Source organism: Zea mays, chromosome 6 (assembly GCF_902167145.1).
Source record: "Zea mays cultivar B73 chromosome 6, Zm-B73-REFERENCE-NAM-5.0, whole genome shotgun sequence".
In the NCBI taxonomy this organism is placed as follows: domain Eukaryota; kingdom Viridiplantae; phylum Streptophyta; class Magnoliopsida; order Poales; family Poaceae; genus Zea; species Zea mays.
Window position 1 is genome coordinate 82,105,075 of NC_050101.1, and position 72,089 is coordinate 82,177,163.

At 45.3% G+C, this 72,089-nt stretch overlaps 2 protein-coding genes across 2 annotated transcripts; one reads left to right on the forward strand and one right to left on the reverse strand.

The window, feature by feature from the left end:
* Positions 1–27,242: 27,242 nt before the first annotated feature.
* On the reverse strand, positions 27,243–29,799 carry LOC103629480 (AP-1 complex subunit mu-2-like). The gene is made up of 6 exons (XM_035959961.1): positions 29,763–29,799; positions 29,345–29,670; positions 29,167–29,263; positions 28,972–29,069; positions 28,746–28,887; positions 27,243–28,646 (listed from the first exon to the last, which is right to left on the reverse strand). Exons 3-6 carry the CDS (start codon positions 29,188–29,190, stop codon positions 28,482–28,484), a joined length of 429 nt encoding a protein of 142 aa, XP_035815854.1. The 5' UTR covers positions 29,191–29,263; positions 29,345–29,670; positions 29,763–29,799; the 3' UTR covers positions 27,243–28,481.
* Positions 29,800–33,455: 3,656 nt separating this feature from the next.
* LOC100501490 (uncharacterized) lies at positions 33,456–35,770 on the forward strand. Its single transcript, NM_001196194.1, has one exon. It carries the CDS (start codon positions 33,488–33,490, stop codon positions 35,513–35,515), a length of 2,028 nt encoding a protein of 675 aa, NP_001183123.1. The 5' UTR covers positions 33,456–33,487; the 3' UTR covers positions 35,516–35,770.
* Positions 35,771–72,089: the final 36,319 nt, after the last annotated feature.

Below are 72,089 nucleotides of genomic sequence, written 5' to 3' on the forward strand. Positions count from 1 at the left end.
AATGAAAGCAAAAAGCAATCGGTGCTAAGAGTAATGTGATGAGCAACAATATAACATAAAAATTGCAACATAGACAATGATAGCGAACTTACATCCTCACGATTGACCATGTAATGGAAGGTGACACGACACCATTCGCATACATAATAACCGCACAGGACAGTACCCGGAGGTTGTTTGTCACCATATGGAAATAATGATATTGAAAAATTAGGCTTATCCTCTGGATGTTCGCCGCCAAGATCTTTCCAATAAAAACGGTATGCACTGCATATAAGAATAGCATTGTGAGATTAAGAATACATTTGTTAAGTTGTAATAAGTACAAGTGTGCAATAATAATCATACTTCTCTAAAATCTTCAAGAAGTCATTATACGTAGCCTTTTCCATTCTCAATGAGTCGAAGACCACGACTTTACCATCCTTTGGCCAGATCATGATACAAATGTAGTGGTCACTATATAGACATAGACGAAAACACATGTTAATATCACGATTACCATAATTTATAGTTCAAAATTAAACCATGTCGATAACTTACTTAAAGTGGTGCGGAGCTATTATTAAGTCCTTGCCATGTTGTACATGATTATACATGGCTCGTCCAATGTATGCCGCCATTACCTTCATTTTCTTTCTCTGGTTCTGTTTGACGGCTTTCTCAAATTCAGCATCGTCCAAGTCTTTGTATTCTTCTCCTTGCCTCCGAGCAACTACTTTGTAGCGAGCTTGGGATATCATCAACGGGTCAAGAAACCCTGTCTTAAGTTGTTTCTTCTTATCATCCATGTATTGCATCCTACGTGTAATAGTGTTAATCGTTAGACTCTCGTTTATGTGTGCGTGTACAAAACTAACAAATATGAAAGTTTAGAGGTACTTACAAGCAAAAGAGGGTTACGTAGTTGGTTTCCATCCTTTGTCGGTGGTACAACGACCAGAGATCGTCAAAGAATAAATGCCGCACAGGATTTATATGATCATTGCTCCAAAATGCATCTTCTGGCACAACAAATGTGAATTCCTCGAGTTTGTATTTGTTGCTAGCCACCATGTACCACTCATGCATTCTAATCTCCGGAGTCGACAACTTAGAAAGTTGCACCGTCGTTAAGAACGGCCTCCCATTCACAAATTTAGGAGGAACATCCTCCTTCTTGTATACCGAGACATTGGTTTTAAGACGTAATGATTCTTGGGTATGAATCATTCCATCTTCTTCCCATACTTCGAAATTGTCTATTTGGGCCGACCGTGTGCCTACTCCATGAGATGCTGATACTGCTTTTGATTGATTAGTCATAACTCTCTGCAATTTATGCAGGTAGCGTGCCACTGATTCTGATGGTTTCTTGACATCGTCTGTGGCGATTCGCTTATGAATTTTCTTTGAAATAGTTGGCCCTTCAACATTGGTGCCAACCTTTGGTTCCTTTTTGATGTTGACGTCGACATTCTGAGGAACAATTTTGTCTACGTCCCCCTCGTCGAGTTCCTTCGCAAGAGGCGATATGATTGTTTCAACGATTTTTTGGAGGTCGGTGTCATATCTTCCTGCACCATGGGGTGTGGAATGATCGAACGAGCTTTTTGTTGCATTGGTGTTGAATTCGGCTCATCACCAAACTTGATGTCGCGTCGATGCCAAAGGACCAACTCGTTCATTGCCTCCTGCAAAGTTATGATCCCCTCAACTGGAAAATCTATCTCCCAATCTTCACAACCACTGTCTGTGATTTCTAGAACTTGGACCACAGCATAGTGTGGCGGGACAGGATTGTCCTTGTAGTTAACAAGTCCTGGTTTTACCAAACCAGTAGCAGCTTGCTTTGTTTTTGTCCCAGATCGATTGATTGGAATATGAAGAAAGCAAGGCTTGTCCTCAACAATATCGTCTACAGGGTACTTGGTCAAGTCTTGCACAGATCCAACGCTGCTAGGGACTATAGGTGGACTCATGTGGCTTGGCTTGAGTTCAAATGATATGCATTCTGTTTTCTTCATTTTGTTCATCACGTCATTAATAGCCTTTGTACCCTTTCATCAATAGTCTCTTCAAGGGTCCTTTTCGACTTCTCGTGTTTCCTATATGACGACGCATACTCTGGAAACGCCTCTCTCCAGGAAATCTTAGAAGAGATTCCCCGAGCCCGTCCAGTGTGTTCAGGATTGCCTAGTGCTGCAGTTAGTATGTCATTCTCCCTCCTAGGCTTAAATTCTCCTTTTTTTCTCTTATCTGCATATTCTTGAATTTTTGACGAAACTTCGCCTACCAATTCTGGATGCAAAAGTTTGCCGTCCTCACTCAAACCTGCTCGACCTAAGATCCAACGAATAGCTCTCTCATCGATATCTTTTAATATTGGGTCCAAAGTGCCGTTAGTTACAGCTTCCTCGATAATCTTGTTCCACTGCACAACTTTATGGTGATATCCGCTTGACCCCAGGCGATGGGGGTGTTTGTTCATCTTCGCTCTCTGAGAATTAGTTTCGCCTAGTTCTTTGGCCTTCAGTTCGGTCTTCTGACGAACAAATTCCTCCCACTGAGCTTGAGTGATTTTCCCCATTTTCTTGGGCGGAGGAACCTTATTCTTCTTAACAAAGTCCCTATTCATCTCGGCCTTCCACCCACGAAACATCTTGGCCATAGCAGAGAGCATCGACTTCCTTACTGCATCCTCTGTGCCTTTTAGGAACTTGAATGACTCAGACAACTTAGCCCATAGCTTGTTGCGGGTGTCTTCATCTAAATCCTTCCATTTTTGAAGTGTGATTGGCACTATATCTCTAACAGTAGCCCCGCAGGAATTTCGAAACTTTGTAACCACGTCAAGTGGTTCTTCAGGAAACCCCTCTGCATTTAGTTTTGTTACATACATAACTGCACCTTCTTTCATCTGATTTGGACCTCGTCGCCCTCGTTTCCGCTTATGTGAAACGGATGATTCAGGCATCGGAGCATCCTCCGTGTTTCGTGTAGAAGATGCATCCTCTTTCTTCTCTTCATTTGAAATCTATATAGTGAAAAAATTAATGGCCTTTCATATATGAACATTATTTTACAATATAGTCGACATATTTCTATTTACCTCTTCATCGTTGGGAATATAGTCGGCATCAAGCTCATCTGATGTTTTTTTCTTCCTTGGAGGTATAGGAGTACAAGGATTGTCGTCACTAGAACTATCCTCCCCGCTCCCTTCACCGGAGCTGCTCGTTGTCTGCCATTCAAGTTTGGTCGCGTCTTCATCAACTTTGTTAGACGCACCGGTGCAGACCACATCCATACTAGGCTGCTCGTTGTCTGCCATTCAAGCTGGTTCCATCGATAAAGGGATATACTGTTAGTCTGATATACTGGTTCCATCAATAAGGGAACTTGGAGAAAAGGTGATTCAAAAGAAATCGAGCCCAAACCCCCCTACGGGGCAGGATCGGGTCGGGAAGCAAGCTCGCAGATAGAAGGGCACTTTCCAATGCAGTTAGACAGAGAAGGCATGGCTGTGATGTTATAATGCTGAAGGACCCCAAGAAGAGCTTATGCCCTATAGTCTACCACCTCTCGTTATTTGTGGGCTTCACCGAGGGCGGGAAACATTTGGTGACATCAAACGACCTTCGGGCTGGGGACGTCTGCGAGCTTGTTAAGGGGCCAGACGATGGTGAGCCGGTGTACTCTGTCCGGATGTGTGGTCACAAAATTTAAAGCCGCCCCGGCTTCATCTGTGCGCTTCTCTTCTCTTATGTCGGCTACTAAGATCACTTAGCACCCCACCTAAGAGAAGAGAAGCACACACATGCAGCCGGGGCAGCTTTTAATTTTGTGACCACACATCCGGACATAGTACACCGGCTCAACATCGTCTGGCCTCTTAACAAGCTCGCAGACGTCTTCAGCCCGAAGGTCGTTTGCTATCACCAAATGTTTCCAGCCATCGGTGAAGCCCACAAATAACGGGAGGTGGTAGACTACAGGGCTTAATCTCTTCTTGGGGTCCTTCAGCATTATAACATCACAGCCATGCTGAAGGACCCCAAGAAGAGAATAAGCCCTGTAGGACCCCAAGAAGAGATTAAGCCCTGTAGTCTACCACCTCTCGTTATTTGTGGGCTTCACCGAGGGCGGGAAACATTTGGTGACATCAAACGACCTTCGGGCTGGGGACGTCTGCGAGCTTGTTAAGGGGCCAGACGATGGTGAGCCAGTGTACTCTGTCCGGATGTGTGGTCACAAAATTTAAAGCCGCCCCGGCTTCATCTGTGCGCTTCTCTTCTCTTATGTCGGCTACTAAGATCACTTAGCACCCCACCTAAGAGAAGAGAAGCACACACATGCAGCCGAGGCAGCTTTAAATTTTGTGACCATACATCCGGACATAGTACACCGGCTCACCATCGTCTGGCCCCTTAACAAGCTCGCAGACGTCTTCAACCCGAAGGTCGTTTGCTATCACCAAATGTTTCCAGCCATCGGTGAAGCCCACAAATAACGGGAGGTGGTAGACTACAGGACTTAATCTCTTCTTGGGGTCCGCCGATTCAGGCATTCCGCCGATGCCATTCCCAATAGTATCTATAGGGATGAAGTAGAATAGGGATGAGGTAGTCAAGATTGTAGGCGCTAGTGCTCAACTACTAGCATCTATAGATATGGACACAAGTCCAAATTTGGTGCTACTCGGCACCATCGATATCACTAGAAAAAAAAATACATCAAAGAGATCCACTTCCCAATAGTACTCGAAGATAGTTCATTGACTTGACACTCTCTAAGAGGTTCATACAAAATACATTCTCTCTAAGAGTGAAACCTACGATACTCATATCGTGTTGTTTAGGACTAAACATCAACAACCCCTTGACTGGTCGCTATCATACTCAATTCCAAAATATTTTTCCAATATGTCGGCTTGAGTAAGGAGATCTGGGCTTGGGAGTTCCTCCAAATCATCTGCAGCTTCATCATCTTCAGCATATTGCAGGGCTTCATCTTGAATAATTTTAGCCCTCTTGGAGTCAGCATACTTTTTGATGGACAGAGCACACTTCTCAAGCATGTCGCATACATCTCCAATTTGAAACAAAGTGGTCTTAAGTGTGTACACTGATTCCGGTTCACTAGTATCCACAACCCCATCAGTCACTAGACTGCGAATGATGTCAACATGTGTCTCGATGACTCGAACTGAGCTCTCAACCATGTCAAGTGGCTCTTTTTCCATCTCTAAATCTGAAAATGGCCAAGTCTCACAATCAAAATTGAGATCGCAACAAAGGCAGGGATCAGAGGGAAAACAAGGATGTGGCTTATAGGGCAAAAAGAGGGGTCCAAATAACATTGTCATGGCTATGAACAAGTCAAAGATGGGAGATAAGAACAAGTCTTATAACATAGGGTTGGGAAGCAAAGATAGGTAGTCAAAAAACTAAGAAGGGAGATAAGAACAAGTCTTATAACATAGGGAGATAATAACATTGCCATGGCTATGTACTTCCATGATGTATGTGGCCATAAGCACTAAAAATAGACTTGTTGCCCCAATCACTATGGAGATTTTCTACCAAGAAGGGGTCCTAGTAGTGCACCATGATCAAGGAGTGCACTGATAATTAACAATATAAGCATGAATTTGTAGTGCACCAACAATATAAGCATAATGACCAACAATATAAGCATAATGACCACTGATGATCAAGGGGTACTAAAAATATGTAAGTGAAAACACCAACAATATAAGCATAATGACCAACATTAACAATATAAGATTAACAATAATTAATCTAAGCACTGATAATTAATCTAATGTACACTATCTGCAATGTAGTGCACCATGATCAAGGAGTGCACTGAGGAATCAAGGCATGACTAGCAGAAACAAGTAATCAAGTAATCAAGGCATGACTAGCAGAAACAAGTAATCAAGGCATGAATTTGTAACAAGTAATTAAGGCATGATCAAGGAGTGCACCGAGAGCTCGGAGATGGGCACGGCGGCGCACTCGGCGCTCGGGCTCGGCGGCGCTCGGGCTCGGGGACGGGGACGACGACGCTCGTAGATGGAGACGGCGATGCTCGGAGATGGAGACGGCGACGCTCGGAGATGGAGACGGCGACGCTCGGGCTCAGAGATGGGGACGGGGACGGCGGAGTTGGGCTCGGGGACGGCGGAGTTGGGCTCGGGGACGGCGCGGCCTGGCGGGCGCCCAGCTCGGAGACGGTGGCGCTTGGGCTCGGGCTCGGCGACGACGTGGCGGGCGCTCACGGCTCGGAGACGGGGACGGGAACGGCGGTGCAGCAGCCTGGCGGCGTAGTATCAGCTCTGGGCGAAACCTAAACCCTAAGCCACCGTACCGAGGCTTTTATATAGTAAACACATCACAGGCGGATTTTTAGAACAACCGCTTGTGATGTATAACATCACAAGCGCTTTTCTATTTCGACCGCCTGTGATATGTAAACTTCACAGGCGGTCCAAATAGAAAACCGCTTGTGATGTTATACATCACAAGCGGTTTTTCTAAAAATCCGCCTGTGATGTGTATGTAGTATAAAAGGCTCGGTGGTTCCAGCGCAGGAACCCTAACTTCCGGAGCCCGACACGCCGCTAGGCTGCGCACTACTGTAGTGGCGGCGGATTTTTTTGATCTACGGGGAGAAGGTTTTGTTTTTGATTTTCGGGCTTGATTTCAAGAGTTTATGCATATATATGATCTCCGTTTGTTTTCTTTCTCATTTTGATACGATTTTTTGCCTCAATTTTGTAATATAGACCGGAATTGAAGAAAAACTCAGGAATTCCAAGATTTGGACTTGTAGTTGATCTAATTTAAAGATTTTTTTTGAAGAGTTGTCTCACCTCAAGGTACCTATATTGCTGTAATCTTGTTTCATTTTCATGCACATTAATTCGTTCATGATTTAGGGATTAAATTCAATTAATTAGGGATATTTTAAAAAAAATTGTCTTATGTGCTAGGTACATCTCGATATGATCTTGTTTCACTTTCATGAACATTTATTTTTTTCATGTTACATCTCGATATTGACGTTAATCAATATAGGGATAGGTAATGGACCGAGGTTGGATGTACAATGTGCCAAGACCACATCCGTCGTACATTTGAAATTTGAGAAGCTTTATTGAAGCGGCCAACAAGCACGCGAATTTGCGAAAGAGCAAGGAGATATTATGTCCGTGCATCGATTGTGATAATAAGATAGCTTGGAGAGATATAGGAGTAATCCAATCACATCTGCTAAAAAGAGGGTTTAAAAACAATTACACGATATGGTCAGAACATGGTGAGTTGGATCCGTGTGAAGTGCCTGGTAATGACGAGAGAGTTGTCGGAATTTTAGATCTTAAAGTTGATGGTAAAGTGGATAATGTGGATGCTAATCAAGATTTTGAAGAATTTGATTGTGAAGAGATGTTGCGCCATATGGAACCAGAAATGTTAAGTTCTGTGGGATCGCAGAAAGGGCTATCTAAAATGGAGGGACTGGAAAGGCCTTAAAAGAACCTTTATATGATGAATCAAAGGGTTGTGACAAAGAGTTTACTACACTGCGTACAGTTCTAGAACTTCTGAAGTTGAAGGCTAGCGCCGGATGGTCTGATACTAGCTTCACAGATCTTTTGAATTTTCTGTCTCAATTACTACCAAAACCCAACAAACTACCAACAAGCACTTATAAAGCGAAGAAGCTTATATCTCCCATAGCTCTGGGTGTGCAAAAAATTCATGCATGTCCGAACCATTGTATTCTGTATCGTGGCGATTTTGAGAACGCATCAAGATGCCCAGTTTGCAATGTCAGTCGATACAAGAAGAGCTACAATCAAGACTGTGTAAAAAAATTCCCGAAGAAAAATAAAAACAAGAAATCCACTATTGGACCTGAAAGTGACGATGAGACTTTTGATGACATGGATGGGAAAAAGAAGTCAAAGAACCCAGCTTTGGTGATGTGGTATCTTCCAGTAATTGATCGCTTAAAACGTTTGTTCTCAAACCCTAGGGAGGCTGAGCTTATGCGTTGGCATGCTGAAAATCGCAAGCAGAATAACAAACAGATTCGACACCCTGCTGATGCATCACAATGGAAAAATTTTGATCTTATGTATCCTGAGTTTGCCAAAGAAACCAGAAATGTAAGATTTGCTTTGGGTACAGACGGAATGAATCCATTTGGTGAAAAAAGAAGTGTACATAGCACCTGGCCCGTGACTTTAACGATGTACAACCTTCCATCATGGCTGTGTCACAAAAGAAAGTATATTATGTTGACTATTCTTATTCAAGGTCCGAAATCAGCTGGTGTTGATATTGATGTGTTCCTAGAACCTCTTATGGAAGATATGACAAAGCTCTGGAATGAAGGAGTTAGAATATGGGATGAGTATTGCCGTGAGTATTTCAACTTAAGAGCAATTATATTTGTTACCATCCATGATTCTCCCGGTGGCGCCACACTATCAGGGCAAAAGACTAAAGGAAAGAATGGTTGTGTAGTGTGCGTCGATGGAACTGCTTCCATGTACCTTAAATCATCCAAGAAGTTGGTGTTCATGGGACACAGACGGTTCTTGATGAAGCAGCATAAGTACCGAAAGATGAAAGAGGAATTTAACAATCAACTGGAAAGTGAAGGTGCACCAAAGCCTTATAGTGGGAAACTTGTTTTTGAAATTGTAAAGAACATTCATGTTGTATTCGGAAAGGGAAAAAACAAAGGAGAAAAGAGAAAGAGAACTAACCCTTCAACTTACACAACTTTCAAGAAGCAATCAATACTTTTCAAGTACCTCCCATACTGGAAGGATATGGAAATTTGCCACAGCATTGATTTGATGCATGTAACAAAAAATGTTTTTGACAACATCATTGGAACCTTGTTGGGCATGCCGAGTAAGACAAAAGACGGACTTAAATCACGCAATGATCTAGTAGATCTTCAAATCAGACCGGAACTTCATCCAGTGGATAGTGGCAAAGGGAAGCCTTACCTCCCCCCAGCTAGCTACAACTTGTCAGTTGAGGAGAGAACAAAGATTTGCAAATGTTTGCGTGGGGTCAAAGTGCCCACAGGTTTTTCATCCAATATCAGCAGACTAGTCAGGATGAAGGACTTGTCTCTATTTGGCTACAACTCTCATGACTGCCATGTGATGATGACGGTGTTCCTCCCAATTGCGGTAAGAGCCCTCGAAACAGAGCATGTCAAAGTTGTCATCACACGCTTGTGTTACTTTTTCAATGCGGTTTCACAAAAAGTAATAGCTTTAGAAGACTTGGACTATCTAAAGGCATACATCATCGAGACTATGTGCAAGCTTGAAATGTGTTTTCCTCCATCATTTTTTGATATGCAAGTACACCTAATCATACATCTCGTAGATCAGATAAAAATATTAGGGCCACTATATTTACATCATATGTTTCAGTTGGAGCGATACCTAGGAGTATTAAAAGGTTATGTGCGAAATCGCGCTCACCCAGAGGGTTCAATCATGGAGGGATACACTACAGAAGAAGTGATTGAGAGCTGTATAGATTACATCAGTGACGGAACAATGATAGGTGTGCCTGTACCTAAACATGAGGGTAAACTATGTGGGAGAGGGAGAATGGGCAAGAAAACTTTTCGCGTTGAGGATTACAAGCTAGTACATTGTGCTCATGGTAGTGTACTACAACATCTCACGATAGTCGAGCCTTACATAGAGGAACACCTGAATGAGCTTCGTAAAGAAAATCAGAACCGCACAGAGGACTGGATCATGAGGGAGCACAAACATCGTTTCAGCGAATGGTTAATGGACAAAAACATCCCATTCGGAGACTCTTCGGATGAGAAAACAATGAAGAATTTGGCTTCTGGGCCATCGTGTTTTGTGACATCATGGCAAGCATATGACATCAATGGGTACACATTCTACACTAAATCAAAAGACATGAAAAGTGTTGCACAAAATAGCGGTGTTCGTATCGATGCTTTTGACCTACATGGACAGAAGACCACATATTTTGGATTCATAGAGGAAATATGGGAACTTGATTATGGCCCAAGCATGAAAATACCCTTATTTAAGTGCCAATGGGTACAACATCCCGTGGGGGTGATAGTGGATAACTACGGACTCACACTGGTAGACTTAAAGAGAGTAGGATATAAAGATGACCCGTGGGTTCTCGCCGAATGTGTTGCACAAGTGTTCTATGTACTCGATCCAGCAGATGAGAAGATGCATGTAGTTATTTCTGGAAAGCAAAAAATTGTTGGAGTTGAGAATGTGGGAGACCAAGATGAGGAATACAATAAGTATGAAGAGATGTTCGTCTTTAACGGTCCAGAGAGAATCAAGCGTGTGGAAAAGAAAATTGATAAGAACTTAAAGCCATACATGCGGAAAAATGGTAGTTCATGAAAAATTGTATGAATCAAATTGTATTTGTTATCATGTATGATCGACTATGAATTGTGGTTGCCAATTAATTTAAAATCTCTCTAGTTATCTATGTGTGCTATTATAATTCATTTAAATTGTATTTGCATATTATTGTTAAAAATTAAATATTAATTCATTTAAATTGTATTTGCATATTTCTGTTAAAAATTAAAATTATTTTCATATTTAAATTGTATTTTCATATTTTTACAATCACAGGCGGTTTTTGTCTTAGGGTCCGCTTGTGAAAATGATAGAGCACCACAGGCGGTCCTAAACAAAAACCGCTTGTGATACTATTACATCACAGGCGTACTGAACCGCCTGGGACATCACAGGCGGTTTTCTAACCGAACCGCCTGTGATGTAAAAATCCTACCGCTTGTATAGAGCCAAATTGTACTAGTGTCGCTGACTATCCTGGAGAGGAGTCATCGCTTCACCATGGAAGAGTTAGACAGCCAACGCTGTAAGCTGCAGGAATCCACGGATGAGGTGACCCGGCTCAAGCAGTTGATATCAGCGAAGGACGCTACCATCAAAGAACTCCGAGCTTCCAAGAAATCCATCGCCCAGGAGTTAGAAACTGCTCGGCTGGCTGCCAAGGTTGCTGAAGAAACTTCCGTTACCCTCAGGGCCCAGCGCGATAGAGCCATGGACAAGGCTATTCGGGCGGGGCGAATCTTGATGAGGAGACCCAGCGTGGTTGTTCCCGAAGATATAAGGGCTGACGTGAGTGCTGCCCCTGATTCCTCGAGTCGTCCTTCCTCAACGATTGCTCCTGAGAAAAATATCACAAAATAGAGAAACATTTTGCGTGTTTTGAGCGCGCGGTTAGCATGGTCAGACATTTGTTAGAGGACGTCATTTCAGTACTTGGACGATATTGTTATTCTCATATTGTTTCAGAATTCATCAGTTCATAAATTTGCAGTAGTAAAATGATGCGCGATGGTTTTGAAATTTGTTTGCGGGATATAGAAGTCATCCTTATATGAGTAATTGTAATCACGTCAGATCGCCTTAAGTCGCTGCTGACTTAAGTCGATTGCTTCTGTTAATAGGGCGTAGTGGTCACCCCGAGTTAAGTAAGCGTGAGCATGTTGCACCGCCTCAAGTCGTTGCTGACTTAAGCCGATTGCTCCGTTAGTAGGGCATAGTGGTCACCCCGAGTTAAGTAAGCGTGAGCATGTTGCACCGCCTTAAGTCGTTGCCAACTTAAGCCGATTGCTCCGTTAGCAGGGCATAGTGGTCACCCCGAGTTAAGTAAGCGTGAGCATGTTGCACCGCCTTAAGTCATTGCCGACTTAAGCCGATTGTTCCGTTAGCAGGGCATAGTGGTCACCCCGAGTTAAGTAAGTGTGAGCATGTTGCACCGCCTTAAGTCGTTGTCGATTTAAGCCAATTGCTCCGTTAGCAGGGCATAGTGGTCACCTCGAGTTAAGTAAGCGTGAGCATGTTGCACCGCCTTAAGTCGTTGTCGACTTAAGCTAATTGCTCCGTTAGCAGGGCATAGTGGTCACCCCGAGTTAAGTAAACGTGATCATGTTGCACCGCCTTAAGTCGTTGTCGACTTAAGCCAATTGCTCCGTTAGCAGGGCATAGTGGTCACCCCGAGTTAAGTAAGAATGCAAGTCAATCGTGAACAAACTGAGTATCTTTGAAGCCCTTTTTATTGATGACATATTTCCATTTTACAGAGTACATCGTCGTCCCGATAGCTTTTGAAATACAGCTAGGGATAAAACTTCCTGAGGTGTTCTATGTTCCAGGAGTTCCCGACTTCTGTGCTGTCCATCTGAGTGAGACGATATGATCCTGGCCGAGTGACTTCTGCTACTATGAAGGGTCCTTCCCATAAGGGCGATAACTTGTGCCGTCCCTCCCCCGTTAGAATTCGGCGGAGGACGAGATCTCCTACTGAGAAGGATCGCTGTCGCACGGCCTTGTCGTGATAGCGCCTTAGAGTCTGCTGGTACCGTGCTGATTGGATTACTACATTCAGTTGTTCTTCCTCGAGTATATCAATGTCCTCCAGCCTGGTGGCTTCGACTTCTGCTATGTTTTCGAAGATCAACCTTGGCGCCCCGAACTTGAGATCGGCGGGTAACACTGCCTCCGACCCATAGACCATGAAGAAAGGAGTGTTTCCATGCAGAGCTCGGCTAGGTTGGGTTCTTAGGCTCCAAACGACATAGGGCAATTCCCTTATCCACTTTCCTGTGAATTTTTCATTCTTATCGAAGACCTTTTTCCTGAGTGCCTCCAGTATCATCCCGTTGGCTCGCTCAACCTGCCCGTTGGCTCTTGGATGTGCTACAGAAGCATACTTGATCTGAATGCTTTTTTGCTCGCAGAAGTCGAAGAACTCTGAACTTGTGAAGTTGGATCCTAGGTCAGTTATGATGCTGTTTGGTATCCCGAATCTGAATATTATGTCTTGTATGAATTCCACGGCCTTAGCTGAGGTTAAAGAAGCAATGGGCTTGAACTCTATCCATTTAGTGAATTTGTCGATTGCTACCAATACATGAGTGTATCCTCCTTGAGCTTTCTTGAAAGGTCCAATCATATCCAGTCCCCAGCATGCGAAAGGCCAAGCTACTGGTATGGTCTGCAGTTGTTGTGCTGGTAGATGTTGTTGTTTTGACAAGTATTGGCAAGCTTCGCACCTCTGAACTAACTCGGCTGCATCACTCTTCGCTGTTGGCCAATAGAATCCTGACCTGAAAACCTTCCCGACTAGTGTTCTGGATGCTGCATGTATTCCACATTGCCCAGCATGGATCTCCTCCAGAAGTCGCTTCCCAGTAGATGGGAGAATGCACTTCATGAGGACGCCTGATGCACGTCTCCCCAATGAGTGTGTAGTGAGCCGGCTGTCTGGCAATGCGCTCAGCTGAATTCTTGTCATCTGGTTCCTCTTCATTCTTTATATACCTGATGATTGGCCTTCTCCAGTCATCAGAGTCTGACTCGGGTTGATCTATAATATTACACTCTTCTGCTTGATCCATTGAGATGCTCGGCTGTAGTATTTCTTGCACAAAGAATCCAGGTGGGACCTGAGTTCGACTGGATCCTAGCTTGGACAACACATCGACTGCTGTGTTCCGATCTCTTTCTACATGATGAAATTCCAGACCCTCAAATTTATCTTCCAGCTTTCGGACGGCAGTGCAGTATTTTCCCATTGAATCGCTTGAACAATCCCACTCTTTGTTTATCTGGCTAATGACTACCAGAGAGTCTCCGTACACCATCAATCTCTTGATGCCCAATGATATGGCGATGTTCAATCCATGGATCAGAGCTTCATACTCGGCTGCATTGTTGGAGGCCGGAAACAGCAACTGGAGGGCATATTTGAGGTGCTCGCCTCCAGGTGCGGTGAAGAGAATTCCTGCTCCTGCTCCCTGCAGCTTCAGCGAGCCATCAAAATATATTCGCCACACTTCTGCAGTCTCTGGGTTATCTGGTACTTGTTGTTCAGTCCACTCTGATACGAAATCAACCAGTGCTTGAGTTTTGATGGCAGTGCGAGGTCGGAACTCGATGTCATGAGATCCCAGCTCACAAGCCCACTTGGCTATTCGGCCAATGGCTTCCTTGTTGTGAAGAATATCCCCTATCGGAAAACCAATGACTACTATGACTTTGTGGTCATCAAAGTAGTGACGTAGCTTGCGGGCAGTTAGAAGTACTGCGTATAATAGCTTCTGAACTTGAGGATACTTTTTCTTTGAGGGGCCCAGAACTTCACTGATGAAGTAAACAGGATGTTGCACTGGGTAGGCATGTCCTTCTTCTGCTCGCTCGACTACCAACGCGGTGCTTACCACGTGAGTCGTGCAAGAGATATACAGTAGCAGATCTTCAGCTGGTTGAGTTGACGTAGCTCGTCGTGGTGGCTTCAGTACTGGTGGTGTTGTCAAGAATTTCTTCAGTGCATCTAGAGCTTCCTGTGCCTCTGAAGTCCACTGAAACTTATCCACCTTCTTGAGTAGCTTGTAAAATGGTAAACCTTTTTCCCCCAGCCTGGATATAAATCTGCTCAGAGCTGCCATACATCCAGTAAGTCGCTGAACCTTCTTTTGTGATCGAGGTGCTTCCATCTTCATGATAGCTTCAATCTTATCCGGATTAGCCTCAATTCCATGGTGGCTGACAATAAACCCGAGTAACTTTCCTGCTGGTACCCCGAAAACACATTTTTCGGGATTAAGCTTCCATCTATACCGTCTCAGACTGTTGAAAACCAGCTGTAAGTCTTCGATGAAGTTTTCCGAGTTCTCTGTTTTGATTACCACATCATCTACGTAGGCCTCCACACGCTTGCCCCAGTGATCGGCTAAGCATGTTTGAATGGTTCTCTGATAAGTCGCTCCAGCGTTTTTAAGGCCGAACGGCATGGAGGTATAACAGAAAGCGCCAAACGGAGTAATGAACGCTGTTTTTTCTTCGTCTTCCTTTGCCAAACTAATCTGGTGGTATCCGGAATAGCAATCCAGGAAAGACAGCATAGAACATCCAGCGGTGGAGTCCACCACCTGATCTATCCTCGGGAGCCCGAAGGGATCCTTCGGACAGTGTTTGTTGAGATCAGTATAGTCGACGCACATGCGCCAATCCACTTTATTCTTTTTGAGTACAAGAATAGGGTTGGCTAACCACTCGGGGTGTAATACTTCTCTAATAAATCCAGCCGCGATCAAGCAAGCTAACTCGGCGCGAATGGCCTCTCTCTTGTCAGGCGTGAAACGTCGTAGTTTTTGCCGGATCGGCCTCGCCTGGGGATAGATTTTCAGTTTGTGCTCGGCCAGTTCTCTTGGGACTCCCGGCATATCCGCAGGTTGCCACGCGAATACGTCTCGGTTATCTTGCAGAAACTGGACGAGCGCGCTTTCCTATTTGTCGTCCAGGCTGGAGCTGATGATGGCAGTCTTGCGTTCATCAGCGAACCCCAGGTTGATCCTTTTAGTTTCTTCAGTCGGCCGCATAGAGGTCGCGGCCTGAGCTTCGTTTGCCGGTACTGCAAGGTCTTCCTCAGGCTTAGAGTTCGCCTGTGTTGAAGAAATTGTCGACGGCTTGGTGGTGAGGGCTGCTTGGATGGCCCCTCGGAAACACTCTGCGGCGCCTTGGAAGTCGGCGCGCACAGTTATGATTCCTTGCGGTCCTGGCATCTTCAGTATCATGTACGTGTAATGCGGAATGGCCATGAATTTGGCCAATCCCGGCCTTCCGATGATGGTGTTGTACCCGCAGTCGAAGTTCGCCACTTCGAACCTCAGGAACTCGGTTCTGTAGTTCTCCGGAGTTCTGAAGGTGACAGGCATGTAGATGTGGCACAGCGGGTATTCCCCTTCAGTCGGCACGATGCCGAAGAAGGGAGTGTCCGACTCGTGGAGCTCTTTGAGGTGAACTTCCAAGCCTTGGAGTGTCCGGGGGAAGGTGACGTTGATGCTGCTCCCCCCGTCCACTAGCACCTTCTTCACCCGGCTCTCTCGGATCACCGGATCGACGAGGAGCGGGTATTTGCTTGGATGGTCGAAGTTGAGCCATTGATCCTCCCGAGTGAAAGTGATCGGGTGCTCCGACCACCAGTATGGGGCGGGGGGACCGGTGGTCGCCACCAGTATCTGGCGGTCGTTGAGCTTTTGTTGTCTTTTGTTCTCCTGCGACCCGTGTCCGCCGAAGATGACGTTGACCTCCCTGTCAACGCGCGGGAAAGCTCCTCCTCCTCCCTCCTCCTGCTGATGGGGTTGTCGTGGTTCATCTGGTCCTCCACTCGGCGGAGGAGGAGGTAGAGGTTGAAAGGGTCGGTCGTGCCCGACGGAGTGCTTGAAGTCCCGGCAGTTACAAAGAGTGTGGCGCATGTCCTTGTGGTACGGGCACTGGGCGTCGAGGATGTCGTCCAGCGTGCGCTCGCCTCCACGAGGTCCTCCTCGGGCGCGAGAGGCAGGTGGTCCGGCGGCGTGCACTTCTTCGCGAGGCCTCTTCTCCCAGCGTTTGTCGGGTTGCTGGTTCGTGTCGCGTCGTGGTGCCGCCGGTGCGGGCTTTGCTCCTCCGATGAGGTCCTGGGCCTGCTCGTCGGCGGTGATGTAGAGATCGGCTTCCCGGAACAGCTCCTCGGAGGTAGTCGGTGTCTTCTGTAATATGGCTCGGACGAAGGCCGAGTCATTGGATCCTATGTAGAAGTCCTCGATCACGGCCGCCTTCGTGACCTCGGGGATACGATTTCTCATGGTCTGGAACCTTTTAAGGTACGACCGGAGAGTTTCGTCCCCCCGGCGCTTGATGGACTTGAGGTCCCATGGCTGTGTCGGTTTGTCGGAGAGGGACTGGAAATTGGCGGTGAAGCGTCGACTGAAGTCGCCCCAGTCGTCGATGCAGTGTCAGGGTAGATGTCGCAGCCATTGCAGCGCGTCTTGCCCAAGGACAATGGGTAAGTACGCGGTCATCACATCTTCGGACGCCCCGGCAGCTCGAGCAGCGGTGGTGTAGACGGCTAGCCAACCCCCTGGATCCTGCTTAGGTTCATATTTGTCGACATTGGATACCTTGAAGTTGGGAGGCCATTGGATGGCCCTAAGGCGCGGAGTAAGAGCAGACACTCCGCATGTGTCCTCTTGTCGTCGGGGATGATGTCTGTCCCAGGGAGGGGAGTAGTTGTTGTGGTTCCTCGACCGTCCCCGAGTAGTTCCGCCAGTTGAGGTCGTTGCCGACTCAGTTCTGGTGGCCTGGCTCCGAGCTGGGATGCCATGATCCCTGTCGTACTCCTCCCGGTGGAGGATCTTGTTCTCATGCCGTCGTTCACGCGAAGCATTGATGGAGCTTCGCGCGTCTCGGCGATTGTTGATGGCGTGTCGTAGATCGTTCGGCGGGTGAGCAAGCAGTAGAAGATGGTTGGTTGCCTGGGTGAACAGCCGTCGGTAGCCCTCGGCGTCGGGAGTCCGAGGGAGTCCATCAGCTATCCGAGCTAGTACTCCTCCAACTTCGCTCAGCGTGTTCATGGCTCGGGCGAAGTCGGGATTCAGGTTGCGCCCGAAGAATGGATTCTCCCGGCGTTGCCTTGCATCTTGCTCGGCTTGTTCCTGAGCCCGGCGGCGATCACGTCGTCGGGAGTTCCTTCGTTCTCTGAAGACGCGTTCCTCCGGAGTTTCTCCTATCTCCGAGACCTCGTCCCGCGAGACAGGTTGCTCCAGATCCCGTTCTCCGGCCGCGTGATGTCGTCGAACGTTCCTGCGCCGGTTTCTCCGTCGGCGGGATTCTCGTTGAGGTGGTTCTTCTCCGGGTGCGGTCGGCTCGTCGTCGGAGACGGTAGGCGACTCCACTCTCCCGATGAAGAGGACGTCGGGATAGAATGGTGCTGCTATCGTGGCGACCTTCTTTCCGTTCTCCTTTGAGGGCGGAGGAACGGAAAGAGCAACTTGCTTCCCCTTGGTCTCCTTCTTCCTCACGATCTGTGTCCATTCTTTTGTCGGGGAAGTAGACAGTGGAGTTCTCCGGGTCAACGGGCCCTCGGCCCCTGACTTTCCGGAGACGATCTTTTTTCGGAGAGCTGGAGGTTGCGCTTCTCCGACATTTTCGGAGTTTGTTGGAGGAGACTTCTTTTCCGGTGGATCCGCAATGCGGTGTAGAGTTCCCTCTTCATCTGCTACGGATGAGATTGTTCCGAAGCAGAATACGGATCCGGGACGGAGGGTGATCTTGCTGTGGAAGGTGACGGCCATTGAGCTAGCTTGGATCGTCGACACACCCCCTACCTGGCGCGCCAGCTGTCGGTGTTTTGGGTCCGACCGCACACCCGGGGTTGCCCCTCAAGGTGTTTTTAGGAGTAGGACGGTGTTGACGACTGTAGCAAAATGGTTCGTGCCAGTTGCACGAGGGACAGTGGACAATGTTTATAGGTTCGGGCCGCTTAGAGATGCGTAACACCCTACGTCCTGGTGAGTATGCTTGGTGAATGGGGTTACAAGAGGGCTCTCCGAATTGAGAATGCAGAGAGTTGAGGTGGGTGGCTAAGTAATAGGGTCGATCGATCTGAAGGGGTGCCCCCTAGGCCTTATATACTCGACCGTGGGGCAATACACGTGGATATGATAACAATGTATAGCTAAAAGATAGTGAACTGTTTGAGTTTATCTCCCTGTAGTTCTGCCGACCTATCCTCGCATGGCTCCGTTGCATGGGGGCTCCAGCGCGGGAAAGTCGGATCTCTGTTGTGGTCGCTCGCTCGACGTTGTGGGCCGTCCGGGCTGGCATCAATCCGGCCTCATGTCGATCTGCTTTGCTGATTGTCCCTCCCCAGGCCCACGAAAGAATGACCTTACGATTTATTGGGCCCTTGGGCCTTTCGTGAGGTCTTTTACTCTTTTAGTGGACCCGGGGGATATCTGTCCCCCACAGAGTACACATCAACATACTCAGCAAATGTCCGGTTTTGCTAAAGTGGACTAGTTGTATGTGGGGTTAAGCTTAAAGCAGTTGCTTTTAGTTGTTCATGTATTTATTACTAGTAGAGAGCCAAATTTTAGCAATAATCCCAAGTTATTACCCGAATGGCACTCCCTCCAAGAGGAAATACCAGAAACCATAAATGTAATCATCAGCATTAAGCATCCTCATAAAGGTATCCAAAGTAAATCTAATCAAAGGAGCTCCCAAGGCTGCTCATAATTGTGAGCATGGCTGATATAAATGTTTCTAATACTCTGCAGAGGTTGCACACTTTACCCATGAGCCGTGATTCCCTTTCTGCCCGAGGAGCGCCACTCCCCATTGATCACTATCTAGGTGATCTGGCAGGGTATCACTACGTAGCCTTTACAAAGATTCTCCTGGTGTGTAGTTGCCCGTTAGGTTTCACCAATCATACAAATACATTACTCCTCCCTAAGGTGTGTGACTAACAAAACCAAATCGAATTAACCTCAGCATCCACCCTTAGCAGAGCAAGCACCATGCCCCAGCCCCCCATTGACGGCGAAGCAAACTACACCCCCAAGTTCCTCCAATTAATCATCTAAGGGCGTCCCATTCCACCCTCATGGTTGTACTGTTTTTCCAGGTGGTCATCCAGCGAACAGGTCCTTACGGAGAGGTACTCGGGAAACAGCCCGAGTCCCTAAAGTATCACATGCTCATCGTCATAACCAAGATATCATCAATGTATCATAAATATTCTCATCATTTTCATTGATTGGAGTAAAGCAATAGCATGCTAATAATCATAGTAACCAATTCCCAAAGGGTAACCAAGGATAATAAAAACAAAACACTAGTCAATCCTTAGGTTGATCATGGTATGTGGGACAATGAATTATAAAGTAAGTAGGACATAATGGGTCAGAGGACACTTGTCTTCACCAGGTTGCTGCTCAGGGAAATCTCCTGCAACACACTTAGGAACCTCGGACTGCTCATTGTCTATGCAAAGCAATCATTCATTCAACACACTTGGGGAATAGCAAAAGAACATTACACCAAACATATGCAATAGGGTGAACACAGGTTTAATAAAAAAGTTAAAGACACACGGGTGAAATCTAGGTTTTGGGGTAGAATACTATGCCTAGTGGTTTATTGTTCTCTAACTAAGCCTATCTAAGTGAATTACTTACTTAAATAAACTTATTCCAGTGATGGGGTTATACATTAAATGGGATTGGGTCTACGGAGATGGACATTTGAACATTCATTAGGGTTTTACTTTTATTTTATCTCTAATAAGCATTCTATAACCTTACACCAACCTAGAGAATAACCAAAAAATTGAGACATGGAAACAGTGAATGAACATAATTTAAACGGATAGAAAATATTATAATGAACATTTTGCAATTTGAACCACCAATTTGGAGTTCATATGACAAAGTTATGAAATTTACAAGTTTTGGGATTTAAAACACTAATTTAGACCTATTTCTGTGATTAAAATAAAGTCCAGGGGCCACTTTGCAAGAAACCAGGGGCTCAGGTGCAAGAAATCAGGACAGCGGGTTGATTCTCGGAAAACCAAGGGGCTCTTTAACAAAAAGACCAAGCGAAGGTGTATCGGGCATTCTCGGCCATCCGATCGCAGATTAACGCCCGAGATCATATCTGCGGCCGGGCGTGCGCGGGGGCGTGAGCGCATACTGACAGGCGGGCCAGGGCAATCAGCGGCTCAGGGGTGAGGGCGGGCTGACCGGTTGGGCCCAGCGCCTGGGGCGCAGGCGACCAACAAGTGGGACCCAGGGGCAGGGGCGCCCACGCGAACCGATATCTAGTGATTCGGGCCGTTGGATCAGGGACAGACAGTTGAGATCAAACGACAGGGGTGTTGATGGCTTCGGGCGGCGTTGCTCCCATCCGCGGAGGTGAAGTCACCAGAGACGAGGCATGTGTAGGTTTTAGGGGGTCTGAGGTCACCGGAGCAGGCCAGGACCGGTGAGGGGAACTCGACAAACTCGAAGGCGGGGTTTTGTTGTGGGAGTGGGGATAGAAGCGGTCGAACGGTGGAGGGGGCGCTCCGGGCAGGTTGAGGTCACTCCAACGAGCAATCCTGCACGCGGATAGTGGTGATCAAGCGCGCCGAGGCCAGCGCAGGCTCCGGGGAGGGGTGAGGGACACCAAGGGTCGAAAAGCAAGCATGTGGTGGGGCTGAATCGGCCGGACGTCGTGCGGGTGCGGCGGACCGGCGTGGCAAAGCTCTGACGAGCTCTAATGTGCCGCAGAGTGAAAGTAATTGAGGCAAAAAAAAAGCGCGGGACGATTTCTTACCTCGGGACGGTGCTCGGGGAGGGCTTGGCGTGGCATTTGGAGCTCCGTGCAGACGACGCGGAGGGCGCACTTCACCGGCGAGCTCGGGCGACTAGGCACGAGAAATGCTAGGAGCGAGTGAAATGAGGCAGGGGAGAGAGAGCTGGTGCGTGCGGGGCTCAAACGGGAGCTAGAGAATGTGGGGCACGACATGGCAGACTTTCTCGACGTGCGTGAGCATCAGGGGTCAGCGACGATTGTGGGGAGGACTGAGCTGACATGGTGGGTCCACAGTGCAGTGACTCAGGCGCGCAGGGGTGAACGGGTAACGGCGCTGACGGGTGGCCCCGCAGCGTATAGAGAGAGAGCAGGTGCGCACACGAAGGGAGCGGCGCCGACAGACCGGCCCCACCGATCAAAGAGAGAGGGGGTGGACGCGCGGGCGCGCGAAGCTGGGCCTAATGGACCGAAAGGCCGAGCAGGAGCAAGTTGTGGGCTGCTTTGGCTTTTCTTTTTAAATCAAAATTTCTAATCCTTTTTTTCTTTTTATTTTCTCTATTGAATTCAAATCCAACCAACCCACAAATTCAAATTTGAATATTCCAAACATATGCATCACACAAAAAGTAAAGACAAGGCTCATCATGATGCAACATTTCATGTCTCCCCTAGGGTTTAATATATTAAAGTAATAATGCATCTTCCAAATAAATAATCAAAACTCTACTAAAAGGAAGAGAAAAGAAATCTATAGAAATAAGGAAAGAGGTAGCACCTGAATTTGGTATATATTAGAGAAGAAATTTTATACCCTTAAATTTAGGGTGTTACAGGTGGAATGGCTGAGTATTCATAAAATGACTTAGTTTGTTCACTTCCTTTGACACAGTGTTTGTTTTTTTGAATGACTGACTCACTAAATAGTTGATATCTTGGTAATTCTCATGAATGACTAAGGCTAAAATATGGAATGACCAACTCTGTAATAAATATGTCAAGTGTGATTTAGTTTTGAAGCTTTCATGGAACACAATAAATAAATCAGTTTTTAAATTTCAACATTCAATTTAGTAGATATTATTTTAAAAAATGAAACATCAATGCATGCAATAGCTACTCCCTCTGTCTCACAAAGAATGAAGTTTGATTTTTTTGACATCAAATTTAACAGACTCGTCTTATTCAAAATATTTGTGAAAATATACAAAAAAAATTAGTTCATAGTTAAAGTAAATTATATGATAAACTAAATCAGAATAAAAATAAATGATAATGATAATTTTTTGAATAAATTAAACCGGTCAAACTTTAATAAAAAAAGTCAAAACGATATGCTTTGTAGGACAGAGGGAGTATTTGGTACTACCTCCGTTCATAAATATATGATGTCATTGATTTTTTTCGAAATTTTGACAACGCGTCTTATTCAAAAATCTAAAATTTTAAGTCAAGTATAAACTAATTGAAGTGATAAAACAAATCGAAAAACAAATGATAACTCATTGTTTTTTGAATAAGACGTGTGATAAAAGTTTTTTTTAAAATATCAATGGATGCCATATATTTATGAACCGAGGAAGTAACTAAAATGTTACAAATAGCATATATATATATATATACTAGGTAAGTGCCCGTGCGTTGCAACGGAACCGTATAATAACACGATAACTTATGTACATGTGTGTGTGTTATATGTATATGCTTGTGCGTTGCTACGGAGTTAATATTATAAAACACAATATTTTTTGTATATTAATGTATTTTATCATAGCAACACATGAGCATATACCTAGTTAGATTCTTATGTGGTGAGGTCACAACTATTTAATTCCATTATGCTCTATAGGTTGCATGTACACGAGATAGTTCACGGGTAACTACTGATGAAGTGGTTCCTAAAGAGCTTCGAGCTATATGACAGTAACATACTGATGAAGTGGTTCCTAATACAAGAGCATACTGATGAAGTGGTTCCTAATACAAGGACTGAAGAAGTGGTGACTGGAGGGCTGGGGGTGTCTCATCACAGATTGCTACGACAGAAGCTGGTAGTACTATTTCAGCAGGAGCAACATCGTCTCCACGCATTGTTAGATGTTTAGTTAAAAATCACCCCGAAGAAGAAAGTGTAATCTGGCCACTTAAATTGTAATATGTGAAGTGCAGTGTGTACCGGTATGTGAACTTGTTTGAAACTGTAATTTGTGAAATGATCTACTGTTCTCTAGTGAAAATAGTCTAGAATTCATTCAGTGATCTCAAGCACTGCTTTCTAGTGAAAATACTCCTCTATTTCCCTTGTAATCTATGAACTACAGTTATTTCAGATTTTGGTAAAATAGTCACTTAAATATGCAGTTATTTCGTATTTCTATGAAAATAGTCACTTGAATCTGCAGTTATTTCAGATTTCTATGAAACTGAACAATATTTATTTCTAAGAAGCTATACAATAGTTCAAGACAAACTCAACAATATTTCCTGAGAAACAGAAAAATAGTTCATGAGAGATTGAACAATAGTTCCTAAGAAACTGAAGAATAGGTCGTGAGAAACTATACAATAGTTCACGAGAAAATAATCTCTAGTTCCTGAGAAACTTAAAAATAGTTCAGTTGAAACTGAACAAAAGTTTCGGAGATACTGAAGAATAGTTTCCGAGAAACTATAAATAGCCTCAGTAGTACTGAGAAAATAGCCTCAGCAGTTATTTCAGATTTCATATAAACACAAGTACACAGACTTAGCCATTTAGAGCCACAATGTACACAGATTGCTAGTACCTCATTCACAAAAAGCAGTTTTTTTCTTAAACATATGCTTTTTAGCCACAACAGGCACAAGTACATAGATTTAGCTCGGTAGTACAAGTGCAATGCATTACCTCATCACTACTACACTTAATACAAAAGAAACTACAGTATGTATGCAGTACCACACAGTTCACTAAATAGAAAAGGAACTGTATTACCAAACAGTTCACCGAATACAAAAGTAACTGCATTACCAAACACACAGTACAACACTTAATGCAACCAACCAAAAGTAATACAAACAGACAGCATCCACGACGCAGCCTGCCTTGTGCGCAGCAACGGCGACAAGCTACACAGCCACGACGACCTTCTTCTCAGCGACCATAGCCGCGTTGCCGGCTTCCTCCGCAGCAAAATTGTTACTAAGATTGTGTTTGCCAAGAGTGAATGCTGTTATTACTCAAGTATTATTGCATTTTACAAAAATGTTACTAAAAATGTACCTCCAAATTGTCGTACTTCACCTGACGGCCAGGTCCAGGGTCTTGTCAAGATCACATATACTCTTCATGATTTTGGAAATAAAAAACTTCCAGCGGGGTGTGCCAACCAGTCGAGTGACAGGGCATTCAACATTGTCCTAATAATAAAACAAATAAGAAATTACTGAATCTTAAAAGTTTGTAACTGGTTGTTATTACTCAATATTTATAGTGATATACATCTACACACAATGTAATTACTGAATCATGTGCATCTAAAAAACTACAACATAAAAGTTGAATTACTAAACCTCTGTGAAAAAATAACTGAAGGGTTATTACCATAAAAAAAGAATACATCCTTGGATGTGGGGTGTTGCAACATGCCTTGCTCTCTCCAACATGAACTTCTCAGACTTTGCAACAATATCATCATAGAGTCTCTGACACCAGTCATAATTCTTTACTTCCTCTAAACTTTCAGTTACAATATAGTCCTTGCTAGAAATGAACAAACTGGTTGTTGGGAACAACAAAGAATTACAAGCCAAGATCAAAAAACATCTGATGATCCAATCTTCTTCATATTGGTCATGAAGACTGACCATCCTTTCAACAACCCACCGGGAGACCTCATTAGATGAAAGCTTCTTATATGCAGCCAAACACTTGCTGCGAATCAATCTGTTGAAAAGGAAAGTAGTGTAATAGTGTTATTAAATAACTGCATAAAAACACACACCAAGGTGTAGAAGAAAGGAAATAGCAGTAAGTTCATGCTGGAAGAGAAGTGTAATTGATTTTTTTAAATACAGAATGCATACATACCTTGTTGGTTGTACTGTATCACCAGTTTTTTCGCATCACCAGTTTAGAATCCTTAGGGGTCATCTACAGCTGTAGAGAAGGTAGCAGTAATAATATATTGTATAGAACTCAGACCAAGGAGGTTTAATATAGAAAAGATGGCGTACCTCTTTGTGTTTAGTAGCTGTAAGTTCAGATGAGAAGGCAGCAGTGTTCCACTCTGCTAACTGCTTCGATTGTTTCTGTAGTCTTATCTGAACAAGTGTTTGGAACCTATGGCTAAACTGGTGAACATAAATATAAATCCTTTTGAATAAACAAAAAGAAAGTTGATGTTGAGATTTTCGTTGAGAATTTGAGCAAGTTTGCAGTTCTTTTTTTATCAGAATGGGAGATGTGAAAAGAGTTTACCATGGAGTAACTGTAGTTGGTAAGACCCTCGGGTCAAACACCGACACAACCTCTCCCTCTCTTGTACCAGTAATTTTTCCAGTCATCCATTGACCAAGGTTCAATAAATGCACTCAAATAAAAGGAATGTGATCTCCCACTTGCAGATTGGATCCTAAAGGCTATACTACTATATACAATGTAGAACATGTGTGCATCAGTCAGTGCCAAAACTACAAACTCATCAAGAGTGGGACAAAAATAGTTTGATCCTAGTCAAGTAATTGGTGTTTGCAACAATTGGATTCACAAACCTTTTCAAGGGGCATAATCACATTGATATATGATCAGAAGTATGTGCCCTATTGCCCAAGCAGATGAAAAAAGAAACAGTGAATGCAAAGTTTGACATCCTATTGTGAAAAACTACCAAGATATAAACCATTTGGGTACGAACTTACATATACTGAAGATGCTCCACATGCGAATGGTTCCATTTTCTGTCCTGAATGGCACACAAATGATATTGCAGTGCTTAGTGCCGAGGACCTTCTCAAGATGCTGGCCACAAGTGGGGCCAGTTGCATCAAGGAGCAACCTGGTCACCTGCGTAAAAAATCAAATAAGGCTCCTTATGGCACCAATTTAGCCGCTACATTTTCCTTTTACCATATTAGCCATCACACTTAAAATAAGGATCTTTGGCATCATGTCAAGACCATACTGCTTGATCCTCAGTAGCATCTCGTTGTCCATAGCACGCACTTGACCCAAAATGTAGACAACCTGCAGGTGAAATATAGATCGATCAGACCAAGTTCAATGTTTTAACTATGTGTTCGTGTTTGAGTGGCTAAGGAGTGTACTTGACCTCTAGTATCAGGGCAACCCAAGACAAACTTTGCGCCTGTTTTGTGCAATCACAATGTTGTGTTAAATCACAAGAACACTAATACATGCTTCAGTTGCTTTAATGCATGGAAATGAGTCAAAAACATTCATTGCCTATGGTGAAATTTAGTATATGGGGTATTAGCTTTTAAGGTGGACATGTGCTCCGTAGCCTTCTTCAGAGCACCTTGCAGAGCACTGAGACTCTAGATTCTGTTGCTGTAGAAACCATAGAACCTCACATTTCCAGCAAGTTCAAAGCAACCTACAACTACCACAATAGGAATGTGTGGACAAATAGTTTAAGGTGTCATTGTTATTAAAAAAGTCATGCGGGAATATTCTTGTTCAATACCAACAACACAAAACGTCCACTATCTTTGTTTCCCACACCTTCTTCAAGAATTTCATCAATCTAAAAGCTCAAAACTCCCATAGGTGAATATCTTCCTACCTTGAGATGACAGTGGAGCACACATGCGAATTTGTTAGCCCTTGTATTTAGAGCCTGAACTTTGATCTCTGATGACTGATAACATGTGTAGCCTCAACATCACCTTTTGATCTCTTGGAACTGCAGAACACCTAGTAGACCTCTTCATCCTAATATGTCACAAAGCAATTCTAGGTTAATGTAGGCAGAAATAAAATATTGCTTAATTTATTTTATATAAAACTAAAGAAAGCATAGTATAAGAATGAAAAAAAATTGATCACCTTTACATCAAATGGAAGGTTCCTCAATCCCAACAAACACGGTTTTCTTTCTGTCATATAGAGGTCCTTCTCCTCGAAGTTTCTTTGCGAGGGCATGCCATATCAACACGAATGTGATTGTCACCGAACGAAAAGGTTACAAGATTTATAAAGAACAAAAAGATATATTAACAAACACACATAAGTTTGTAAAGTATCAATTTATGAATACATCATGTTTTGAGCTATATGAGCGCGTGCAGACTGTTTATCCTCAAAGCCAGTTCGGTAGGATCTCCTTCGTCAGTCGTCACCACTGAATCTTGAGTGGAGGTCAAGGTGGACGAGGCACTCGCGTGTCTACCGCACGATGTCGACGGGCATCCGTGGGTTGGTCTTGAAGAGGCCCTTCATCTTGGCCCCGTCGTCCGCCGCCACCGTAGTGGCTGTCAGGCGCGACGAGGATGGCAGGGTGAGTCGCTTCCGCCCCGTCGACCCGAACAAGTTTATGGAGAACCACGTGTCTGTGTTTTAGTGAACTCTGTTTGTGAACTTTGTATGTGTTTCTTTCTGGGATAGGTTTTTAGAAGTGCAGTTTGTAGTGTATCAGGTTGCAGAATGTACAACTCAGTTCCAGCAAATTGTCTAAAATCTTAAACGACACAGGTTACACTCTCTAAAATCTAAAACACCGTGTTTTCACTTCAAAAATGCAACCTGATACACTGAAAACTGAAACTAAACAGGTCACAGAAAAACAATATCCACAACTACACTTCTTTAGGCAGCGAGCATCATATAAAAACTATTGCACTTGATTAAACAGTGTAACCCATGTCTGTATTTTGGCAGTCCCAGAATTGAAGTAAACTAACTAAAATCGCAGCCCCTGTCTGTATTTTGGCAGTCCCAGAATCGAAGTAAATTAACTAAAATCGCAGTCCTAGAATCGAACAAGAATAAACACTACAGAAGACGCTTGGCAGTCCTAGAATCGAAGTAATCGAACTAAATAGTGTAACCCCTACATGTAATAAACACTACAAAAATGTGCATCCAAAAAAGTTTCTTGTTCAAGAATATAGCATAATCTGCTAAGTTGCAGACTTGAACGAAGCACCGAATAGAAACAAGAATAAATACAGCTAAAAATGTATGTACTGTCTGAATAATCTACTTGCATAATCAAGCATACAGAGACAATATATAGCAAAGCATTCAGAGGCTGAAGACTCCAAATAAGATACAGTAGATAGAATGCTAGAACCATTGACAAGTATCGGCAAACAGCAAACCTATTACCTGAATACCTGATACGGTGAAATATGGTATCTCAAATTTCACCTGTATCGGCGCCTTCTTTTCTGGGGCCCCTTCTTCCGCTGTTATGCTAGGAAGACTAAATTCTGCTCTGCACATGTATTCCTATAGGATAGGTTGCTTCATCACATTAGCAGTTTAGTGCACCTCAAAATAGCAACGAATAGAAAACAAAGAATTAATTTAGAATTGGATAGTAATTACCTTGCCACCAGGGAATGATTTTATTTTCCAAACCATTGCATCTCTCTCAGGAGCATATGCAGCAGACCCCATTGAAGTTCTTATATTTGGGTTTGTGGCATCTGAAGGAACATGCACTTCAATTTCAACATTCGTTGCTGTGCTGTAAATGGAAAAAAAGAAACATGTTCTTTAAAAAAGCCCAGTCCTGTTACACAAGCAAATCTTGCTTTTGTAAACAGCTCACCTTCTTTCCTTAAACTGACTCCTTGCCTTCACCATGAGTTCTATACGGCTTCTAGAATGTTTCTCAATCTGTGCTTCGACCCAGATAAGAGGTTTTACCTTAAGGACATCAAATAAAGACAGGCATGTGAAAACAATGAAGTGAAAACATTCCATATCTTCTATAAAGTATTCCACAGTTGATCAGGAAGAGAACCTGAGTGCTAAGCCTGTATGTCATTAGATCAAAAGATCCATCAGGAGGTATGAACGATATAGTTCTATCATTCTCAAATCTAGCCAAACGTACGCACCTAAAAAGAAAAAGGGAGAATGGTCACACTGAATTAGTGATGCAACAGATTTGGTGCCAAAACGAGCAGTATTTTGCTTACTGATGAAATTTGATATCATCGAGGTCTATCGCTTTGCCTTTAGTTGCTCTGCCTTAATACATCAAATGAACCCTATCATTCAAGCCAAGTTTGCACTCTGGCATTCCACTGTTTCAAAATGTCTCACTGTTAGGGCTACATATGTGTATATCTAAATTGAAGAAGAATATCAAGTGTGACTTCATAAAATGAGTAGTTCAAAACCCCTAGTTGGCAAGTTCTCATTTAATATCATGAAGAAAGAAGAATACATCAAATGAAAATCATTCCATCATGAAAAAAAGCCTTTCCTGAAGCACGCCATTGACAGCCTGCAGTATGGCCTCCTACAAAACAGAAGCACAAAGAACCTTCGGTGACGGAAATTGCTGAGCATGAGCTTTGTTGCAGGAACAGAGCGACAAATACTGAACCAGACCTTGTTCCTGAGCATGTCAATCTCCTTGGAGATGATCTGCATCTGTTCAATATATGAGGTCAGTACATCTAATGAACTCGCAGATACTATTTTTCTTTTTGAAAAAATAAAGATTTCATCTGTGTGTATCAAGAAACGTATAAACCTTACCTTCTGGGAGCGAATGTTATTCGCCCACATTTCAAGATTATTTTCCATTTTCTCTTACATGTCTATAAATTGCAACAAGTCTAGCTTCATACGTTCTTCCATTTTCACCTGTACAAAAAGTTGGTTCGGTTTAAAGATGACATTAAATTCAATTGTTCAATGCATAGAAGGGCACAAAAATTGGGTAAACATTCATATTGGTTGCTTGTTCACTGGGGGTGCGAGCTTAATCAGCCACCATGGATGGTAAGGGCAAGCCTTCTCTCTTTGTGTTCCCACTTTGTTACTTATATATAGGGATGAAAATGGGAGGATTCCTAATAGCTATCTACACCGAAAGGGCTTAAAGACTACATGGTTAATCCATAAATAAATCCAGAGTTCCAGACATTTAATATATGTACCATATTGGAATCCAAATAGTCAAAGTTGGCTTTCTTGTTACAACGTGCAACTACTAATCATGCATTTACCAAGTAATACAGAAATACTCAACAATTAATAGATAAATAGGTTCATACAACTTGCCAGTTAGCGATTACACATTGGATTTGACTATGTAGATCGGGGTAGTGCAGGATAAATTAGGATACTATCAATCCAAGATCAGAGGGGTTTCCATTACACTTCATATTGAACTCGATGTGGACATTTGTTTAGCACATGGAAGCAATAATTGAGAGTTTTCCCGGTGAGGTCGAAGGTGCTCCTTCCAAATCGACGTGCTAGAGAGTGGAGTACGAGCCCGCTGCGTCGATGCTGCAAATCCAAGCCTCTGAGTTCCAACACGTTTGTGGCGCTAGCAGGTTCATACAACTTGCCACACATTGGATTTGACTATGTAGATCGGAGTACTGCAGGATAAATTAGGAATTTAGGATACTATCAATCTAGGATTAGAGGGGTTTCCATTACACTTCATATTGAACTCGCCGTGGACATTTGTTTAGCACATGGAAGCAATAATCGAGAGTTTTACCGGTGAGTTTGAAGGTGCTCTCGCTGGATCGACGTGCTGGAGAGTGGAGAACAAGCTCGCTGCCATCGATGCTGCAATGTTTTGGGCGACATCTGTGGAGGGAGGAGCGAGAGCTAGGATTGCTCAGGGGGACAGCTGTATACAATCAGACTCGAGTTAAGACAGGCTAATGAGCTGGGATGCAGCAATAGTTCGATTTTGCGTTGATGCCACATTAAAACAAGCAGGCAAACGATTAATAGTAAGACAGCTATAAACATACTCCACTCGATAACATAAAAACATACTCGACAGCAGGCAACCTTGAGCACAGTTAGGATAGAATAAAGGTCTAGAACACGCTTCTCCACATCAAGTAAAAGCACACGGCCAAATTTAGAAGAAAAAAAACAAGAGAGAGAGTCGTACCACGGCTCCCCGTGGATTCGCCAGTCGAGGTCGGATTGAGGATGAAGACAGCGCCAACGAAAAGAATATAGAATATAAAATAACTCATATCGTTCAGAATTTAACACTATTTTAAAAACATTCCAACCAAACATGCATATAATAATAATGAACAAACACAATACATCGATAAGTATCAACCGATCCCTTGCTAACTTTTAGCAGGAAGTTGTTTGCACTCACCTGCTAATAGGTAGTTTGATAGTGAGTTGAAGATGCATATGAATTATTAGCACATATTAGCAACTCCAAATCTGCTAATGAAACTAATAACAGCCCTTCAGGTCCTTCAACAAATAATTAGCAGGTCTGTTTAGACCCACTCATATAAATTTTAACTGCTAAATTTTAATGTTAATGGATCTAGACATGCCCTTATTGGTAAAGGAAATGAAGAAGCAACACGAATTGAAAAGGAACGCCTTCTTCAGTTTCATGGGTCCATATTTGATACATATATATGAAATGCAGTACGAAATTTGTAGGGAAATTAAACATGACGTGACCAAAGGGGACTGCAATTGGTCTGGGGATGATGGATAACAATATCAAACAACAATGCAGACGCAGCAGACTGAGTGTAAAGAAATGTAGCAATTACTGGTTGAATCGATGGTGACCTGACCTAGCAGCCTTGAAACGCGTTGAATTGCTAGGAGAGTGAAGGAAACAGCCACCTCGAAGCTCAGCAATCGCGTAGGGTCCGACGCCCTCCTGGTTCGGTCCAAGCACGTACCAGCCGGCCTCGGTGGCGGCGGCGGGCGCACTGCTGGTCTCCATGGCCATGGGCACCCAAACTCGAAGAGAAGGAGGCGGACGAACTGAATGGGTACTGGGCGAAGAAACAACCACCTCGGAGGAGAGCGATGGGGGCGGGGGTTGTTGAGAGCGCGGGGAGCAGATCGTCGGTGCTTACTGACTCGCCAGATCCACGCCGTCCCGTCCTGCGCGCCAGGGTCACACCACGCGGATCCGCTTCTTGGGCGGTAGGGCGCGGAACACGGTGGTGAGGTCGCGCGACGGGGAAGAAGGCCCAGCGAGCCGGCGCCGCGGAGGAGGGCGGAGACGGCCTGCTGCGCTTGTTGGCGGGCGTCGACGGCAGCGGAGGCGCCCACACCGGCTTCCGCGGCGCTGGCGGGCACTCGGCCGGCCGCTGCAGCTGGTTCCTCACGGACGTAGGCATGGTGGGCTCCGCCTCCTGCGGGCCCTCCAACCCGGTCTCCCCCTGCTGCTACTCCGCCGGCGGTGAGGTGTGGCTAGAGTGCGAGACGGGGCGTGGGGAGGGAGTGCATGCGGGAGAGGCAGAAGGAAAGGCAGAGGAGATGGCGGGCGTTGCGGGTTGCGGGAGCGGATTCGCGGCGGGCGGGCGAATTGCAGCGGCGGGAAGTTCGCGGCGGGCGGGTTTTGGCGGACGTCTCGGCGGGGTTCGCGGCGGGCGTATCGCGGACGCGTGCGGGCAGATGTTTGGCGGTGGCGGTGACGTTGAAGGAGATGGTGGAGTTAGACGCCGGGTCGGCGGGCGCCAGCGCGAACCGCTGCAGCACGGCGTCGTCGGTCGTGGCCTTGGGCGGAGGCGAGCACCAGGACGGTGATGAGGCTAGGGTTTTTTTTGGATCAGAGGAAAAATATAGATCGCGAGCCGGTGTACGCATCGGGGAGGGAGGAGGGGGGAGAGTGCGCATCGGACGACAGAGGGTCTGTACGGCGTATCGGACGGTCCAGATCGCTGGAAGGCAGAACATGTCAGGGGCAGCCTATCCCTTAGAGTCTTAATAGGTAGTGTGTATATATATATATATATATATATATATATATATATATATATATATATATATATATATATATATATATATATATATATATATATATATATATATATATATATATATCTGAAAGTTCTCCCGCCAACACGAAGGTTCACAGAGGTGCCGATGAGCATTTCCGTCCTTTACATTGACCTACTTGCTAGCCAAGAGAAGACAGACGAGAGAACCCGAGCCCGTTTGGAACTTTGGACGTACTACAGTACAGTACAGGGCAGGCATGCACGGCACCGTCTCGAGCGGCCTCTGGCGATATATATGGCACGGCACAACACCAACACCCACTTCGTTCCAGCCGGAGCAGCCTTTTGCCTCGCCCGCAGCAGATGAGCAGACGCTGCAGCAGAGCAGCCTTTTGCCTCGCCCGCAGCAGACGCTGCAGCAGAGCAGCCATGGCGCCTCCGCCGTTCTACCTGCCCCTCCTCCTCGCCTTTCTGCTCCTCTCCACCGCTGCCGCCCACTCCCAGCATCTCCACCTCCAGCACCACGGCCACGGTCCCCACCACCATCACCATGTCTCCCCGTCCATGACAGCCACCGCCCGCTTCTACACCGCGCCGTCCATGCACCAGAACCGCATGGAGTCGGAGGATGCCCGCCAGTCTCTGCGCGTCTTCAGCCCCTTCCTCACCCCCGTGGCAGCTCAGGCTCCTTCTGCCGAGGAGGCCATGTCGGCGATGGTCGCAGCCGCGGACGCGGGGGACCCCGCGCGGGCGCGGCTCGACCCGCCCTCGCCGCCTTCTTCCCTACTCGCCGCGGGCGATCTGATGCCGTCCTCCCTCCCGCTGCTGCAGCCACAAGCTGAGGTGGTGGGGTCGTTCGAGTCGGAGCCCGCGGCTCCTCCTTCCGTCGTCGATGAGCAGTACCGCGACGAGGCGAGCCCATCGCCTCCCCCTCCCGCCGTCTACGAGCCGTACCGCGATGCGGCGAGCGCTCCTCCTTCCGTCGTTGACGAGCCGTACAGCGACGCGGCGAGCCCACCGCCTCCGCCTTTCGTCGTCTACGAACCGTACCGCGACACGGCGAGCCCAACTCCTCCCGTCGTCTACGAGCCGTACCTCGACGCGGCGAGCCCTCCTCCTCCTCCTCCCGTCGTCTACGAGCTGTACCGCGGCGTGGCGAGCCCTCCGCCTCCTTCTCCCGTCGTCTACGAGCCGTACCGCGCGGCGAGCCCCCAGTCTCCCGTCCACGACTACGCTGCGGGGGTGGTGTACTCGGGCTCGGGCGACGACCTCGGCCTGCAGCAGATCGCCAAGGTGCTCGCGTCGCTGGGGTACAACGAGATGGCTTCGTCGGCCACGCTCCTCGCAGGCTCGGCTTCCGTCGCTACATGGCCCGGGCCGATTACCGTCTTCGCGGCCCCAGACGTATTCCTCCAGGCCGACTCCTGCCCCGAGTCCGAGTGCTCGCGACGCCACCTCCTCCTGGACCACATGGCCCTGGGCTACTTCCCCTACGCCGAACTCGCCGCGGCGCCCACCACGAAGCTCCCATCGGCCTCCGTCGGCTTCTGCCTCGACGTCGCGGCCCAGCCACAGCGCGGGCCCTTCTCCGTCCACCACGCCAGCCTGTACGTCGACGGCGTCATGGTGTCGGAACCTGAGCTATACGACGACGGCCGCTACGTCGTGCACGGCCTCCACGGCTTCATCCCGCCGCTCTCCCGCGCCTCCTGCGCCGAGGACGCGCATGAGCATCCTCACCACCAAGTCCACCTCCACCAGCACCGCCGCCACCACCACCTCAGCGCCAGATCGTCAGCCGCCTCCGCTGCGATCGCCGCCTCTGCAGTGCGCGTCATGATCCGCGAAGCCATATCCCGCCTGCGCGACGGCGGCTTCGGCTTCGTGGCGCTGGCCATGCGCGTCAAGTTCGCCGAGCTGGAGAAGCTGTCCAACCTCACGGTGTTCGCGCTCAACGACCAGGCCATCTTCACCGGTGAAGGCCACGGCTACGTCTCGGCGGTGCGCTTCCACATCGTCCCCGAGCACCGCCTCACCCGCGCCGACCTCCTGCGCCTCCGCCCCGGCACCATACTTCCCACCCTGGCCGGCGAGGACCAAAAGCTCGTCGTCACCCTCGGCTCCGGCTCCGCCACCGACGAGGTCCGGATCAACTACATACCCGTGAAGGAACCTGACGTGGTGATCAACTCGCGCGTCGCCGTCCACGGTGTCTACGTCCCGTTCCCCCGCCTCCACCTCGCCAACCTCGCCACATTGGTGGCCGTCGCCTCCGACCTGCAGACGAACGACAGCTGTGGCGGCGCCGGGGGACCTTTGGGCGACTGCGCCTCCACCCCGATGACCTCTACGACGATCTCAGTTGATCAGGGCTACGGCAAAGGGCAGTGATGCGTGAGCCCGTCCGTTCTCTTCTTCTGAGTTTCTTACCAACTAGTAGGATTTTTGAGCTTCGCAGTTTGTTTGTTAGATGAGGGATGAGGTTTTGGTAGTCGGATACTCGGATTTATGGATGTCCGTGTCGTTGCGTGATGGAATGTGTACCGCACATTCGCACTGCTGCATGGTGAACGAATTCTTGATGGAACTTTATGTGGCGATGCTGTTTTGCGCGCTTTGAAAAATTACTCATGCTCTGTTCAGTTCTGTTTTGCTCTGTTCTGATGGTGGCTGTTAGTGTTACAGACTTACAGTTGCATTGCATACGTTGTCTCTGAATGTCTGTGCTAGCAATGTGTTGATTTACCCATTTGTATTTGATATTAGTGTTACAGACTTTAAGTTCCAGCAATCTATTAGTTGCTTGTTGGCGCATTAAGTTCATACGTGTCTCAACTGATCATGGTTTGCTTGGAACATTCAAGTTGCTTTCTCTCTCTATTTTAATGAATGTATTTGCTTGCTACCTGAATGTCTAGTTCCAGCAATCTTTTGATATACCTACTGTGAAACTGTGATTTGATATATCTTGTTGGTCATGGTATGCTTAGGACATTCAATTTCAGATGGTCAAGTAATCATTTCCTCAAGTCTGCTCGGATGTAAAAAAATGTGCTCTTATAGTCTTACGATTTATCCTTTGCCATTTCCGATCGTGACTAGATCGCAGTTGTACTATGGTCTGCTAGGTCTTGGTACATGTACATGTAATCAAGACCAAAGTTCCCCGAGTTGCGCTGTTGGGAACTGGGATCATGATGCATAAGATGAGTTCATGTGGAATGTCGTCTTAGATGGTTCTAAACATAGGATCATATGAAACTACTAGGTGAGTGCCCGTGCGTTGCAACGGAGACATATAATATCATGGTAACTTATGTACATCTAGACAGGGTTAGGTAATACATGAAAACAAACGATATATATATTATCTTCAATCTTAATATCTTATAGGTATGTGCCCGTGCATTGCAGCGGAACATAAATTTACATAAATTGACGAGCCTCTAATGGCTTAGAGCCCTAGTGACAGGCGACGCGAGCACAATGGTAATGGGAACCCTCATGGGGAATAGTGCCTTGTTGCAGAGGAGCGCGAGTCCGAGCGAGCCACCACTTGACGCCTTGAGCTCCATCGTCCTGTTGTGAGGATGCATTTGCCACGAGCTCCCTATATAAAACGGGTTGTTCAGATCATAATAACTAAAACAATGGTGTGCCAAAAATTTTACTACTATGCTTAAAGACTCAGACAATACTCAGAAAGCTAACAAATATCCTTATCCAATTGCCTCATTCTTGATGGCAGAAAAAATATAGATCAAGCAAGCATATTAAGATTATAGTATTGGCACAATTACGCTTTCAAGATAATAACAAACCATATGTGTAGCTCAAGGTGTCTTGGCGGTAGGCACATACAGAAGCGTGGCCTCAGACCCTCAGTGCATTAGAAACATGGAATGGTAACGGTGCCATGGGAATGGTAATGTTCGCCCAATACGAGGTATCCTGAAGCTTTTCATCTTCAAATCTGACGCTATCCACCTTAATCCGTTGAAATTTAGTCACAGTCTTGAGCTAAAGTAGATAAACAAAACAGAAATTTATCACAATATTGATGGTGTTGGTCAAACAGACATATAATGCCTACTTCAACTGGTTTGACAGATATTAGCAAGAGCGGTATTGATTTATTACCGTTTGTATTGAGTTGGAGTGTCAAAAACTTACTCATTTGAGTTGGAGTCAAAGCGATGATCAGCTGATAAAAAGTACCTTTGATCCTAAGTAGATTCTCGTATGCAATGTGAATCACCGACAGATGCTAGTCACAACCCACTCATCTATTATCACAAATGTCAGCTGAAACAGTGAAGAATTAGGTCTCAGAAATATTGAAACATGAAAAGGCAGTTAACAAAGAATATTCTGAGTCTACAATAATGAATAAAAAATTGAGCAATCAGTTATATTTGACGTTGCAACCATATCTTGCATCTGCAGGTAAATTGTGGAACAAATAAATACCACAAGTAAATCTGCGCACCTCAGGCGTGTTGACTGTTGACGACGCAATTGAGGACGGTGGGGAAGCTACTATTGCCGACCGCACCTTGATCGTGGGCATCTCGATCCCAACCCTACACCAATCAAATGTGCACGCGCTGAGATCGAAAGAAATTGAGAACGCACGCGCTGAAATCTGAATGTCTTTTACGTCTAAGCTGATAAAAGACTGAGCGATATAGAGTAGCCTTACTGGTGAGTTCTTTATCTCCTGCAGAAACTCAGAAAGTGCTGCATCAGCTTGCTGCCTTATCTCATGGCTGGAATCACTCAGCATATTGAATAAACCTGTTGTGGTGTTGATAGAAAGGTTGTTGAGCGATCAATAGAAGTATAAAATTAATGCACTTGGAAAAAGGGAGGGATTACCATCGAGAAAATCAGGAAGGAAACCAAGCATGTCAATATCAGGAACACTGTCTAACATTGTTATCCACCCCACCAAAAATTGTCTTACATAAGGATTCAGCACATTCATGCGCTCTCTCAAAAGCGGTATGAATTCTTCTATGCTAAAGAGCAAAAGCAAGATATGGGTCCAATCAGAAATCAACATTGACATTAAAACAATTAAACAAGCAAGCCACTAATAAGGAAAAGGCAAATCATACACGGCATACCTGAACTTCGGTTACGATATCCTGGTTGATATAGTTATATTATCAGGGATAATTAAGAAGAGAAACAAGGACAAGTTGTAGACATATGAGTACAGTCCAGGTGAATATACCTTGACAAGCCTGTCAAGAAGGTGAGCTGCACTTTGTACATTAGCATCGGAATCTGCAGAAAGCTTGCATAAAGCATCAAATTTTTTGTTGAAGTAGATGATGAAATCCCCTCTTACAACCTAAAGATAGAAAATCAGTTAGTGTAAAGCAAACATACAAACAAACAACATATTGGAATTGAGAGTTTAACATGAACATACACAAGGAACAACAGAAGCTGGACAAACCTTTTTTATCCAGTGGACAATTGTTGCTCCATTCTGAGAGAGCTCATCCAAAGATTTGCAGTACGCAAGCATGGGATCACCCAGAAGCTAGAAGTCATGGCCCCTAAGCTTGAAGTGTTGGCCGTATGTGATGCCATGAAGGCATATATCTCTGCCCCAAACCTCTCCGTGGTAAGTTGGGACAGTGACACTGGCTACAACCCTCTGTGCCACCACTTTGCCAATGCTGCCCGTCACCTCCGCCTGCTACACTTGGGCTCAAAGTGTGTATCCGCTTCCCTGATGCGTCAATTCGATGAAGTTGATGTGCTGAAGCTGAAGTTGAACCTCCTCAATTTTAAGGTGCGTTGTTAGAAGCCATATATTTTTCTGATCTTGTTATCACATTATTTGTCATGGTGGCAGGGAACAGAGGCATACACAAATTTATTGAATGAAACGGCTGCACTACCCAAGTGTGAGGAATTAAAGTTACGAGTGTCATTAAGGGCTTACCGCCACAACTTTGCATCAATCATGTTTCATATCTTAAGGAGCTGCAGCAATACAAGGAGGATTTCGATAAAGGTCGATTCTGGCATGGTAATATCCATACTTCATGCTTCTGCAAATGTGTCCTTTAATTGATGGCTTGGTTCAAGGCAACTTTAGCCTTCTCTGATTTCTTTTTTTGTGGGGGGAGGACCGGGGTAAGACCTTAATGGTTACTAAAAAATAACTAATCATATGACATAGGCAACTTTCGACCTAAATTATTCCTTGCATTCAGATTTCAGACACTAATATGTTATATGCACTGGTGGGGCTGCGTGTAGCTAGAGTGGAGCTGCGTGTTTTTTTATGAAGACGGAAATAATAAGAAAACTCACTTCTTTTCCCCCACGCTCCCGCCATGGTGTCCGACCAAGAGATTGCCAGTTGCGTCGAGTCTGTCCTCCGAGGCTCTGCCGATGGGCCCGGGGAGGTCTCGCTCGCCGTCATGCTGCAGCAGGCGGAGGCCACGCTCGGCGTCGACCTCTCCCACAAGGCGGGCTTTATCCGCGACCAGCTGGACCTCTTCTTCGGCCCGCGCCTCCAACCGCTGACCACGCCACAACCGATGCCTCCCCCGCCTCAGGCCGTCGTTGCCCCCATAGACGTCGTGCCTCAGCCTCAGCATCAGCATCAGGTTCTGCCGCAGGCACCGCCTTCGGCTCAGTAGATGCAGCCGCAGCCGCAGCAGCTCGCGCCGCTTCAGCCACAGCTCATGTTCCAGACCATTCACCAGCCCCCGCCATCGCTCCCGTCCGCGCCGCCGGTCGTGCCAGCCATGGCGTTCTACCTGCCGCCGCCGCCGCTCGCCTTTCGCTACACCATCGACCTTGCTGGGGCCGCCACGGGTGGGACCGTCTCCTTCCAGCAGTCGGCCCCTGGGGCTGGGGGCACCGCTTCCCCCACCGCTGCACCACAGGTCACCGGCGACAACAAGGAAATGTGAGTTGTTGATGGAATTAGGGTTTGCGTTCCGCGGATTTTGGTGATTTGTATGTACTCTGTCGCCTGCTCCTGCGGGATCTGCAATGCCTCCGCAAGGATGGAAGGTGAGCGTTGGGGGTTCCGCGAGGATGGAAGGTGAGCATTGGCGGAGCGCGGCTACGGGATGCGGGGCTGCGCGGATGATGGAAAGAGGGCGGCTGCGGGATGCAGGGGAGGGTTCGGCCGCGGGCGGTTGCGGGGCGGCAGAACGTGCACCGGGGGGATTGTGTGGACGCCTACAGTACTCACATAATTAGTAGTAGAGATTTGTAAGAACAAAGCACAAGGAGATAACACAACCTGGAAGAAGACTGATGTTAGAGCCATGCAGTATCCATATAGGTCAAAGGAAAAATCTCCAAGTGCTGCAATGAGGACACCAGTGTCGGTGCAGATAACTGAAAGAATGACCTAAAACAATTTTGAATTGATCAGGATGTGGTAAACAACAATAGTAATAAATATCTGTTAGTTCCTAGGAAGAAACAATGCAATGCATTTCCCTAAAGTTTGATTTTTAAGTTGCAAATGAGGAAATTTCAAAACAAGAATGTAGAGCATATCATGAGTGTCAGTTACATTGTCAATGCCTTTTGCAATACCTAAAGTGCTTGCATAAATTTTTACTGGAAAACATGGCCACCAGAAGACAAGCACTGATATTGACCTAGAATATTAAGATCTATTGACAGGAATGTTGAGAAGTAGGATTTACACTACCCAGTAAGGCTAGAATTCTCATAAACCTTGATAAGCTATATCCACACTTATCTGATTTCATGACTGAATAGTTGAGCTTGGAGAAGCTTGACAGATTTTGCAAGCATCAATTAGAGACAGTGAGGGTTGTATAGTTTAAGTAATAAATGTACTGTATGTTAAAGGAAGTGCAAAATAGAGTAAAGACCTATGTCGGTGGCTTCCCCTTTCCCCGCATGCACCCAGCCACCAACGCAGCAAGGGGAGTGATCCTTTTGATTGCAATATACATTGGGATGTTAACCCCTTTCAAGCTTGCTAGAGCAAATCCCACAATTGCATTGTATAAAATTGACACTGGAAGAAGTTTCTTCGCGGTTATCAAGCTAAAGTCTTTTTGTTTAGACATTCCTAGAACTTGACCAAAATGTATCAGAAGTGCCGTTGCTATTTGCTGCAGAAAGTAACGGAGAAATTGAACAAAACCATCAGATTTAGTCAAACATAGAAGCATGCAATACTTTCCCGGCCGTGATGCTCAGCAATACCTGTAAAGTGAGGAGGGTCATGGAGTGAACATACTGCATAAGAACCGCTTTGTTCACGAAAACCATTGCCATAGATGCGACTCCATAGGAAAAGGCGGAAGCTAAACTGCATAGGGAAATGGACAGAACTTCAAATACATTGAAATCTGAATCTGGTCTGACCCAGTAGCTCTTCCTTCTACCTTTTGATTGTGCCATGCTTAGGGCCACCAAATCAAGCTACCAAATCAAGCTGACATCCATTTCTTTAGTTCTGCCGTACAGTTAATTGCACGTAAAACTGTAATGTGACATTTTAGAGACAATTTCACCTTAAAAGGCCTTAAAACATTTAAATTAGGCCAGGAAGCTAAAAAGCAGCAAATAAAGTGATTTCCTCATGACTATCAAATTGAACACATAGATGGTAGCCCATTCATTTTGTTTTAGTACAGATCAAGAAACCCTAAAGTACCACCAGATTCATCAACTTTTTTCTAAACTGCACAATATGATAAACATCACTCTAGTTAATTTGTGTGTTGGGAAAACACCCTTGTTTCAGACTGCACTTGGAAATGAATAACAATTCATTAAAATTAACTCAGATTCCACTATGGTATCAAACAAAATACATATTCATATATATTGGTAGACAAACGTGGATAATATATACCTTACTGACCACAATAGTGATGTTCTTAGCCAAAACTTCATTTGAAAGAACAAAAGCACTTACTCTGTCAGTACCTAAGAGAGAACGGCTAGAAGATGGGTGACCAATATTTGCTTATTGCTCTGCATCAAATATTGTAATGAGTATGCCATGTCGAACTATGGAACTTAGAAAAGCATCATACATGCAGTTGTAGCTGAAAAGAAAAAGAAAGGAAGGAACATTAAGCCATGGGAAATTATACTGAACTCATGCCAATTCACTACTTAAAATAGAATATCACTGAGGCAGAAATGTTGATCGTAAGCTATTCGATTTGATTGAACTATATCATGGTTTATAAAATTAATGACACATACTTAGTGCAATGGGGGCCATGAAACCATGTAGGAATAAGTCGACCATTGAGGAAAGGACATGGAAATGATAAAGGCCCGACAGACGTGCCTGGTTCATAGTTTCTCAACTACAACATCTGACGCTCATATCAATGTTTCGCAAGAAATTGAATGTGTTAAAGGGGTGACCTAATCTGAAAGGGAGGCCAGGGAAAATGTACAGTAATTGCAAAAATAAATTATGTGCGAGCTAATTGAGTAGACTACACAAATGCATGGAAAGATCTGGGTAGTATGTATTAAACATTGGAGACATAACAATCCAGCATCAGTGATAGAGTGAGGAAAAAGGGTAGGAGCAAGAGACGTGTACCCTGAGAAGCCTATAATTGGGCTCGAATTTCTTGGCTGCATCGAGGTTGTCGTAGATGCGGCTAAACCTATGGACTTCCCGCCTCAAGTGGACATGTTGCCTAAAAAGTGGATGTAGAACTTGAAGACGATAATGCAGTTTGGGTCCTTCACCTCATACATGTTAGCCAACTTCTCCCTCAGCTCCACCCGCATGCATGGCGACAACGTGTGTAGGCATCGTGACAGCATTTGAACGGGGAGAAGGGGATGGTGCTGCGGCTCGCACCAGCACGTCGGTAGTATTTTAGAGAGGGGCAGGGGGTATGGCAACAACGCGCGCAGGCATCGCGATGGCGTTTGAGCGAGGAGAAGGGGATGGCCATCTGGCGCACACCAGCACGACAACAACATTTTAGGAAGAGGGGCAAGGGCATGGCGACGACGCACGCACGCATCACTTTGAGCGAGGAGAAGAGGGTGGTCATCTAGCCACACCAGCACGACGATGGTGTTTCAGGGAGAGGGACACATGGTGCATGGTGGTGGCTCGCGGTGGAGATTGGGTGCTGGATCTTGGGACAGGGGTGGAGGGGGTTTCGTTCTCACTGTTGCTTTCGCCGAAGAGGGGGCAGCACCGACCTTTGGATTACTCTGGAATCATCGTGAGTAGGAGAGAGGCCGCCCTTATCCATTGGCATGGAAGGGAGACGGGCACCAAGCCATGGGAGGGAGAGGGATCTAGAAGCTTCACGACGCCACCACCACCATTCACACCATCATCCTCGCTATCACTGGTGACCACCTGTGCCACGGCCGACCGGCGGCCACGCTTCTTCCCCCGCGGCGTGACCGAAACATAGTCATCCTCCAGACCCACGCTGCTCTCCCTGTTGTTTCCACCGCCTCCCTCCACGTCCTCCGCATCGGCTTCACCCACGCTCTCTCTGGCCACCACCCGCTTCCGAAGAGCCGGGACGGCACCAACACCCTCGTCCGGGCTTTCCCCCTTGTTAGCACCGACAGCCGCAGCACCCTCATCGTCGTCGCTGACCTCAATTGCGTCGCGGCGAGTCACGCCCCAGCCCGGCTTTTCTACCGCCCAGTGCTCGATTCCGCATAGGTGTTCTGCCAATTGGTGAGAGATTGGGTCCTCCTCCTTTCCTGTATTGCCCGTTGATTCTCGTCTCGCAACCGCCTGTATTGCGTTCTCGGTTTCGAGGGCCGAGATTCTGACCTCCAGCTCCGCTACGCGAGAGAACTTGGCGGCAAGCTCGGCGTAGAGGGACGACAGCGGACGCGTCGCCGAGAACCCTTGTTAGGGTTCGGGTTGGGGAGAAGTGGGGTTGGAAGGAAGATGGAGCCGGAGTGCACGACAGGGGTGGGGGAAGGGGCACCGAGGACCTGCGCAGAGGAGGGCAAGGATGGCGAGGTGTGCAGGCGTGCGTGGGGAGGACAGAGCGCGCCGCCAGGGTGCTCAAGCGCGGATGAGGCACCTCATGCGACCACCGGGAGAACTATTGCGGAGGGAGTGCGTGCGCGTGCGAGCGCGGCGACTGTCGCGGGGGAACGCGTCCAAATCGCGCGGGTGAGGAAGCGCAGGCACGGCGGAGATAGGGCGCATGGCGGCTGTCGCGGGGGAGGGCGAGCGCGGCGGCGGGGGAGGCGGGGGTGGCCCGGGGACTCGGGTGGAGACGCGGGCGGCTTCGGAGAGGGCAGAACCGTGCACCACGGAGTTGTGTGGACGCCTACACTACTCCCTTAAAGAGTAGTATAGATATTGGAGAAATAAACTCAGTGCAAGAGTTGCCATCTGTCAATACTGTAGGCATGAACATTGGGCAGCATGCTCAGCACTCAACGATCATTGGGAAAACAACCTCAGCCAGCAGGAACATTGAAAGGTGACTTAATTGCTTCCCGATAAAATGCTTGTAAACAACCAAACCTCGCGCCCAAGGAAAAAAATAACAGACCTCACACGTAACTAAATTGCTTCCCGATAAAATGCTTGTAATTTCCCTTGATATATTGATAAGGCATGCATTCACTTAGAATCCTAAATCAATTATTGGTTATAAATTCCGAGTAGTCATGAATTTAGTTTGAACTGAATTTAAGAGTCCATACCTAACTGATCTTTAATTTATGGACCGAGCAAAACATTAGCGTACTGTAATTTACTACAAAATCCTAGTCCAATAGTAAGTAAAATTGCACCTAATTTATAGTTGGAAACCACTCTCACAAATAATTGAACACAAGCAATTACCGAGGGTAAAGAAAAGATCACCTAAAAACCTACTCGTAAATAACTAGACATGAGAGACATATTTGGTTCGCTGTCTAATTTATTATATTTTATCTAACTTTTCTGTCTAAGGTAGTTTTTCAATTCGAACGACTAACCTCAGTCAAAATGTAGCACAGTAACAAACTAAACAGATCCGAAAGCAGGATGTGCAACCGTGGCTGACAGATATATAAGTTGGACTTCCTTTAGGGGCGTTTGGTTCCTTCCCAGCCGTGACTCGATTGCACTAGCTCAGCGAGGCTATAATTGGCCTCGCTGAGTGCATATTGTTTATTTGTGTTGAGCTTAGTTCACGAGAGATATTGTTTGGTTTTCTGTATAAATACTTGGTGCATAAGTTAAAAATGTTAAATAAAATAAAAATAAATTAATAAAGACTAATTATATGTAAAAATTATTTAATAGATACTAATTACATGTTAATAGACCCTAATTATATGTTAATTTTAATAAAATATTTTTTATTTGAAATATATATAGTATGTGTGGTTTAATTTCATTCGAAAAATGTTAGTAAATAAATATGAAATGGGTTAGGTGATTAAATCGTTTAATTAGAAGATATAACAAAAAAACAAACAAAAAAACGAATCACGGTTCGCGTGCATGAGCAAAGAGATGCTCGGCCACCATCCGCTCAGCGCCTAACTCGCGCGGAAACGCACGTTTCCCGTGGGCCTGACTCGCGCGCTTTGAGTTTCGTGGCTAGGGGTGAAAACGGGACGGGATTACCCGACGGATATCGGATACGGGTACTTAAAATACTTGGTTTTTTGTACCGAATACGGATAATTTTGTATACGGGTCGGATATGGATACTACCCGGATATACATCAATCGGATACGGGTAGGATACATGATGTCCACTACCCGGCAAATACTCGAGAAGTATAGATGTCCAAACGGACCGGGCTTGCCGGGCGGCCCGAAACCCGGCACGGGTTTAGCCGGGCACGAACCCGGCACGTAGTGAACCGGGCCCGTGTCGGCCCGGCCCGATCACCGGGCCGTGCCTGAGCCGAAGGCGTGGCACGACGGGCTAGGCCCGACACAACCCGATTTTATTTTTTTTCTATTTTTTCATATAAATACATATATTATACTAGAATATATAGTATAAAACACAAGAAACATGTGTTTTTGTTGGTTATGTAGGTGTAAATAAATATTTAGAGCTAATAAATATGATTTAAACCCTAAAAATGCATACTTTTAGGATATTTTTATCATTTAAACATCATATATTGTTATGGGCTCGTTAGGCCCGTGGGCTGGCTCGACACGATTATTAACCTTACGGGCCGTGCTTGGGCCTCGCTTGGGGCCCGTGGGTCGGCACGGCATGCCCCGCTAGCTAATCCGGGTCGGGCCTAACCGTGCTTGGGACGGGCCGGCACGACCCGCCCATTTGGACATCTATACCGAGAAGTACGGGTAGGATACGGGTACCCGCTTCAGTTCATGCGTGCGCAGGGGTGTAAATCTGAACAAATATTATCTGACATTCGAACCGTCCGAAATGGTCGAATGGAAATTCGGATACATTTTTCCAGATATCCGGACTTATTTTCAAATAACAAATACAAATATGGATATTTATATCGAATATCGAATTCGAATATAATATAGCAAACATCCGACGGATACCAAATATCTGATACATTTTTTGAATACATCCGAACAGGATCCGATAAATATCCGATCAAATTTTATTTATATTTTTTTTAAAATACGACATCGAGGTCGCACACACATACATTTTGCTTCGAGGTCTCGTGTTCCCTTTATAGAGCCAAGTCATCCCTAACGAAATCGACTAGGCAAGGTGGGATAAAAGTGGCTGCAGACTTGGAGAGAGTAGGTCGCGCTGAAACACGTGGGCCATCAGAGCCAACCGGTTAGAAGCTAGTTGGGCCATTTGACTCAAACACAAGACACAACAAACATAGCGTACTTTTTACTTTTTTGTTTTTATATTATTTCACTTTTATGTGATTTGTTTTTAAATAATAATCTATTTGGATTTTGAACTTTGTAGGATGGTCAACTGATTAGAACGTGTGCGATATACTATGTGATTTGCTTCATAAACAATAATTTTTTATGTGATTTGTTTCTTAAATAATAAATCTTTTTATGTGATTTGCTTCTGAAATAATAATACAACATTTCTTCCACTTCACTTCCACTTGTTGCGTGAATTGTACATGAAATCACTGTAAGTATCAAATTTCTACATAATGAACTTGTGATTAGTAACTTTGAATTGTATGTGTCCATTTAGTCAATATTTTTTCTATATTTGAGCTATCATATACATGATTGTGTATTTCTTATTTTATTTGTGTGTTGGATGATTGGGAACCTAATATCATCAGGACGGACTATCCGACTAATATCCGTTACCTATCCGGGTAACATCCGATATCCGTTTCTTACCCACCCTAATTATTACTCGATCCCGTCCTGTATCCGTCCCGAATTTTAACTATCTGTATCCGATCCTGTATCTGAGAAAATTGTATTAGGGTAGGATATGAGATGACCTAGTATTCGTCCCGTTTTCACCCCTATTCGTGGCCATGGATAGATGCAGTCGCATGTCCAAAGAAGCCAACCAAACGCGCGACCTAAGACATGATAAAGTGGCCAAGTCAAATGACCAACATAAACACAAGTGATCAACATGAGAGTGTTGAGCCCAGAAAATGACCTCCGAGGCCAAAGGTCCACGGTCCGGACTGTCCGCGGTGGTGGCGCGGACAGTCTACACGTGCGCAGAATCAGTTAAGGTTCTGAGTTTCTTGCAAGATTTGTTAGCTAAATCTACGAGATTAACTCGGGAACCAACTTGTAACAGGTCCATACCCCCTTTATATAGATAAAGGGCTACGACCGATTGAACCCCATAATCGATCCAATCAAATATATTTATCAGTTTTACTTTATTTGTCTCGTTCTAGGAGTAGGAGTAATTTAGCCTTAGGTTTATATCTAGTTTAGTCTTCCACAATAATCTCTCTTCGACTCTATGCCGATTAGAGGAGCACCGAGCGGCCTGCCTATCTGGAGCCATGTCTTGGAACTCTCTCCCTCGACGGGATCTCTCTCTCGGGCGAGCTCTAGAGTTCTTCGCGAAGAAGAAGACCCTCTGCGCTATCGTGGATCGTCCGGAAGCGTGCAGAAGAGGATCTGCTCCTGTGCCCAGGTCGCGGACTGTCTGGCCTTGTGCCGTGTACCGTCCGTGCCTCCGCAGAGAACACCATGTGGTTCGTTCCAGTGTTTGGCGCCCAGATTGGCGCCAACACACTTTTTGGCGACTCCACTGGGGACGAGTGTGCCTATTTCTGCTAAAAATCGGCCCATATATGTCCGGTTCCAAGGATCACACCAACGTATCCACCACCAACATCATCGAGCCGGCCATGGAGGCACTCTTGGTTGATGACCAGCAGCCCTTTGAGGACCTCGTAGGGCGCAAGGAAAAGGAGGTGATGCGACAATGGACCGAACAACGCGACAAGGAGGAGGCGGAACTACTGCATAAACTCTCCGAACGATGCAAAGAGGCGGCGGAAAAGTACCTGTCACACTTCACGGTGGATCACCACCAGAAGAAGATCATCCGTCAAGGGGAGGTCGATATGAAATCTCTCCTACCTCCGCTTCAGGCTCCTAGTGTAAGTGCTCCAGATATATCTCTTACGTCTTTCATGGAACCACAAGGAGATCAGTTAAAGCAATATGTAGACGAATCTATTATAAGGTATATACGTTCATACTAGAAATCAACTGCTCCTAGTTTTCCCTCGCATGAGTCTAATACGGAGCCACCCGCGCCAAACACATTGGCTATAAATGGGTCACCCTTGGCCTAGCCATCATATGGCATGTCGATACATGCGTTCGTGTCATCACCACAGTCGCCGCCACCAGACACGCGGCAGGCTCTAGACATAGTTGGACCGTCCAAGAGTCTTCTCAGACAGTCAGGCTATATCGCGCCCGTATGACCCTACAAAGGCCCACACACGAATCACTCAGGTCACATCGTACATGGCCGGATCATCCAGGTACGACCCCAGACAATTCGGCCCTGTCGCGGACCGTTCGGTACCTTACGTCGGACCGTCCGGATATGTCACGGACCGATCGGTGTATTTCGCCGGACCGTCCGACTGTACATGAGTCCACGCGCAGACCGCCCAAGTCATGCCATACATGATCGAATCATTCGGGTACAACCCTGGACCGTTTGGCCCGATCGTGGACCGTTTGGCCCCTTACGATGGACGGTCCGGGTACGGAACTACCTAGGTAGCACCATATATGGCTAGACAGTCCGGATATACCCTCGGACCATTCGGCCCGGTCACGGACGTCCGACCCCTTACACTGCACCGTCTGGGTATGCATACGAAGAACCGAGAGTTGCACAATATACACAGTTCCCACACTCGTCGCAGCAACACTATGGTGCCCCACCGGCAACATATTATAACCATGCCATGGCACCTCATGGACACATGGCTGAATATTATTCGGACACTAGAGAGCCTGATAGATATAGAGCAGGAGGCGGTGGCATTAATATGACACCTAATACACAACTTGGACATCCCTGGGAGGAAAGCCGACATAATGATGTCAGGCAACCTCAGATTTCCACCCACAACTTAATGGATGGTCGCCAGACGTGGCAGAAAGGAGCAGAGATGAGGTGGTCGGGATGTTCAGGGACAAACTCGGTGTCAGTGTGTCAGGCACAGGGCAATCATATCGAAAGCCTTATAGCCATTGATTCAACGATGTGTCGTATCCACAGGGGACTAGGATACCAGACTTCTCTAAATTTTCCAATGAAGGCAGGAAAAGCATGCATGAACATATAAAGCCAATTCATAGCACACTTGGGAGAATTGGCTGATGGGGAAGCCTACCGTGTTCGTTTATTCTCGTTGTCCCTTACCGATACCGCATTCGTGTAGTGCGCAACTCTGCCACCTAACTCTATTAACTCTTGGGAAGAATTAGAGCGAAAATTTCATGAACACTTCTTCTTAGGAGAGCATGAATTAGAGTTAGCTGATTTAGCGTCAGTCTGAAAAGGGCCTGAAGAATCGGTTAATGACTATATCCAGAGGTTCTAGGACACTAGAAACCGATGCTTTCAGATCCATGTCGCGGAAAAACAATTAGCAGGGCTGGCTTTCAATGGGTTGCAACCTTACTTAAAAGAGAAATTAGATGGCACCCAATTCTTTTCGTTAGTGCACTTGCACCAGCGGGCTTTGACCTGTGGAAGCCAAAGTAAAGAACCATCAAAATCGACCATAAGACACATCTAGTGGGGTGCGATAATTTTGATGATGAATCCAACAAGTTGTATCTTTCAAGTGCCACAACCTACTACAAATATACTGGAGTCCAATCTACACTGCCTGTAACTTTACCTAAATGTTTAAATATGTTTGGAATTCAATCTATACCGTCTCTAGTTTACCTAAATGGCTTGTCCCCAAAATATTTTTAAACTGATGTGAAACATGACTTAAATATTTGAACTACAAGTCACTCAAATCATTCTCAAATTTTTATAACAGCCTCTACATATAATATCATGACATGTGGACAAGTTTCATGATTTTCTGACTTTGTTTGTGTTTTATACAATTTTTAAACAACTTGATCGCAAGTTCACAGTCATGTTACGTGAGCATGGTGCTCGAAAATTCTGGTCTGCTCCTTAAATCGGCGTAACTTGTGCTAAATAACATGGATATCATTTTTGCATTCATGGTTTTCCATTTTTCAAGTGATTTGCAGTTCAAATCTGAATTATCTGAGGAAATTCAATTAAAAGAACAAAATCTAATAGTTATAGCAAACACTTTTATAATTGTGCCAAATGGAACATGTAAGTCTACATAATATAGTAACAAACCACAAAAAGTTTGGTTAGAAAAAGAAAAAATATACTTTGTCGAGTGTCCAATGTAGGCACTCGGCAAAGCATGGTTTGCCGAGTGTCTGCCGGGCGACACTCGACAACGTTTTAAAAAAAATATTAAAACAACCTTTGTCGAGTGCCAGATCGCGGGCACTCGGCAAAGTGTATTTTTAAGTTAAAAAATCTTTGTCGAGTGCCAGATCTCAGACACTCAGCAAAGAACATATACTTAGCAACTATCTGGGCCTCCGACTCCATAGTTTCGCAGCCCGCCGCCGTCTAACCGCGGCCCGCCTCCCCGCCCCTGACGTTGTGCTCAGCCCCGCGCTCCGCCATCGTGCTCACCGTGCCCCACCTCGCTCTCCAAGCATGTGCCCGCTTCTTCCTCCCCAGCTTCGGCTACTCGTGATCAGCTCGCCCCTCTCCTGCGCCGACCACTGAAGGTGAAAATCTGTGTGTTTACTGTAAATTAGCTTGATAATGAGGTCATGCATTGACGATTGCTTTTTGTTTAGTTGGTATAGCTCATAATCCTCATATGATATTAGTACATATTAGGTTACATTTGTGGCATAAGAATTTGGTCTATCCGTATCAACCAACATGCTCAAATGAGAAGTTCTTTTTATTTTACTTGGTAGCTCAATTGATTCAAGTAGTTGATGTGGTAGGATATATTCTTCTGCATCGAATAATAATATATATGTGATTGATGGATATCGTGTCGTTTGATGTATATGTTTGGATGTCAGTCATCATACTGCTACTTTTATTTGCAAGTTTTGGAAACCTCCCCGTAGGGGAGGTGCTACCAAATTTTTTTGTTGATGGACTTGTAGATGTATTTCTTGTCGCTGCGCGAGAACCTGAACCAAGACGCGTCGCCACTGCACCGACGCGCCACAACCCTGCTAGCCCTACTCCACCATCACCCTAGGTATAACCTCTATTTTCACATCTTGGTCGTAGATCACGTAAACCAGGTAGGCGTCTCCCATTTTCAAAAGAGATACAGTTTAGATATGCATATCTTTGCATATCCACAAATGTATCTGTTTCAAATCGTCCATGTTTTTTGGACAGCCCGCGGTTGCGTAGATGATGTTAGTTTCCATGCTCTACTCCGGTCCACAAACCTATAAAGGTGGCGAACAACTTTAAGAGTTGGTCCACAACTCGGGACATATCATCAGAGTGGGGCTGAAGCAGCCCGATATACGCAGCGAAGCAAATCAGCGGTCCAACAGCCACAGGCAAGGTTGGGAACAGTCGTAACTCTTACCCGATCTCCTTTTACTGAAAAACAACAAATAAGCAAGGGTGAGCACAAACGTACTCAGCAGCCCACCTTCACCCGCGGAATGGGGAAATCAGATATAATGCATGGAATATGTGGAGCTCAGGATACTTTGCAGAAACAACAGTATTTTATGCAGGGTTATTTTGTAAAACATTTTGTATTTTTCAAAGCGCATCCTCTCCCAAAGGAGCAGGAAGTTTTTCAATATTAGAACAAAATCCCCTGGACTAAACCATCCAGGTATCTCAGCAGTTTCCCACTGGTTTTCATTTTCAAAAACAGCTACTGGACTTCCCATCCACCATAGCTCACGGCTCAACCGCCGAACCTTTTAAAAACCACTTTTCTCAAACGCACCTTTTTTTGGAAAACAAAACATTAATTGCCATACCATACCAGACTCGTCCATTCCTGTGGACACAGACTATTCGAATAGGTTTTCAAACTCTGCGCAGAGGTGTACACTTTACCCACTAGTCCGGCTCTGCGATCTCATAGCTAGTGAGACCCGAATCCGAATCTCTTTCTTTCCTCACACGTCCTAACCTTAACGGTTATACCGGAAGGAGTCAGGCCACCACCATGTCCAAACCGGACAAAACATTCCCCCTCCTTATCCTCCCGGTGCTCCCCAGCCTTCATAACCCTGGGGTTGGACCATACGAGTTCAGATTGAGTGACTGCCCACACAGTCTCGAGTGGTTGTACTTATCATGAGTACAGGTAGTGAAAGATGACAAACCGGTCCTTATGTGAGGGGACAATCCTTCTGCTCACGCCTAAACCAGCTGAGCCATCACCTTAGGCCCTCCCCTAAACCAGGGAGTCCCTGATCATCCCTACTCAAAGGTGATAAGGGTGAAAACCCTTCATCATACACATTTTGAAAAGCATTTTCTTTTGAAAACTCACACCCTTTTCTCAAATCATTTGTAACAAATATATTAAGGATTGATTGCGGCAAGCGGCTTCGGTGGCCATAATAACTTGTCTCAAAATCATATCATGCATAAAATAACAGGTTGAGGGTTGTGGTTGAAAAATCATAGGTAATTTATGCATCAAAGGGATCCAGTGAGCTTGCCGTGCTTATTCGGTGAAGGGGGAAGGGGAGCTTCGCGGAACTTGCTTCTAGCTCCACTGCCTGGCGTAGACTTGCAGGTCTGGCCTCCACGAGACAACACGAACGCTCCGATAACTATGCAACATGAACAAGCAAACATACAAACCAGCAAGTATACCAACAAATATTTAGTATAGTGGTCAGAATAGCGATACATGGATGGGTAGAGTCTTGAGTAGAATCTGTGTCATGTGGTGTTGAGATACTACTAGTGGTGGAGCGGAGGTGCTTACCAGGAGGGTGGACTGGAGGCGAAGCGACACTATGCGTGTAGCCGGCAGAGCGGAGTAACTGAGTGGGTGGGGTGTTTGCCTTGGCTGAGGGTGTTGAGTGTGTGTGGAGAGGGAGAGGGTAGCTGGGTGTATTTATAGCTGAGTGTAGGTGGTGTAGCACAGTGAAGTTCCCTGTTGGTGAGAATAGTGACGAATGAATCGTCTGACTTAGTATGAACAGAAGAGTTATAGGCAGAATATGGGACAATAATATTTTGGGAGTTTTCTGAAATTTGGACCATGCTTAAGGGATGACATGGTTGCATAGGGAATAGTTTGATAAGAATTTAGAAACGAGAATTATTGGAATCTAAGTTTGGGAGCCTGGTTCGAAGGAATCTCAAAGTTAAGCATGCTCAACTTGGAGAAACTTGGGATGGGTGACCAGATGGGAAGTTCCCACTTGAAGGAAAATCACAGTCACCGGAGTCCGTATGACTGGAATATGGGTCTGGCTGGTCTTAGGTGGACTGGACAGCATGATGTATGAGTAGTTGAAATTTGGGGTGATCGGCTAATCGATGAATAGTGACGACAAAAAAGTTACTATAGATATCATCGATGAGTAGTAACGATGATAAATAGTAACGATGATGAATAGTAATAATGAATAGTAACGATGGTGAATAGTAACGGTGAATAGTGATGGTGAATAGTTTGTATGAACAAACGATGAACGATGAATAGGAACTATGAACGAATGATGAACGATGAATAAGAACTATGAACGAACGAACGATCGAATGATCGGACGAACGAACGATCGGAATTTCGGCAGTATAACGGCAGGACAAAGATTATCTGGAAGAACGATGAATAGGGACTATGAACGAACGATGAACGATGAATAGGAACTATGAACGAACGATGAACGATCGAATGATCGAACGAACGATCGGAATTTCGGCAGCATAACGACAGGAAAAAGATTATTTGGATGAACGAACGGACGAACGGTCGAATGATCGGACGAACGAACGATCGGAATTTCAGCAGCATAACGGCAGGACAATGATTATCTGGAAGAACGATGAATAGGGACTATGAACGAACGATGAACGATGAATAGGAACTATGAACGAACGATGAACGATCGAATGATCGAACGAACGAACGATCGGAATTTCGGCAGCATAACGGTAGGAAAAAGATTATTTGGACGAACGAACGGACGAACGATCGAACAATCGGACGAACGGACGAACGAACCAAGAACAGGGGACGAACGATCGAAGAACGATCGAACGATCCTTGTGCTAGTGTGTGCTTGTGTGGAACATGGAGTGGGTGTGTGGGGGGGGGGAAGAGAGTTGCCATGAAATGGCTTGGGGTGGGATGAGAGGAGGCCCTTGCCCCTCTATTTATAGCCATGGTGGGGGGATTAGGGGGAGGGATGAGAGGATTAGTGGGAGGATGAGAGGATTAGTGGGAGATTAGCATGTATTTGTCTTGTATAAGTGAGATTAGCTTGTAGAGCTCAACGTATGACACCGGAGGCATACGTATACGTATGAGCATGAGGAAAGTTATGAAGAAAATATTTATAGGGACTTGAAAAATGATTATGAAGGTATTTCTTAGGAAGAAAATACTTGGAGATATATCGGTGGAATATTTGGACAGTATTTCTGGATAGAACTTGAAGGGGGTTACTCGGGAAATATCTGGGCGGTATTTCTGGAAAGAAATTGAGGGTGATCACTGGGGAAATACTTGTAGGATATTTTGAGGAGGATTTTGGAGAGAATATAGACCACTATATTTTTATTTGCTGATATCAACTCGCAAACAAACATTTTGAAATGAAATTTGAAATTCATTTTGAATTTAGAGCGAGTTTGAGAAAATTTCAGGATTTGAATTTTTGGGATGCTACAAATCTACCCCACTTAAAAGGAATCTCGTCCTCGAGATTCAGCTTAGAAGGGTTATGGGTATAGCTTTACTTCAGCTACATATCTTCACTTTGCAGACTCTTCGAGGAGATGGAACTTCAACAAAATCCGGCCTTTGAGGAGCATCTGGTTGCTGATTGCAACACTGATTCTGGCTATTCAAAGATCATCTTCAGGCTTTTGGCTTTCGCTTGGCAGCTAGCTTATTGAGGAAGCATTGATGCCAACACGCAAACCTTCCTCTTGCGAACTCCCACACGGATTCCTTCCTTGATTGGTCTTCTGGTGCTTCATCAACAAAACTTGGGTGACCACTTCTCATCTAGAAACTTATAAGCTTCGATGATCTGGTCCTCCACAAGCTTGCTACAGGCCTTCTTCTTTTTCTCCATAGCAGGAACCTTGCTAGAACACTACCCCACTTAAAAGAATGAGGGTAGAACTCTTTAATCTTGGGGATTTGAACTCCTTGAAGTACCTCATAACAAGGGTGTTACGGGGCTTTCTTCTGCTGTTGCTGCTTGAGCAGGCTGCGGAGAAATGACTGACACAGGGTTGATTCTGGGACAACCTTCTTCTTATCTTCTCTTCACTATCTTCTTTTCACTGACCCTTCCTTTCTCTTTGCTCTTCCCACTGGAGGATTCTATCAATGAGTATTACCATCATACAGAGGAGGAAACCGAAGACTATGAACCATGTACAACAGTCTTCAACCCAAGAATCACCAAGCATTGTGATCTCAGGGGCGAGGGAGTGGAAAATGGAGTTGCTTGCGATTTGGCAGAGGGAATTTATTTGGAGTGTGCTTTGAGCGAGTTGGGAGTTGAGGGAGCTGGTGGGGGTTTTATAGGCGAGCGTTGGTGTTCGGTTGCAGAGTAGTGGTGATGGAGTAGGTGCTACGTGGCAACAGGTGCGATGGAGGGGAAGGGGGGCCTGGTGCCGGCGATGATGGCAGCGGTGGGTGCGCTGCAAAGGGGGCGCGGGCGGCGGTAGTGCGCTGCAAAGGGGGCGTGGGACGGTGGTAGTGCGCATGGAGGCGAGCACGCGTGCGAGGGGCATGGGTGAGTGGTGGGGTCGATGACCCTGATGTTTGTGGTCTCTGGTTCCAAGAATCTTTGCCTCTCTGTATGGTAATAACTCCTTTTATCCTCTTTTCTTGTTTACTTTGACTCAGGGGCAGTGCTTTGATTCTCACAGTCGGTCCTTTTGACTGAGCGGCTGGACTGGTTTCTTCTGTAGCTTATTCCAGGCTTCAAGGGTAAGCTTTCCGATATCTTCTTTGGTAAGGTGCTTTTCTCTTGAGATGGGTCAAGATGAGAATGGAAGCATAAGGTGAGGATTAGATCTAATTTGTGATTTATGTTTTTAGAGAAAACCTTTCTTAAAAAGAAAGAAAACACATAAGTTCAGCAATGATAAGCACAAACATATCAAATATTTTGAATAAGGGAAGAATAGAGTTTTTCCAAAGCACGGACTACTCAGATTCGGGGGCTAAGCATAACTACTATTGCTTGGCTCCTGAATTGAGAACTATGATAAATGCAACTTATGAGCACTAACGTTAAAGCATCACATATGCACCCAAAAGGGGAGAAAACATCAAGCGAAATTCATTTTGAAATGCCCTAGGGGGCCACACAAATAGAGTTTTTCAAAACACGGGTCTACACGATTACCTCTCATACATGCAGGGCTCTAGCCAAAGTGAAGAAAAAACTTCACTACCCAATGCATGCAGAGGATTGGGCATAACTAACTTCAGACCAGGCAACTTCTCTTCTGGCAAGGCGGGCGCACAACTTCAATCTGAGACATCTCCTGGATGGATCAAGAGGGAGCTGATGTTGATGACTTCTTCTGGCAGTGACTGAGATGGCAACACGGGGTCGAACTCTTCTTCAAGCGGGACTGGCTCTTGTAGCTCCTCAGAGGGCGGCAGTGCTGGCGGGGTGCTTGCAGCTTCTTCCTTGACTTCAAGGGATGGTGCTGGAATCTTCTTCATGGTGAGGGGCACAAACAACTCTGGCGGGGAATCTTGGGAGGACTTGGGGTGCTCTTGCTTATTCATAGCCTGAGGGAAGACTGGAATTCCTTCCAAGACTATGGTTCCTTCCGAGAGTTCCCAAGCCTTCTTCTCTCCTCTGATAGAGATCGGGTGACCTTCAAGAATCTGGGGATCTTCATCTCTGACAGATTGAACTGGGTTGGATGAAGCGGGCTCTTGGATCCTCAGGGCTCTACGTTGGTTATGGGTTACCAAGTAGGCCTCCATCAACTTCTGGACGTGCTCATCCTTGGCTTGCTTCAGGGCTTCAACAGCAATGACTTCACGACTTTCCAAGGCAGCTACACGGGCTTGAGCTGAGGTGAGATCCACATGGAGCTTACGGTTGAGCTTCTCTGCATCTTCTGCTCGGGCAATCATCTGACGGTGGTGCCGAGCCAAGAAATCATACTGGGCATCCAGGGTGAGCATGTATGCAGTGAGGTACACGACTGTGCGGTCATCCTCAAGCAGCTGCTGCTCTTCCAATGCACGCATCCTGGCCATCCAAACTGGACGGTTTCTCTGAAAGGGCGGAAAGAATCTGAGCGGTGTGTCGGCCACTTCTTCTTCATAGATCTGACACAGGGCCCTCAATGACTTGCGGGCGATGACTTGGCAGGTGTCTTTGAATCTGTGCCCAGCAGCAGTGACACTCCATTCCACATGGTGCGGACTGGATCCAATGTATACAGTCATGACACACTTCTCTGTGCCATGCTCGACGAATTCACGACCATCATACTCTGGCTGGCTCCTGATTCCGAGGCGAACTGTGCATGCTCTCAACAACTTGGGGAAACCATCTTCATTCTGGCAAAAGCTGGTTTGGCAGCGAACCTCCATCTAACTTCTGAGAGAAGGAAAGGGGAAAACATTTTTGAAATGAAGGGATAAGAGCAAGATTTTTTTAAGAAAATAGTTTGGACTCAAAAACTTTTGATCAGGCTAAGGGTTACGTCCTGCGGCCAACCTAACAGCTCTGATACCACCTGAAGCGTCCCCAATCCTCTAGGACTCAAATGTGATACAATTACTAGTCCTAGAAGGCTAGTAAACACATTTATACATCAAATAGTTCTAGATCTGCTTAAACGAGACAAACCTATAAAGGTGGCGAACAACTTTAAGAGTTGGTCCACAACTCGGGACATATCATCAGAGTGGGGCTGAAGCAGCCCGATATACGCAGCGAAGCAAATCAGCGGTCCAACAGCCACAGGCAAGGTTGGGAACAGTCGTAACTCTTACCCGATCTCCTTTTTTCTGAAAAAACAACAAATAAGCAAGGGTGAGCACAAACGTACTCAGCAGCCCACCTTCACCCGTGGAATGGGGAAATCAGATATAATGCATGGAATATGTGGAGCTCAGGATACTTTGCAGAAACAACAGTATTTTATGCAGGGTTATTTTGTAAAACATTTTGTATTTTTCAAAGCGCATCCTCTCCCAAAGGAGCAGGAAGTTTTTCAATATTAGAACAAAATCCCCTGGACTAAACCATCCAGGTATCTCAGCAGTTTCCCACTGGTTTTCATTTTCAAAAACAGCTACTGGACTTCCCGTCCACCATAGCTCACGACTCAACCGCCGAACCTTTTAAAAACCACTTTTCTCAAACGCACCCTTTTTTTGGAAAACAAAACATTAATTGCCATACCATACCAGACTCGTCCATTCCTGTGGACACAGACTATTCGAATAGGTTTTCAAACTCTGCGCAGAGGTGTACACTTTACCCACTAGTCCGGCTCTGCGATCTCATAGCTAGTGAGACCCGAATCCGAATCTCTTTCTTTCCTCACACGTCCTAACCTTAACGGTTATACCGGAAGGAGTCAGGCAACCACCATGTCCAAACCGGACAAAACATTCCCCCTCCCTATCCTCCCAGTGCTCCCCAGCCTTCATAACCCTGGGGTTGGACCGTACGAGTTCAGATTGAGTGACTGCTCACACAGTCTCGAGTGGTTGTACTTATCATGAGTACAGGTAGTGAAAGATGACAAACCGGTCCTTATGTGAGGGGACAATCCTTCTGCTCACGCCTAAACCAGCTGAGCCATCACCTTAGGCCCTCCCCTAAACCAGGGAGTCCCTGATCATCCCTACTCAAAGGTGATAAGGGTGAAAACCCTTCATCATACACATTTTGAAAAGCATTTTCTTTGAAAACTCACACCCTTTTCTCAAATCATTTGTAACAAATATATTAAGGATTGATTGCGGCAAGCGGCTTCGGTGGCCATAATAACTTGTCTCAAAATCATATCATGCATAAAATAACAGGATGAGGGTTGTGGTTGAAAAATCATAGGTAATTTATGCATCAAAGGGATCCAGTGAGCTTGCCGTGCTTATTCGGTGAAGGGGGAAGGGGACCTTCGCGAAACTTGCTTCTAGCTCCACTGCCTGGCGTAGACTTGCAGGTCTGGCCTCCACGAGACAACACGAACGCTCCGATAACTATGCAACATGAACAAGCAAACATACAAACCAGCAAGTATACCAACAAATATTTAGTATAGTGGTCAGAATAGCGATACATGGATGGGTAGAGTCTTGAGTAGAATCTGTGTCATGTGGTGTTGAGATACTACTAGTGGTGGAGCGGAGGTGCTTACCAGGAGGGTGGACTGGAGGCGAAGCGACACTATGCGTGTAGCCGGCAGAGTGGAGTAACTGAGTGGGTGGGGTGTTTGCCTTGGCTGAGGGTGTTGAGTGTGTGTGGAGAGGGAGAGGGTAGCTGGGTGTATTTATAGCTGAGTGTAGGTGGTGTAGCACAGTGAAGTTCACTGTTGGTGAGAATAGTGACGAATGAATCGTCTGACTTAGTATGAATAGAAGAGTTATAGGCAGAATACGGGACAATAGTATTTTGGGAGTTTTCTGGAATATGGACCATGCTTAAGGGATGACATGGTTGCATAGGGAATAGTTTGATAAGAATTTAGAAACGAGAATTATTGGAATATGAGTTTGGGAGCCTGGTTCGAAGGAATCTCAAAGTTAAGCATGCTCAACTTGGAGAAACTTGGGATGGGTGACCAGATGGGAAGTTCCCACTGGAAGGAAAATCACAGTCACCGGAGTCCGTATGACTGGAATATGGGTCTGGCTGGTCTTAGGTGGATTGGACAGCATGATGCATGAGTAGTTGAAATTTGGGGTGATCGACTAATCGATGAATAGTAACAATGAATAGTAACGATGAATAGTGACGACAAAAAAGTTACTATAGATATCATCGATGAGTAGTAACGATGATAAATAGTAACGATGATGAATAGTAAAAATGAATAGTAACGATAGTGAATAGTGTCGGTGAATAGTGATGGTGAATAGTTCGTATGAACAAACGATGAACGATGAATAGGAACTATGAACGAATGATGAACGATGAATAGGAACTATGAACGAACGAACGATCGGAATTTCGGCAGTATAACGGCAGGACAAAGATTATCTGGAAGAACGATGAATAGGGACTATGAACGAACGATGAACGATGAATAGGAACTATGAACGAACGATGAACGATCGAATGATCGAATGAACGAACGATCGGAATTTTGGCAGCATAACGGCAGGAAAAAGATTATTTGGATGAACGAACGGTCGAATGATCGGACGAACGAACGATCGGAATTTCGGCAGCATAACGGCAGGACAAAGATTATCTGGAAGAACGATGAATAGGGACTATGAACGAACGATGAACGATGAATAGGAACTATGAACGAACGATGAACGATCGAATGATCGAACGAACGAACGATCGGAATTTCGGCAGCATAACGGTAGGAAAAATATTATTTGGACAAACGAACGGACGAACGATCGAACGATCGGACGAACGAACGGACGAACGAACGAACGAACGATCGAACGATCGAACGAACGGACGAACGAACCAAGAAAAGGGGACGAACGATCGAAGAACGATCGAACGATCCTTGTGCTAGTGTGTGCTTGTGTGGAACATGGAGTGGGTGTGTGTGGGGGGGGGGAAGAGAGTTGCCATGAAATGGCTTGGGGTGGGATGAGAGGAGGCCCTTGCCCATCTATTTATAGCCATGGTGGGGGGATTAGGGGGAGGGATGAGAGGATTAGTGGGAGGATGAGAGGATTAGTGGGAGATTAGCATGTATTTGTCTTGTATAAGTGAGATTAGCTTGTAGAGCTCAACGTATGACACCGGAGGCATACATATATGTATGAGCATGAGGAAAGTTATGAAGAAAATATTTATAGGGACTTGAAAAATGATTATGAAGGTATTTCTTAGGAAGAAAATACTTGGAGATATATCGGTGGAATATTTTGACAGTATTTCTGGACAGAACTTGAAGGGGGTTACTCGGGAAATATCTGGGCGGTATTTCTGGAAAGAAATTGAGGGTGATCACTGGAGAAATACTTGTAGGATATTTTGAGGAGGATTTTGGAGAGAATATAGACCACTATATTTTATTTGCTGATATCAACTCGCAAACAAACATTTTGAAATGAAATTTGAAATTCATTTTGAATTTAGAGCGAGTTTGAGAAAATTTCAGGATTTGAATTTTTGGGATGCTACAGTCCTTCATGACCTTCGTCTGAAGATCATTATATCCTAAAGGAAATAATGCATCAAAGGACGAAGGGCATTAACATTTAACATCTTGTGTTGCCTTGTTCTTAATTCATAGCATTTGAGAACAAGTCCCCAACATTGGCGCCCACCTTCGGTGAACCCTTTTCGACCACCTTCGGCAAGCACTGACCTTCGTCATGCCGCCGAAGAAAGTTTCAGCGCCAGAGGCTGCCGCACTGCAGCCACTGGACACAAATCAAGAGACCCTATCTCTCCGAGAGGCCCGAAGCCAGAAAAGGAAGGCCACCAGTCCAACACTCTAGGAGGAGGAGTTGGACCAAGAAATCAGAACATGGAGATAATTCATCAACAAGTACAAAGGAAGAAGGAGAAGATGTCCCGACTGGCTGATCTTCAAAAGCAGATCGACGAAGCCACTGAAGAAGTCCGTCATCTTGCTCAAGATGAGCAAGATCGAAGGCCCCAACACAGGGAGCTTCATCAAGAAGGCTTATTCAACGAGGATGGATGGTATGATGATTTCAATCCTTTGATGATGCTTCTCCCTTGGCAGCGGAACTGCAGGCTATCCCATGGCCTCCATCATACAAGCCACCTCAACTTCCCATGTATGATGGGCATTTAGATCCGAAGCGGTTTTTGATGAGTTATGAAGAAACTATATCTTCATATGGAGGCAATGCGACTGTCATGGCCAAGTCCTTCGTTATGGCAGTTAGGAATGTAGCCCAAACATGGTATTCTTCTCTTAGGCTAGGGACTATTACTTCGTGGCAGAAGCTCAAGGATATTCTAGTGACAAGTTTCCAAGGCTTCCAGACGAAGCCAGTCACAGCTCAGGCCTTGTTTCAATGCATGCAAGATCATGAGGAGTATCTCCAGGCATATGTCCGAAGGTTCTTGCGTCTTAGAGCACAAGCGCCTACAGTGCCCAATGAAATTGTCATTGAGGCCATGATTAAGGGGCTTCGTCCAGGATCTACTGCCCAGTATTTCACTAGAAAGCCCCCACAGACTCTGGAGAAGCTGCTTCAAAAGATGGATGAGTACATCCGGGCTGACAACGATTTTCGCCAAAGAAGGGAGGAAGCGTACAAGTTCTCTGAGATGACCAAGGGCTTCGGAGGAAGAATCCACCCGAGGCATGTCAGGTCAATTCACAACTCCACTCAGAGTGATGACAGAGGAAGTTGGCTGCAGAGGCCACAGTATACTTCACAATCTTTGGGGCAGCAACAAAGCTCTTTCCGGCCGCCAGCTCCAAGAGGCAGAGGCGCCAGGGGCTTCGGAGGAAGATATGGGGATCAGCCCAGGAAGATCTACTGCCTATTTTGTGGTGAAGACAAGGGCCACACTACAAGAATGTGCCAAATCACCATCCAAAAGCAGAAGGAGATCGCAGAAGCCAAATCTCGGCAAAGTCAACCGAAGCAGGTCCTGCACAATGCTTCGTGTCACTCACCCTACATACCAGAATATGTAGGTAATCATCCTGCAGCTTCTGTTGCTTCGGCTAGTCAGCCACAGGCTTCTTGGTCGTAGCTTCCACCTCCGCCACCACTATAACCTGCCTATTCACGAGGTCAGCAGCCAGAAGGGAGCCAACAGACCCATCAGCAGCGAGATTTCAGGGAGGAATCAGAAGTTCGCACAGTCAACAGTATTGTGCCAGAATCAAAGCACATCTATTAAGAGATATCCTACCTCTGAAACATTTCTACATTCACTGTCATTTTCATTTTAATAAGGAACAATCAATGTAAACCTACTTTTCTTATCGCTTTTAATTTCTTGTAATAGCTTCACTTCTGTCAGAATGAAATATATCTTTTTCATAGACTTACGAAGCTCAAAAAGTTGCTGAAGCTCAAAAGACGTTCCTACGGGAATGCAGAGCTAAAAATTGTAGTGCAAGTTTCACCGAAGCTACAAAAAGTCGTTCCTAAAGAGCGCAGCGTAAGTTTGCCGAAGCTACAAAAAGCCGTTCCTAAGGGAGCGCAGTGTAAGTTTTCTGCTCAAAAGTCATTCCAAAGGGAATGCAGAGCCAAATACCGCTGAAATATAAGGCGAAGCACGAAAAGTCAATGCCAATACCATCGAAATAGAAGGCGAAGAAGTTCAAAAGACGTTCCTAAGGGGATGCAGAACTTACACCGAAAAATAAGCGGCAAAGAGATTCTGATTGTCCCTAAGGGGACGCAGAGATTGTGTTTTAGCGTGGGTGTGTTTTCGGCATTAGCATCATTCTTTGCATCATATCATCGCATCATGTCGCATAGCATCACATCATACATCATATCACATCAATGACACGAATTGGAAATGAAGTCGATCTTCAGAGAATGTTTTACAAAAATGAAAAGGTGCCAAGGCACAAAATAAGCTGAGAAGCACATCTTCATCAGCTCTGATATGGAAGAAGAGATCTAATGTTTACGAAGCATTGATGTTTTTTACGGAGCTTGGATGTTCTTTACGAAGTATGAATATTCTCACGAAGCATAAACACTCTTCTTTACGAAGCATGAAAAGAAGGGAAGGTGTTTTTTCGCCAAAGGCTCAAAATCGGTATGTACACAAAGTTTCATGCATCGCAAAGAACTGAGTTACAAACAATTAAAACATTAGATTCAAAATTATAAACATCAAATATTATAGACTTAGTTCAGCAAATATTACATTAATATCCTAGAAATGTTTTTATAATAACTACTATTCTTCCTTCAGAACTTTCTCTGCAATTTAGTTAAGTAGTTTGGTAACAACTTCGTCGACAATAGCTTCGGCCATATTAATGATTTCTACTGCTTTCTTCGTTTCTGGGTCGGCCAGTGGGTCGAATGGCTTTGGTGGAGGGGGTAGTTCAGCTACGATAGAAAACACCAATTAGTTCGAAGTCACGAAAACAAATGACGAAGCTAGAAGCTATTAAACGATACCTATCCGTCTCTCACGTTCGACAATTTCTTCAGCTTGTTTCGCCGCTTCTAGAGCCTCATGAATATCTTTTTCACTTTTCTTCATTATTTCGTGAGCCATTTCTCGACCGCCATTTTCCTAGATATCAGTGAAAAATTTTCCGCCCATAAAACTTGCTTCGGCCAAGGGATCCTTCGTGGCGTCTATGGAAAGGCAGCTTCAGCTTGGGCCAAAGTTTTGACATGATCGCAACCCGCCTTCTCCAGGACGGCTGCAACTCCTCTCGCACCAGAGAATGCGCAGACGTCCCCACGATCACTTAAAATTTCCTCAAAAGCTTCGGCTTCACCACTGATCCACTCAATAACGCCCTTAGGGTCGCCTCGCATGAAGTTGTCTTCGTTTGAATAAGCGCCCACATTGGCGAAGCTAGTTTTCATCTTTTTCACGCACTCCACAGATTTTTCAAAACATCTTTCCTTGGATGCGCGAAGCTCTGCAACTGTCATTTCTAAATAATTACTCCAATATTCGCTGGCATCTTGATTAGCTTCAGCAACAACGCATTTTTCTTTGGCCTCAGCTAATTGTCTCTGAAGGTTCTCAATTTCAATCTTTTGGGCCTCAGCTTGAACTTTGGAACTAGTTTTGTCTTCTTTTATTTTGTTTACCAATGAAATTAATATCTTATCCTTTTCAAGGCCTTTGTTCCTTAGTTCAATTACCTCTGAACGAAGGTTGTTCAGAGCCATTGTACACCCTTCATCTTCGATGTTTTTCTGAGCTCTGAGGGCATTGCTAAGGATCAAGCCCTACAAGAGGAGTATAACATTAAGTATAAACAAATGAAGAAATTTGTTTTCAAATACAAAATTGATTTTCATACCTTTATACTATTATATGCTAAACTGTCAGCCAATTCATCCTTTGATAGTACTGAGAGGCCATCTTCTAGCTTCGGAAATCCGAAGCTCCTTCCTATCTCCTGGCTGACGGATATCTCTTTGTTATCCGGGAGACAGTACAAAAAATCTTCCTCCCCGCTGCCATTGAATACCAATGCCCCCTTCGGATATTTCAGTTTTTGGGCATAATGTCGAGCTTATTTTTCTTCTTCTTTAGAAAGTCTTTTTCCCGAAGCATGACAAATGATATAATCAATGCTCTCTTTCAAAGCTTCGGGAGCAGGAGTAGCAACCTTTTCAGGCAAAATTTGCTCTGTGATTTTTTTCTTCTGTTGCCACTTCTTCAACTTCGGCAGACTCTTTCTCAGAAGACTTTGAAGGCACACTATCTATTTCAGCCTCAATCGTTGCAGCCTCAATTTCTATTTGCTTAATGTCAGCTTCAGTTTGCGCTTTGACAGCTTCGACAACCTTCTTCACGGGAGCGGGGCATTTGGAATCCGTTGTTTCCAAAATATCTAATACATTTACCATCCTTTTTTCTTTTAGGGGTTATGGCAGAACTTTTTTCTGCCTTCAGCACTTTTGTTTCTGTTGAGGGACTTAGAATCCCGAGCATCTTTGTCGCTTCTTCAATTTTTAACCTTTCAGCTCTATCTTCGTCAACCTTCGTTTCAATCAACTCGGTCGAAGGTGCCTTCGGCATTACAGCCGACTCTTCAATTTCCTGCGTAGGAGGAGCAGTTTCTTTCGGTTCAGCAGCTGAAGAAGCTTCCCCGCCAAATTCAGGTACCACGGCCGGTTCAATATAGCGAGGCCGGTGGGTAAGGACTTTCAATTTTTTGCTCTTCGACGCAGGCTCATCTGGAGTAGCCAAAGCGGCAGTTTTGGCCGAAGCAGCAATTTTCCTCTTCTTTCCCCGTCCCCATAGCGGGTAGCAGTAGTCGGGGTAAACAAAACCAATGCCATCGAAAACTCTGTTCAATCTCTTTTTTCCCCGGCCACCAAAGGATGCGGATAATGCATTATCTTCTGCTTTGGAATACGGCCCAAGCAGTTCATCACTTGTAGCTTCGATACATTTTAGCCAGTCATCATTCGGTTCATCAAATTTATCTCCGTACTTGAAGGTGTATTTCAGTCGAACCAGCTCACCTTCGCCAGACTTGGTGACAGTCTCCTTCGGCATTTCCCAGTTCTCCACAAGTGGCCATACTCTGAAGGCTATATGCTCCTGGATTAAATCTCTTATACCAATAAAAAAGCAGACAGTACCAAAAGCTTTTTGGCACACTTCGGCGACTTCGTCAATCTTAACCTTTGGCCTTCGAAGGCCAAAGCGTGACCAAATGGGGCGCATAATAACTTCTTTAATATCTTCTCTTGCCTTCAAGTCATTCTTCACGTAAAACCATTCGTCTAATCAGGCTCCAGGCCACCTTTTTCTGTATGTTGGCACCGGATAGCTTGCGTTGGGGCGAGCAGTAAATCCATAACAGCCAAAGTTATTGTGATATTGTTCCTTGCCCATGGCCTTCGTCTCATATGCAAGTTCATGCATGCTGCAGAAACATTTCGCGTTTGGCTCCACTCCCTGGCTTCGCACAGCCCAGACAAAAATTCCCATTCTAATAATAGCTTCGGGGTTTATCTGATGAAGGAAGATCTGATAAATTTTCAACACTTCGACCACAAACCTGCTCAATGGAAACCGAAGCCCAGCTTTGAAGAAGCTTCGGTAAATCACAACTTCATCTTCCTCAGGGGCAGGGACGTTGTTGTCTCCACCAGCTCTCACAATAGACATATCCCGAAAGTATCTTCCTCTCATGCTCTCAAGATGATTTTGTTTGATGGTCGATTTTCTGAAAATCGAATGACTTGGCCTTCAGGGCCGGTCCTCAGAATCTTCACCTCCACTTTCAGCATCATAACTATCACTGTCACCAGTATCTTCAGACAGGCCTTCTAATATCTCTTTTGTAATCTTCTCTATATTTGATTTTGCCATTGATTCTAAAAACCCAGCTATATAAGGATTAGCAGCCTTCTTTTGCTCAAAGAGCTTCTCCTCTTCGGTGAGCTTCGTCTCAGCAGCAACTTTCTTGTCTTGAGACATCTTGTCTTCAGAAATGGCGGAAATGTGTCCTTCAAACCGAAGCTTAGAAAGCCTAAGAAACTAAGCAAGCGTTGGTCAGCAAGAGCTATAAAATTGAGTAAACAAAGCAAGTGGCACAAACAGCGTACCAAATGTGGTCAGGGTGAGTTCTTATTTATACGCTCGGCGCGCTCCAAATTGGAGGGTCCCGCCCGTCATTAACTGTTGCTATTCTAGCAAAGGGAAGGTGTTTTTTCGGACCTTCGGCTTAAGGCCTTCGTCCATGTCGCAGTCTGAATTCGTTATCCTAAACAAATTAATACTGCGAGGGGCTACTGTTGGGGGCCTTCGTCCTCAGAAGGTCCTCAAAAACATAATTTAACAATGTCTTCCAAGCATGGCTTATGGATAGGTACCTTCAGACTCAAGATAAAAGCATACACGATGGGAAGAGCATGATCATGACGAAGGTCACCATTGCTCCGAAGCTACGCGCAAGGGAGCTTCGGCTCAATCGCGGAAAAAGGAACCGACTTAAAGGGGAAAAGGCTATCTAGTCCTCATAGATTTGTCTATAAGTCAATAATAAATGTAAAGGGCATGGATGTAATTTCTCACAGGCTGCGTCCTGTGTCTATAAATAGATGAATAGTACCCCCGTACTGTTCACGCTGACTTGTGCTTGCTTTTGCGTCACACTTGTACTTTCTTGCCTTCTATCAAGTCGAAGGTATTTTTGTAATTTAATATTGTATTCGCCTTTTCATGATCATATAATAAGAATAAATTGACAATGTTATATGCTTGTTTATGTTGTTTCTTACATGTCATATCCTTCTTTTACTTAACATATACTGCAATGATGAAGGTATGTCCTTCATGACCTTCGTCTGAAGATCATTATATCCTAAGAGAAATAATGCATCAAAGGACGAAGGGCATTAACATTTAACATCTTGTGTTGCCTTGTTCTTAATTCATAGCATTTGAGAACAAGTCCCCAACAACCTCCATGTTGTTATCCAGACAGTACACTATCCCTGCCAGGACGTGTATCCAGAGAACATCGGGGAGGTGCTGCCGAAACTCTATCTCGGATCGGAGTAGATCATGGAAACTAACCCTGTCTACACAACTGCGAGTGGGATTAGGGCCTATCTTCACGTATTAGAATGTATGAATGTAGTGTACATGCATTACATGTTTATATTAAACTATACTTGGTTATATATGTTAGAGGATAGAGGGCCGTGAGTGGATGTACACGGGCTGTTAGAAAGGAATGAGGTCACCCCTAAATGGATTAGAAAGACCGATGATTTCGTGGAACGGGCATATGATGAAGCTGCTAAAGGAGTGAGTCTAGTTCCATGCCCGTGCAGCAAATGTGACAACCGGAAATGAAAATCAAAGAAGGCCATGGTAGAACATATTTGGAAGAATAGATTTACGCCGGACTATACTCGGTGGATCTTCCATGGTGAAGCGCATCGTACGAGAGAGGAGGTGGTGAGACAACACGTCGAGGATTATGATGTTGATGTCGGGGTAGCAGATATGTTGAACGACTATTACGAGGTACAGATCACCGGAGGATGTACAGAGGATGAGCCAGAGCCGATCGCAAAGGCGTTTTACAACATGTTTGACGCGGCACAGAAGCCCCTTCACGGCCAGACAAAGGTTTCTGGACTGGATGCCATTGGCCGTGTAATGGCGTTCAAGTCGCAGTACAACATGAGTCGAGACGCATTCAATGGCTTGTTGACAGTTATTGGTAGCCTGCTTCCAGAGGATCACGTTCTGCCAAAGAGCATGTATGAGGCACAGAAACTTCTTCGTGCACTCAAGATGACGTATGAGCAAATACATGCTTGTCCGAAGGGATGTGTGCTATTTAGGAAAGAATGCGCAGAGGCAAAGTACTATCTGAAGTGTAAATCATTTAGGTTCATGGAGGTAGACTCTGGTGATGGACCGAGGAATACGCAAAACAGATGACATGGCACAAAAATGGCAAACGATACAATCCTGACAAGATGGTGCACGCATCCGATGGTGAAGCATGGAAATACTTTGATGCCATTCACCGTGAGGAAGTCGAAGAGGCTTGTAATGTACGTGTTGCGCTGGCCACGGATGGGTTCAATCCCTATGGAATGAGCCCTGTCGCATGCACATGTTGGCCCATGTTTGTTATCCCAATCAATCTCCCCCGGTGTATGCTTTCAAAGACAGAACATATTCATGTCGTTGATAATTCCCGGACACCCATAGAATAAAATGGGGGGTGTACATGGAGCCTTTGATTGATGAATTGGTACATGCTTGTAGCATCCCAAAAAATCAAATCCTGAAATTTTCTCAAACTCGCCCTAAATTCAAAACGAATTTCAAATTTCATTTCAAAATGTTTGTTTGCGAGTTGATATCAACAAATAAATTATAGTGGTCTATTTTCTCTCCAAAATCCTCCTCAAAATATTCTACAAATATTTCCCCAGTGATCACCCTCAAACTCTTTCCAGAAATAATGCCCAGATATTTCCCCAGTGATCCCCTCTGATTCTTTCTAGAAATATTGCCCAGATATTCCACCAATATTCCTCCAAGTATTTTCTTCCTAAGAAATACCTTCATAATCATTTTTCAAGTCCCTATAAATATTTTCTTCATAACTTTCCTCATGCCCATACATATACGTATGCCTGCAGTGTCATACGGTGAGCTCTACAAGCTAATCTCACTTATACAAGGCAAATACATGCTAATTTCCCACTAATCCTCTCATCCTCCCACTAATCCTCTCATCCCTCCCTCTAATCCCCCCACCATGGCTATAAATAGAGGGGCAAGGGCCTCCTCTCATCCCACCCCAAGCCATTTCATGGCAACTCTCTCCCCCCCCCCACACACCCACTCCATGTTCCACACAAGCACACACTAGCACAAGGATCGTTCGATCGTTCTTCGATCGTTCGTCCCCTGTTCTTAGTTTGTTCGTTCGTTCGTCCGATCGTTCGATCGTTCGTCCGATCGTTCATGATTCGTTCGTCCGATCGTTCGATCGTTCGTCCGTTCGTTCGTCCAAATAATCTTTTTCCTACCGTTATGCTGCCGAAATTCCGATCGTTCGTTCGTTCGATCATTCGATCGTTCATCGTTCGTTCATAGTTCCTATTCATCGTTCATCGTTCGTTCATAGTCCCTATTCATCGTTCTTCCAGATAATCTTTGTCCTGCCGTTATGCTGCCGAAATTCCGATCGTTCGTTCGTCCGATCACTCGATCGTTCGTCCGTTCGTTCATCCAAATAATCTTTGTCCTGTCGTTATGCTGCCGAAATTCCGATCGTTCGTTCGTTCGATCATTCGATCGTTCATCGTTCGTTCATAGTTCCTATTCATCGTTCATCGTTCGTTCATGGTCCCTATTCATCGTTCTTCCAGATAATCTTTGTCCTGCCGTTATGCTGTCGAAATTCCGATCGTTCGTTCGTCCGATCATTCGATCGTTCGTTCATAGTTCATATTCATCGTTCATCGTTCGTTCATAGTTCCTATTCATCGTTCATCGTTTGTTCATATGACTATTCACCATCATTATTCACCGTTACTATTCATCATTACTATTCGCTGACACTATTCATCATCGTTACTACTCATCGATAAAATCCAGTAACTTTTTCGTCGTCACTATTCATCGTTACTATTCATCATTACTATTCATCGGTTAGCCGATCACCCCAAATTTCAACTACTCATACATCATGCTGTCCAGTCCACCTAAGACCAGCCAGACCCATATTCCAGTCATACGAACTCCGGTGACTGTGATTTTCCTTCCAGTAGGGAACTTCCCATCTGGTCACCCATCCCAGGTTTCTCCAAGTTGAGCACGCTTAACTTTAAGATTCCTTTGAACCAGGCTTCCAAACTCAGATTCCAATAATCCTCGTTTCTA

Excerpts from the sequence above, each read along its gene's own strand:
- LOC100501490 (NM_001196194.1), top strand. The coding sequence starts at position 33,488 with ATGAGCAGACGCTGCAGCAGAGCAGCCTTTTGCCTCGCCCGCAGCAGA.
- LOC103629480 (XM_035959961.1), bottom strand. The coding sequence starts at position 29,190 with ATGACATACAGGCTTAGCACTCAG. Across the intron at positions 28,888-28,971 it reads AGTCAGTTTAAGGAAAGAAG|CACAGCAACGAATGTTGAAA; the intron begins GTGAGCTGTTTA and ends TTCCATTTACAG. Across the intron at positions 28,647-28,745 it reads AATCATTCCCTGGTGGCAAG|GAATACATGTGCAGAGCAGA; the intron begins GTAATTACTATC and ends CCTATCCTATAG.